Raw genomic sequence first — 72,089 nt, 5'->3', positions numbered from 1 at the left:
GATTATCTGATAATGGAAATTGGAATCACTGTTATACATACCGTTGCAAACTTTCAGTTCATCATGAGTTGAGGTCTTGTCCTCTTGTCACCCACAACAATGGAGAATCACAATCACAGAATCATAGAATGGAGAACAAAAGGAAGAATAGAGAAGATTGTTGTGTTTGTGTGTTTCCCTTTCAGACTAGATTCCAAAATAGAGATGGTAGGAGTAGAAGACAGGAGGAGAAGTCGTCGAGCCAAGAAGGAAGAAGATTAGAACTTAGAAGAACACTAGAACAAATCAATCAACAGAAGGCTGCATTTTTTCGGCGTGTTTTTGGAAATCAAATCCTTGCTTCCCTTTAGCGTGCATAACAATAGAATGGTTGAGACTATTTCTGGAGAAGAATTAATGAAGAAGATTTAGAATAGGGGGCCCTTTAGAATTAGGGGTCGTAAGCCTTTGCTTAGTTTGGTAAACACTTATGCTGACCCTGTCCAACAAGTGATGTCACCTTCCAGACAGTTGAATCTTGATGTTTGAATCAAGATGATCCCTATCGGAAATCTATTTTGATTACATTGAACAGTAACAACGATACATGAAGGATGTGATAAATCCTTTTAAAATGGAAGCAATGACAAAAGTCACATTAACTCACTAATAAACCAAACACGTCAAGTGCCTAATATAGATAAAAACATTATCAAGGCTACCATAATCCTATGATACTCCACTATTACATAATTGCTTAAATAAAACGATTAATGCATCATATAAGTCGGTTCTACAATCGGGTTTCATTTAGACGAGTTATATGTGGAACCGAATATATATATATATATATATATATATATATATATATATATATATATATAGGCTTAGGTTATTTTGTTTTTACTAAGTATTGTGTGCCAGAATGCATAAATCTGGACCAATGGATGAAATTAATCAATGGACATGATTTGAGGGTGTATGATATTACAATGGGGTAACATATAGCATATAATCACACAATTTTAAGCAAAAGGGTATTTTGGACAATTAACTACATTTATAAAAGGAAATTTTCGGATTTTTAGGGACGATTAATTCTCCTAATTTAAAAAAAAAATCTGAAATTTTTTAATTAATTCAATTTCAAATTTTTACCGATTTTATTCTGTCAGAATATTATTTGTTAGAATGATGCTCTTTCAGAATTTTATTGTAATAGAATATTATTTTGTTAGAATGATGCACTTTCAGAATTTTATTCTAATAAAATATTATTGAAGAAAAACAAAATTTTTGAATCAACTCTAATATATTCTTATACATCCAAACTTAAATACAAATTCATACATATTCTTACATTCTAATATAATTATACATATTCAAAAAGAATATCAAGGTCTTCAACGCCTTCTTCCAGCCATTTCTATCACAAATACAACAAAAACTAATACTTGTTAAAAACATGTTACTTACAATTATCTATCACTTAATATATTACATAGAATATTATATAATACATATAATACATTTTGACAGAATACATCGATTTTATTCTGATAGAATAAATTCTGATAGAATATATAGAATACATTCAAAGGTATTGTATTTACAGCTAGTAATTCTGACAGAATGCATACCACAAGGTTAAATTCTTTAAATACTCTTTCAGGCATTTCAACAAACACTTGTTAGACATTATCATCAAACAAGCCAAAAACCATATTTGATTTACTTGCAATAGTTTACATATAAACATAATTTCCAGCAACATGATTTAGAATGGATACCACAAGGTTCAAAGAGTAAATTAATTTGTGTTGATGAAAAATAAAAAGGCACAAACAACCTAGAATTATATTCCATAACCGAAAGAAAAACAAAATATATGGCAGACCCATTAAAGCATAGAAATGTGGTTTTCATATAAGATTTGAAAACATTATTTTGTAAGAAAGAAGAGCATCCACATAAAAGAAATTGAAACTCATCAACTTGAACACATGAATAAAGAATGTTACTTACATTATAAGGCCCTGATACAAGAGCTGGAACCATACGAACTAACATCTTTTTCTATGCTTCCTTCTAACTGAAAGTGACTCATTAAGCAAGAAAGAAATTTTTTTGGAATAAGTAACTGAAGTTCACTGAGACATTTTAACAAACAGTTGGTGTGCAAATCGGAATATTTTCAATTCCACCAACAGTTCACTAAGAAAGCAAGCTGGTCCTTCTTTCAGGAATTTAGTCGAGCACCTTATGTGCATAGCTCGTTCTTCTTGAACACGTTAGGTTTTCCCTTACTGAACCATCCAATTCAGCGAACAATAGAAATAGATAATTTGAATCACAAGTTAACGATCCGTAATTAATGAGAATTGAAGAGTTGTTACCAGATAAATAAGGGCATACGAAGTTTGCTCGATTTGGAAAAGCTCTAGAGAACCGATCATCGAAGGAACTGTAACAATGATGCAGAAACATACACCGGCTTCTTGTGACTCGAAAATTGCCTCAATGTTGAAGCTAGCTTCGATTGGAGATGGATCCACCGAGAATAACATCTTCTTAATCAATGGAATGGGGAAACAGATTTGCAGCAAGAGGAGGTTTGACTACCTCTTTTGATCAGACGATGTCCATTCGTCCATAACAAAATTGGAGGAGGCATATTACGTATGATATAGAAGGCTAGGGTTAAATAGTTGTCAAAAACATTTGAACCTATCTCTCTCTCTCTCTCTCTCTCTATATATATATATATATATATATATATATATATATATATATATTATAGTATTATTAATATAGCTTACAAGTGCCACATTAGTAGTTCTGAATTCAAACTACATATAAAGATCAACAATTCTTTGTGTTAATATGCAACATATCTTATCAAACTTCTTGAGTTATTTACTATAGCTGAGCACATGTGTATATATGTTCAACAACCCTCTAATGTCTTCCTTTTTTTAGTTGTCAAAAACCCCCAACATGGCAAAGCTTCTATGATAATGCTTTAGATCACTCTCACTGCTTCTTTTGATCTTTTATGTTTCAGCTCGCTTTGTTGAATGTACATCCAGTCTCATTCTTTCTCTAAAAAAGGGCATAAGAACAATTTGGAAATATTAAATATATGACAAATTGATTCATACTAATTCATCTATTTAGTATCAATAATTTACTCGTATTCTTAATTAAATTTATCATCGAGTGGTCACGCTTAAATAGTTGGACCTAACATGAATGCACAATGATTAATTTGTATAGTGAAAAACCGAGAGAAATTAACTAGCATAATATTTTCTCAAGATCTTTGGACTTCATTTTAACATGTTCGTTAAATGTATTGACATTTATTCTATGAAATGGTTATGCTAGACTGTTAAAGAGGATATAATTTCATGACCACCACTTTAGTATTTCATTCAATCATCTCCCAACTCGTAAACTTAAATCTTGATTTATCATATCATTGAAATATAAAGATGTATGAAATACATAAGAGGTAACGACAACACTTATTTAATATTTTACCATAACTCGAGCTAACCATAGAAATGTAGGGTTGAATCAAAACCCTCAAACATAACAAGGTAACTATTCCTAATGCAATCACGTTACACTTTTTACATATGTAGAATGACTAAACTCAAGAGCTAAATGTTATCTTAGCTAATATTTTAGCTAATATTAGTCTTTATTTTCATCATAATTACATTCTATTTATTGATTAAACGTTGGTCATACCGATTCACAAAAAATTTAGACCATATTATTGTCCATAATTACATTCTAGTTGTTGATTAAAAGTAATGATGGGTTATAGACAAATTATTGACCATTCAGTTCAGAAAATGACCCATATGCCCATGGTGTATGACCATCTATGATCTACCAATGTAAAAAAAATCAAAATGTCATACTTATGGAAACAAAAAAGAAAAATAAGTTTTTTTTATAGGAAGGAACATTTTTTGACAAAAACTATAAATTAAGTTGTCTTACTTGTCTTGTATGTATCTTTATGTATGCAACACATTACCATTATTCTCGAGTAAACTTGTTTCATAGATGCACTATTTGCTTCTTCTTGTTGGTAACATCAACAAAGTCATTAATCATCTGAAAAATATAATGGTGTAAGTATATTAAGAATTAAACTAGTTGTCTCATATTGCAATAATAACATTTTGACTTTAAGATCAACAACAACATTAACGGAAACCCTAATAACTCAACAAACAGAAGAGATGCATATAGATTACACAATATCCTGCTCTGATACCAATTATTAGGAATAAATCCTTAATCATCGATTAGATTCTGAACAAGTAATGTAATAACACAACAATGAGTTAAAGATTTTGAATGATTAACAGTCACGCCTCAGAAGAACTCTATGAAGAATTGCTACTGTAGAGGCATAATTAGGGTTACAAAGTAAAGATCAGAGTTAACTAAAATATGATGCACACATGCATCTTAAATACTCTAACCCTAGAATTAATAACTAGTGGACAGGCCCAACTCGATAATGCAAAAAGACTAAGTAAAAGGCCCAATGACGCAACGTCATATACCCAACAATAAGATTATTCAAACCATCCACAGTCGATCATACTTTGGAAGTAGGTAATGAGGCTAGATTGTCATGAGTTGGCTTCTAGATTGTCTAAGGGTAAGACATAGGAAAAGTTTGTTAGACCATTCGTGAGTACTCCTGAAATAAGATTTGAGTATTGAATTTGTTGGATTTGGTGTCTAAGCCCATAACTATAACTGGTATGTACTTGACCCGATAGTAGCATGGTCCTTTTGGGTTGCCTTCACCAGTGCAATTTGACAGGATGGTTTTATGAGAATAAGGTTATTTATGATTTATTAATATATTATAAGTAATATAATATATTAATATGGTTATTTAATATGTATTGTCCAAAAATTAATTTGGAATTAATTTTGTGGTCAAGAGACTAATTAAATATCGATGGATTGATTATGTAAATCAATAATACTTATAGTATGGGCTAAGTGATCCATGATTATTTAACTGGGATAAACCAATAATATAACCCGTGGATAGTCCATGGAGGTTACATCCATGGATCATAGGAATGTGGAATGTCATGGATCATTAGGGCTTACAAAGTGTAACCCTAGCACTTGCTACAACTATAAATAGCGCCCTCCATGCTCCAAAATTGGTTGCACCTTCAAAAGAGTTAAGTGACTTATTCTCTTAGAACCTCCTTTGCATATTGGTGTAGGTGAACCATTAGAGGCATCACACTTGAGGTGCTCAAGTTTCCAAAGGTCAAGAACTCTACCCTACTCAAGAGGTATGTATCATAACTATGTTTTGATTATATATAGCTTCAATTGTATGCTAGCTAGGGTGAATGCTTTGGAAAATGAAAATGCATGTATAATTAGAGAAAACATAGACCCAAAGCATTTAGGGTTGCATGTGCACTTAGGAAGTGTTATAGTGCTCAAAACCCAACAGTGGTATTAGAGCCTAAGATTGTTTTCTATTAGATTTGATGTTTTCTTGTTTTCAAAGTTGAAGAAATTGTGTTTTCTGCATTCCGACTAATGAACTCACCGGGTCCACTGGGGAACTCGACGAGTCCATGAAGAAATGAAGCTACTCGACGAGTCCAGTTCATGGACTCGCCGAGTTGGCTGATTAGAGTGCAAAAAATTCATGTTTTTAGCCCAAATTAGATATGATCATTACCCCAAACTGTTTTGAATCATAAAAATATGTTTTTTAAGATAAGATAGTGATCATACTCATCCAATAGAAAGATAATCATCAAAGATCAAAAATAGTTGTTGTTTTATATGATAAACCAAATTGTTTTAAAATTGTTGATATAAAATTGCCTTCTATATGAGTTTAGTCAGATCAAGTATTATATGATAATTTACTTGATGAAATATGATCTAATTGATATTTAGTGACCTCCATAACTTGTCCTCAAGTTATGGAAAATGAAAGGTCTCGTCATTAACTTTAAATTAAACTCATACGTTATGAATGTGAAGAGTTTTGATAAGTTTCAAAACTTGCTCTCAAGTTTTGGAATTTGTAAAGTCTCATTAAATGAAACTTTAATACCAAACCCTCGAGTTTCAAAATTTAAAATTCAACACTCATACTTTACAATATTATAAGTTTAATAATATATATATATATATATAAGACAAGTCACTCTTACCATTAGCAGGCCTCATTCCTTGACTGGTGGAGGGTCGTTAGCTGAATGGGTAGGATAGGACACTAATTCTCCCACATTAAAAGTATAATGATAAATATAGAGTAACTAAACTTTTATTTAATTCCTAATCTTAGTTACTTTAGGAAAAATGTGAAAAATGGTGCTAATCCATGAAATTACACTTTGCACCTTATTAAGTCATTAGTGGAGCGTGTGTGGTTAACCGACACACTAATATGGGATTGACAGTGTGTGGCAAAGGGTAGCTTCATATTAATCATAGATCAATGGAGCGCATATGGTTAACCGACACATTGATTAGGTGATTTGTAACATTGGGTGTACCATTTTAATTTGCATGGTTATTCACACCTTGTTTGTGATCCTCGACATCCTAGTCACAAACTTGAAGGGCACAATCGAGATTTAAACATGCCTTTGAAAAGTTCAATAAATCTCAAAGATCTACGAATTTCAAACCAATTAAAACCTAATAATCTATTTCATTTTTCAAGGTGGAAATTGGTAAATCATCGTTACTTACCTTCAAATATTTTACAATTGGATTACGACATCCCTCTTCAAAATTGTAGAATATTGTGTTGGATCCTAGCCTTAATATTTCATACTGGGTGTAATATTAAGGAGTCTCATTTAATCTAAACTTTTTTCGCTTCCTTTTCAGATGTCTACCCCAAACAATGCTTCAACACCAATTCCTTCAGGCTCTTTCTCCCTCATAAACCTATGTGGGAGGGTCATTTTTGATGCCTCGAATTTCAATGACTGGATTCGAAACATTAGAATGTTATTCGTTATGATGACAAAGAATATGTCCTTGATAAAGATCTAAAGGAGATTGATTTCACCACTGCTACTCCTGAACAAATCGCTGAACACACTACTCATGAGAGGGATGCGACAAAGGTGTCGTGTCTTATGATTACAACCATGACTGCTGAGCTGCAGAAGTCCTATGAGGACTACTATCCCTATGAAATATATCATGATTTGATGGAAATATACCATCAAAGTGTTCGACAGGAAAGGTATGAGATCATTGCCTCCATGATCACAACCAAAATGAAGGATGGTGAACCCATCACGGCCCACTTGTAGAAGATGCAGACATATGTGGACCGCTTGCTAAAATTGAATGTCAATTTTGATGTAGAGTTGGCCATAGATATAACTCTACACTCTTTACCTTCTTGTTATGATCAGTTTCGTATGACTTATCATATTAAAAATGAGGTCACTCTTAGCAAGCTTCAAGGGCTTTTTAGGAATGTAGAAAGCAACCTTAAAGGCAAGTCAGTTGTGTCTACGCCTACTACTATTTTTGCTCATGTTCTAGCAATAGGACATGGAAAGTGAAAGAAGAGGAAGGCTTCCTCCAAGAGCCGCAATGGAAAGTCTCTTGATGGTTCCTCTTCTAGTGGGACCAAAATTGGTTTCGTTAATTCCACTTGCAATTCAAAGGATGCTAATTGCTTCCATAGTCATGAAAAGGGGCACTGGAAACGAAGATGCCCCAAGTACTTGCAGGATATAAAGGATGGGAAGATCAAACCCTCCTTTGCAGGTATTTAGACTAGTCAATCTAATAACTTATCACATGCTAATTCTTGGGTCCTTGATATACGTTGTGGATTTCACATATTTTTTGATTTGCAAGGACTAAAAAGAAGTAGGGATGTAGAGCACGGGAAGATAAACTTAATCATGGGAAATAGGAAAATGTCGCTTGTGACAAAGATTGGAGTTTATTCTTTATTTCTTAGAAATTGTTTAAATTTATATTTGAATAATTGTTGTTACTCGACCGATATAGCGAGAAATATTATTTCCTTCCATAGTTTTTACAAAAAAAGTTTTACCTTTTTGTTTAATAATGAAGTTGGTGCAATTTATGCTTATTATAATGGTGTATTTTATTTTGAAGCATTACCTTGCAATGGCGTATATGAAACTGTGAATGTTGTAGATAACTTAGGAAATAATGTGTTGAATATTGATTTGTCCAATGCTTTTGACAAGGCATGATTGTGGCGTTGTCGTCTTTGACATGTCAACAAGACGCGCATAGCCCAACTCCAAGTGGATGGAGTTTTGGAGTCATTCGACTTAAATTCGGATGACACATGCGAATCTTATTTACATGGAAAGATGACCAAGTCACCCTTCATTGTACTTGTGAAAGGGGTGAAGGTTTGTTAGACCTCATACACACTGATGTGTGTCGACCATTCAGAACTGCCACAAGGGATTCTAACCTCTTGTATGTGACTTTTACTGATGATTACAGTAGGTATGGCTATATCTACTTAATCAAGCATAAGTCAGAAACTTTTGAAAGGTTCAAAGAGTTCAAACAAGAAGTGGAGAATCATTTAGGCAAGAAGATAAAGATGCTAGGATCCGATCGTGGAGGAGAGTATCTTAATAATGATTTCCTTGACTATCTTAAGCAATGTGGAATTGTTTTACAATTGATGTCACCTAGGACACCACAGCTGAATGGTGTGGCTGAGAAGCGCAATAGGACCTTGGTAGACATGGTTCATTCCATGATAAGTCGAGCATTGTTACGAATTTCATTATAGGGGTTTGCCTTAGAGACTTCCGCTCATATCGTTAATCTAGTCCCTACCAAAAAGGTTTCCAAAACACCTCACGAGAGGTGGACCGGGAAGGTTCCCACATTAGATGACATCAAAGTTTGGGGTTGCGAGGCTTTTGTGAGAAAAGAAACTCACGACAAGCTCGAACCTCGGAATGAGCGATGTATTTTCATCGGCTACCCGTACAATCCCTTTGGATATCTCTTCTAAAGGCCAAGTGACAATGTTGTCTTCGTTGAGAGGAGAAGAGTCTTTTAAGAGAGAGAACTCATATGCCAAGAGAACAGTGGGAGGCAAATTGACCTTGAAGAGCTTCAAGAGTTAAGCAATGAAGAAACCTCAAACACTAGCGATCAACCCGAGGAGAAAATAGTTGGCTCTAAAAATATGGTTTATACTTTACTTTTCTAGGCTTTAATAGTTTTTGGTCTACTACCGAAAACAACCTTAGGTTTAGGGTTCATGTGGTGTTTGCGGTTGGGTGTGTTTGCGGCTGCAAACTCATTTACGGCTATAAACGTGTTTCCATCCACTGTTGCATATATATATATATATATATATATATATATATATATATATATATATATATATATATATATATATAGTTTCTGTAGAGTCATAAGAAAAGGGGCTAAGTATGTGTAAATCGAGGTGTTCTAGAGAGAGAGAGAGAGTGAGAGAGTAGAAGTGTGTGTGTGTGTGTGTGAGAATCTCGTATGTATGGAGCATCAATCTCATTATTGAATACATCATAGATGCTTCTTCTTCTTCTTTTTCTCCTGCTTCTCCATTTGATCTTCCATCATCCACTTGATTGGGATTCCACACCATCAAGTGGCTTAGATTGATACATCAAGCAAAATATGGGACTTACAGTTGGCATCAGAGCTAATCCGGTGTCAAAGTTGTTCAAGCTATGTTTGCAGTTGATGTTTTCTATTTATTTTCATCATTTTTCAAGCTTGGTTGCTGTGTTTTTGCTATTGTTCATGATTTCCAGGCTAAATGGATTAAAGATCTGCTCGAAATCAGCTGTTTTCATCATTTTTTGGGTGTTTTTGCTATTGTTCCCCATGTATGCTAGATAGGAATATAACCTTGGAATTCAACTTTGCATGATAATTAGACAAACATAGATCCAAGGTTATTAGGGTTGCATGTACACTTAGAAAGTGTTAGAATGCTCAAAACCCACGGTATCAGAGCCTAGGTTTGTTTGTTTGTTATTTGTGCTAAATTGTTGAAAAAAGTCGATTTTGTGCAATCTGCCTGATAAACTCGCCGAGTCCATGGGGGGACTCGCAAAGTTCATGTGTATCTTCATCATACTCGCCGAGTAGGTTCGTGCACTCGGCGAGTAGGAGCCTCAGAATGCAGATTTTCGACTTTAGTTGCCGGAAATGGACTAGAAACATTACCCTAAACTATTTTGGTACTTGAAAACTTGTTTTAGATGGTGTAATGTCTTTGGTAATCCATTTACAACAACAAGTTATCAAAATTACAAAGTTTTAAGTGTGATTTTGATTCATGAAAATGTTCATGTTCATGTTCTTGATCTTATGATGCTTAGATGATCATAGGAATTGTTTGTAACCTATGTGGTAGATTAATTATTGATCAGTATGTGTTTTAATGGAGTCCACAACTTGTCCTCAAGTTATGGAAAACCAAAAGTCACTTTGCTTTAAAACCATTAAAAGAACACATGGGTTATAAAAATGAAGAGTCTTCATTTTTAATACCCTAATAAACTCATTAAGTTACAAGAAATGAAAAGTTTTGAAAGTATACAAAACATGCCCTCAAGTTTTGGAACAAGTAAAGTCATGTTAAAACTTTAGTTCCAACCCTTAGAATTTTAAAAGTTAAAATTCTACCCTTATACTTATAATATTATAAATTAATAATAATATATATATATGTATAAAATCAAAGTCGTCTTACCGCTAGTACGTCTCATTCTCGAAGCCGGTCTATAAGGTTGTTGCCTATAAAATGGCAACTTAATGGGTGTCCACTCTCACCCACCGCTTGCTTGACTGGTGGAGGGTCGTTAGCCGAACGGATAAGACAACGACTTATAAATTCTCATTAAAAGTATGATGAATATTATAATGTAACTAAATGCTTTTATTAAATTCCCAATCTTAGTTACTTTAGGAAAAATGTGAATAAGGTGCTAATCCAATAAATTACACTTTACACTTTGTTTAAGTCGTTGGTGGAGCGTGTCTTGGACTTAACAAGGTAGGTAAAGGGTGAATTAAGGTTTATCATAGTATCGGTGGAGCGTGTGTGGTTTACCGACACATCGATTGAGTGATAAACTTTAAGGGTACCAAGTGATTTGCATGGTTACTTCACACCTCGTTTTGTGATCCTTGGTATCCTAGTCACAAAACTTGGAGGGCACACTCGAGATTGAAACATGCCTTTGAAAATTTCATTGAATCTCAAAAGAATCTAGGAATTTCTCAGAACCAATCAAAAAACCTAATATTTAATATTTCGGTTTTCGTGGTCGAAATTGGTGAATCGTCATTCACCTACCTTTCAAATATGTTATAACTTGGATTATGGCATACCTCTTCTAAGTTATAATATATTGTGATTGGATCCTAGCCTTAATATCACATTTGGATGTTTTATTAAGGACTCTGTTAATATCTAAACTAATCTTGTCCTCTTCCTTCAGATGTCTTCGAACAATGTTGCTTCTGGCTCTAATCCTAATGGCTCCTTTACCCTTATGAACTTGTGTGGGAAAGTAATTTTTGATGGATCCAACTTCAATGAGTGGATCAGAAACATGAGGATGATTACCCGCTACGAGGACAAAGAATATGTCCTCGACAAGGAGCTTAAGGAGATTGATGAGACCATTGCAACTCCCCAGGAGATCGCTGATTTTCAGGCACATGAAAGGCATGCTACCAAAGTGGCATGCATCATGATGGCCACGATGACAGCGGAACTCCAAAAGTCCTATGAGGACTTCTACCCTTTTGAAATGCACCAAGATCAGATGGAAAGAAACAATCAAAGTGCACGACAAGATAGGTATGAAATCATCTACTCCATGATAACAACCATGATGAAGGATGGGGAATCCGTCACGAGCCACACACAAAAAATGCAAAGGTATGTGGATCGGTTGCTGAAGCTTAATGTGAACTTCCCTGAGGAGCTTGCAATAGATATCATTTTGCACTCCTTACCATCGTGCTATGATCAATTCCGCATGACATATCACATGAATAAGGAAGAGGTCACACTCAGCAAACTTCAGGGTCTTCTCAAGACCGCAGAAACATGTCTTAAGGGGAAGTCGATTGTTAACACTCCTACTCCAAACTCTGCTCCGGTTTTGGCAACCGGGAAAAGTCAAGGGAAGAATAGAAAGAGCTCTTCGAAGGGTACCAAGGCTAGGACCCTTGATGGCTCTTCTTCAAGTGGGACCAAGAAAGGTTTCGTCACTCCTTCTAACCCAAAAGAGGCTGAATGCTTCTATTGCCATGAAAAATCTCATTGGAAGCGAAACTGCCCAAAATACCAGCAAGATGTGAAGGATGGGAAAGTTAAACCCAACCATGCAGGTATTTACACTATCTTATCTAATAACTCACCCCATTCTAATTCTTAGGTCCTTGATACCGGTTGTGCTATTCATATATGTTCTGATTTGTAGGGACTAAGAAGAAGTGAGAATGTGGAGCAAGGAAGAATAAACTTAATCATGGGGAATAGGAAAGCTTTACCTGTCACCAAGATTGGAATTTATACTTTATCGCAAAGTAGTGGGTTTAGTTTAGATTTGAATAAGTGTTGTTATTCGCCAAAAATGGCAAGAAATATTATTTCCTTTCATGCATTGTATAAACAAGGTTTCACCTTTTCATTTGATAATGAAGTTGGTTCGATTATTGCATTCTTTAATAATGTTCTTTAATTTAAAGCATTACCTTGTGATGGCGTGTATGAAACAGTATCTGTGGTTGATAACCTAGGAAATAATGTATTGTGTATTGATTCTGCTATAATAACTTGGATAAAGCATCATTATGGCATTGTCGTCTTCGACATATAAGCAAGAAACTCATAGGCCAACTCCAAAAGGATGGAGTCTTGGAGTCATTTGACCTATTGTCAGATGATAGTTGTGAATCATGTTTACTTGGAAAAATGACAAAGTCACCCTTCACAGGTTCTTATGAGAGGGTGAAGGTTTGTTGGATATTGTACACACGGATGTATGTGGGCCCTTCAAACATGCCACAAGGGATGCTAATCGTTATTATTTGACTTTTACTGATTATTACAATAGATATGGATATGTCTACTTAATCAAGCATAAGTTAGAGACTTTCGAAAAGTTTAAGGACTTTAAATAGGAAGTCGAGAATCAATTGGGTAGGATAATTAAGATGCTTCGATCCGATCGAGTTGGTGAGTATCTTAGTTCAGAGTTCCTCGACTATCTTAGGGAATGTGGGATTGTCTCACAATTTACGCCTCCCAGGACACCGCAGTTGAATGGTGTGGCTGAGAGGCGTAATCGAACCTTGTTGGATATGGTTCGTTCCATGATGAGTCAAGCTTCGCTACCAATCTCATTTTGGGGGTATGCCTTAGAGACTGCCGCCCATATCCTTAATCTAGTCCCTAAAAAGAAAGTTGCCAAAACTCCTCATGAGATGTGGACCGGTAAAGTACCCAAACTAGACCACATCAAGATTTGGGGTTGCGAGGCTTTCATGAGACGCGAGACTCATGATAAGCTCAAACCTCGAAGGGAGAGGTGTATTTTCATCGGCTACCCATAGTAATCCTTTGGTTACCTCTTCTACAGACCTAGTGAAAATGTGGTCATTGTAGCTAGGAGGGCTTTCTTTAGAGAGAGAGAGAGAGAGAGAAAGAGAGAGAGAGAGAGAGTTCATAAGCAAGGAAACAGTCGGAGGCAAGTTGATCTTGAAGAAATTCAAGAGTCAAGCGGTGAAGGAACTTCAAACCCTAGCATTCAACTTGAGGCGGAAACTCCTGTCGAGCCAATTGACAAGTCTGTACCTATGAGGCGTTCCATAAGGGTTAGGAATGCACCTGAGCATTACTATAGATTCCATATTACTGCGGAAGGTGATACACTTATCAGTGATGAGACACTGATAGGTCTGGATGAACCTAACAGCTACGCGGAAGCCATGGCAGGCCCGGAGTCAGCCAAGTGGAAAGAGGCAATGGACAGCGAGATACACTCCATGTATGACAATAAAGTTTGGAACTTGGTTGAGAATGTACCATGTCATAAGACAGTAGGTTTAAAATGGATCTTCAAGAAGAAGACCGAAATGGATGGTAAAGTACACACTTATAAGGCACGATTGGTTGCAAAGGGTTTCTCACAAACTCCGGGAGTTTATTATGATGAGACTTTTTCTCCAGTGGCTAAGATTAAGTCTATTAGGGTTATGTTAGCCATATATGCATTTCATGACTATGAAATATGGAAAATGGATGTCAAAACTGCTTTCCTTAATGGAAAGTTGGCTGAAGATGTTTACATGAGTCAGCCAGAAGGTTTTGTCAGCAACGAGTACCCTAATAGAGAGTGTAAGCTTGAAAAATCCATTTATGGGTTAAAGCAAGCACCTCACAGATGGAATCTTTTCTTTGATGAGAAAGTCAAGGAATTTGGCTTTTCTAGGAGTGAAGATGAATCTTGTGTATATGTCAAGGCTAGTGGGAGTATAGTTATCTTTTTGGTATTGTATGTGGATGACATACTACTCATAGGAAATGACATCCCAACTCTGCAGGAAGTTAAGTCCTGGCTTGGGAAGTGTTTCTCTATGAAGGACCTAGGAGAAGCTGCCTATATTCTAGGGATAAGGATCTTGAGAGACTAGAGTAAAATACTAATTGGACTTAGTTAGAGTACCTACTTGGATAAGGTGCTGAAGAGAATTAGCATGCAGGACTCCAAGAAAGGAGAGTTACCCATCCAAAGTAACGCCAGATTGAGTAAGACACAAAGCCCTAGCACCGAGGCTGAGATAACAGAAATGAGTCGAATACCTTATGCTTCGTCTGTAGGCTCGATCATGTATGCTATGACGTGTACTCGACCTTATGTAGCCTTTGCCATGAGCATGGTTAGCAGGTTTCAGGGGAACCCTGGCAAGGCACACTGGACTGCGGTAAAAAGTATCCTAAAGTACCTACGGAGGTCCTTACCCTTGGTGGGAGTGATGACTTGAGGGTTTGAGGGTATAGTGATGCTAGCTTTCAAACTGATAGGGATAATTTCCGCTCTCAGTCAGGCTGGGTCTTTACCCTAAACAAAGGAGCAATTTCTTGGAAGAGTTCCAAGCAAGAGACAGTGGCTGATTCAACTTGTGAATTAGAGTATATTGCAGCTAGCGAGGCAGCAAAGGAGGCGATATGGCTGAAGAACTTCATTGGAGACCTTGGAGTTGTACCAACTATTAAAGAGCCAATGGAAATTTTCTGAGATAATGAAAGCGTTGTTGCCTTAGCCAAGGAACCAAGGGATCACGGGAGATCCAGACACATCGACAGGAAATACCATTTTATCAGACATCAAATAGAAGAAGGACTCCTCGTGGCAAAGAGGGTATCATAGGATGAGAATCCAGCAGATCCCCTCACGAAGGGACTGACTCAGGTTAAGCATCTCCAACCTCAACCCACGCTCACTGGAATCACTTCATGAAATTTATCTCGAGTGATCGTGAGACGGTAACATCATATAAGTCTTCAAACCTAGATATATGATTTGTTACTTACGAGTTGGTTATGCATTGATTGTACGAAAACGCATTGGTAACTCGATGTTATAAAACGTGCTTTTGTGTATAATTCAATGAGTGGTAGAACAAACAAATGAGTCGAAGTTTATCTGTTCCTTATTGGATTAGAAGCTGATATCTGGGCCCCTCGATGATTTTGTTTTGACCTAAGTACCGGGCCCGGTCAGAAATAAGTTGATGTGTTCAATTAAGTTCTTTGTCAAACAAATCGGAAATCGGGAAACAAACTGATGGACAATAAGTAAGACATTGTTCCATGTATTTGTCCCACTGATATCTAGAATAGAGGATTATATGATCAATTATCTTAAATGGCGTATCATCATCTTCTCAGTTCCGAGAGACCTTGAAAGAGCTACGATTGTCGGTCGGTTCCTGAAGTACTAGAGTTATAGTTATTAGATTTATCCAAGTGGGAGACTGTTGGATAAGGTGTCTAAGTCCATAACTATTTATGGTAAGTACTTGACCCGACCCGACATGGTCCATTTGGGTTGCAAGGCACCATGCAATTGGATAGACTAAATAAGAGAAATCACACTTGGAGATTATTAATATATTATAAGTTCTGATATATTAATAATATTATTTGATTATTTTGATCAAGAATTAATTTAGAATTAATTAAGTGATCAAAAGATCACTAATTAAATATATGGGTTGATTTTGTAAATCATCCATATCTTGCATAGTGGGCTAAGAGGCTCTATGGATTATCAAGTTGTGTTTCACCCATAGGATGCTCCATGGATGCTCCATGGGAGTTGCAAACCCATGGGTCATGGAAATGAAAAGTCATGACACATTAGGGTTTACTTGGTGTAACCGTAGATGTGTCAACACTATATAAGAGTCCCATTCTCCACCAAAATCGGCTACACATAGGAAACAAGAGGGCTAGGCCGATTTTAAGAAGTGTGTATTCTCTCAAAAGTCTTTCCAAGAGCATTTGGTGTTGTGTGAAGCATTTTAGGCATCACACTTGGGGTGCTAGGCTCACAAGGTTTCAAGGAACATAAACAACAACAACGTAAGTTATTCTATCATTCAATCAAGTTAAAAATTGTTCCCCATGTATGCTAGATAGGAATATAACCTTGGAATTCAAGTTTGCATGATAATTAGACAAACATAGATCCAAGGTTATTAGGGTTGCATGTACACTTAGGAAGTGTTAGAATGCTCAAAAACCATCAATTAAAGCCTATGATCTAGATCACAAGCAAAAAGAAATCAACCATGTGAACTCTTATTCTACTGAAAATCTTGGGATTTCATCAAACAATGCCTTTTCATCCTTTACCACTCCACAAAATCATGCTTTTGTTGTTCCACAACCATTGTCCCAAGTTGTTCCACCATCTATGTCTTATCCACATCCAACCTCTTACTCAAAAGCCCCTGTTACAACCTCTGCTCCCAAAGAAGTTCAAGAGAACATGGCCCTAGCTTTTGGCTTGGTGAATTGCTACAATGCCTTTGTGGCTGGAGAATTTCCTCCTCAAAATTCTTTTGTTGACCTTGATTAGATTCAGCCACATGATGTTGACGAAATGGACATTAGATGGCAAATCGCAATGTCGGTGTTTAGGGCCACACAATTTGCAAAGAAAATTGGAAAGAACAATTGGAGAATGAATGCAGAGAAGAAAGTTGGATTCAAAAAGGGAAAGCTGAGATGATTTAAATTTCATGAGCCTGTTCCTTTTGCTTGTGACTGTCCAAAACGTGATCAAAGAGTAAATCATGAGAGGACCACAGTACCAGTGGGAAACAACAGGGGAGCTGCTGCTAACAACGAGACTGCAAGTCTGGCGGTGGTAGCTCAGTCGTTTGATTGGGAGGATCAAATTTAGGCCCCAAATATTTCCAGACCTGAAAATGCTCATTTGGCCTAGATCAGTGACACCCCTGAGGAGAAAGTTGAAGAGAATCCTGAAGAAGAGATGATGGCATTACAGTTTGCTTTCATGGTATCCACTACCCCTGTGCCTGAGAAGAAAGAGGTCAGTCAATCTTCCTGTTCTCAAACATGCATTGATATTGTTAAATCTTTACGCGAAGAAATAGAGCTATTGCGCAGAGAAAACGAGGACCTTATAAAATATGAAGGATATACACTTAGGAAGGCCCAAAAGCCTTTAAAAATAGAATTAGAGGCCAAAACAAAGGATTTTAGGAAACTACAGGAAGAGTTTATCAACAAGTGTGAGAACTACAATTTTATCAAGAAACAACTTGCCACTGTGACTAATGAGCTTGACACATTAAGAATTTTATTTGAAAATGTTGCTTTTAACTTCAAAAAATATGATATGTCAAGTAAGAAAGTTACAACCATGATAGAGAAGCAACTAAAATGGCAAGACAAGAAACAAGTAGGTATAGGGTATGAGAGTCTCCCTCCTCCGTTTAACCACAGTTACACTGCTATCCCTATGACATAGGAAGAGATGGACAGAGAGGAATTTCTTGCGTATGGAAAACCTATTGTACCTGTGACGGAGAGTAGTGCTAGGGAAAAGGATACTAACATTTCTGATAATAACAATGTTTCTAAATCTAATGTCTATGTTTCAAACCCTGATGTTTTTGTTTCTTACTCTAAAACTAATGTTTTGGTTTGTGATGATTTTGTGTCAAATCTAATGGTTCAGTTGTTTTTGTTAAGTGTGGTGATGTATTTGATAAATCTAATGTTTCTATCACAAGCACATCCACTCCACCTACACCTGTCACACAACCTAAGTCTTGCACATGCACACGTGTGAAAAGTAAGGGAGTCAATAAGAATAATAGACCAAAAAAGAGCGGTACCAGTTTTTATGCTAAGAAACAGACATGCTTTAACTATGCAACTGATGGTCAAATTGAACACACTTGTCCAAATCGTGTATTTGTTCCTTTTAATGCACATAGAAGAGAGAATGAGTTGCGAGGAAGATCTCTCGTGAGAAAGTTCTCGAGATCTCCTTCTTGTGATGATGATTGGAATGTAAATAATGACAGAAAACGGGCAGAGCCTAAAAATAATAAACAAGTTTTTCATGAAAATACAACAGGTAATTTTACGAAACCGAATGTGGTGAAGCCAATACTAGTTAGGTCAAAGCCTTCTTGACGGTCGAATTCAAGTTCAAAATCAGGTACCGAGGCACCCATCCTCTCGAACAAGAAATGAGTTAAACCCAACTATAGATGGGTACCAAAGGTTCAATCTCCCATATCGTCTAATGATTTCTAACATTTCTTCATCTTATGTTTGTGATAAGTAGGATATGTCATGGGAGAGAGTACTTTGCAAAGATTACAAAGGTCGACCCAGTTTCAAAATGGACTAGGTTCCAAAGACCAACTGATCTCGCTCTGTGTTGGAGCAGTTATGGAGGCATATCATCAGACTTTGGTTTGTTGATAGTGGCTGTTACAAGAACATGATAAGGGACATCTCTCAACTGTACAACATTCAGAACTTTGTTTGAGAGTATGTGTCATTTTCGGGAAGGGAAGAAAGGAAAGTATCACACATAGGGTTTCTTTTTAACGATGTGAAGAATTTTCGGAGCGGTTATGAGATTGAAATATGCATGTTGTTCTTAGACCTTCTGGATGCAAATTCAATTAGTGACTTACAATTTGAGTTTTCTTCTCGATACGCGTGAGTTTTTCTTACAATGATTCGTTTTGAAGACAGTCTTTTACTTTCTTGTAGTCTTTCGTTAGTAGGTATTGTTTAGGAAGTGATATGAAGTATAGTGCTAAAGGGAAATTTATGATGCGTGTAACGCACTAAAGCCGAATTATCTAGACTCTATGTTCAATGTGCTGATAGGCACAAAGGATTCAAAAGGACTAGACTTAGATTGACAATGAAAGTACTAGACAATATGAACTTAGATAGTTTCATTTGGACTGAGCATACGACTCGCAGGTAGATTGAGTAGTGAGATAAACAGGGGAACCTGCGAGATACACCAAAAGTTAATTATCTAGAACTGTGGATCAACATTTCCATGATGTATGGACTCATGTCCTTAATTCCGGTACAGATAGGGCGACTGAGGGGTTCTGATAAACTAGGTCTGTAGGAAATTATTTTCTTGCTTTCTATCTATTAGTCATATGTTGCTTCCTTTGTGTGATTGGAACATATCTGATGTGGTATGTAACATATGCACCTCTATCTCTATGCATGTCCTTATCTATGCAATTCTTTCTATCTGTTAGTCATATGTTATTCCCTCTGCGTGATCGGAAGATCCGACCTGGGACACAGCATATGCACCTTACTATTTCTCAATCCTTATCTATGTTAGTCATATGTGATTCCCTCTACGTGATTGGAAAACATCCGACTTGGGATACAACATATGCACTTCTATATCTGACTTCTTTCTTAATGATTGAATACTCACCTAAAGTAAGGAGTTATTTGGAACTCTTGATTACCAGGGTATATTGGGAAGTGGGAAACACGTTATAGTTTATCTAAAATTGAACCATTTAATAGGTTGTCTTTAGATCTCGCTGCTTAATTTAAGTGGACAATAATATCTTTTGTCGTTCTCAGCTAAATTGTCCATTTAGGAAGAAGATCACAATGTCTTGTCACTTATAATATGTCCAATTTGTCCATATCCTTTGTGTTTAAGTGGACCATAATACCGGTGATTGACCAGATCTAGACACGCAGGTGTGTGCTGATAAACGATACTGAACTGCTTGACATCTTTGATCACAAAAGTTTTAAATTTTGTTAGAGTAAATTACCGAAATCGTCCCTCCGGTTTGGTCAAAATTGCACATTTGGTCCCTAATTTTTTTTTGCACTCACTTCGTCCCTATGGTTTGATTTTGTTGCATTTTTCGTCCCTTGCATATATAAAGTTAGGGACCAAATGTGCAATTTTGACCAAACCATAGGGACGAAAAACGCAACAAAATCAAACCATAGGGATGAGCCGAGTGCAAAAAACGGGTTAGGGACCAAACTTGCAATTTTGACCAAACTATAGGGACGATTTTAGTAATTTACTCATTTTGTTATTATTTTTGTTTTTGGTAAATTTGTTCATAGTGTTTCCTCTATGCACAATTTTAGGGGGATAATTAAAAATTTTAAAAATCAAACAAAAATCAGAAAAATAAAAAATCCAAAAATATTGTTATTTATGTTTTATTTATTTTTTAGAAAATATAAAAAATCCAAAATATTTTTTGTTTATGTTTTACTTTTTTAAGAAAATATGAAAAATGCAAAAATATTGTGTGCTAAGTTTTTTTTAGTTTTGTTTTTCTCGCAAATTTTCTTTGTCTTGAAAAGTGAATTCAGATGTAGATGAGAATCATGGAGACTGTATCAAAAATTTCCGAGCCAAAGCTTCATTCGTGATCATTGAAGAATTTTCATTTGAAGGAACAAGAAATGAAGATTATTCTTTCAACATTCAATCTTTCAAACCCAGAAGCAAGGTGAAGTTGTACTTGAAGATTATGTGACAGATTGCATTGAAGCCTGCTCAATTAATTTGTTGCTATTTGTGTAGCTGCTAAAGTGATTCATAAGATTCATTCTTTCTGATATTCTCTCTGAAGAATCTCAAGCTGAAAGCGCCATTTTTCAAGAATCTCTACAATGAAGCCTCCTCAGCCAACGTTCGTTCAAAGCCAAATTTTGAAAAAATGCCCATCCGTTTAAGATGAAGTTATTCAGCTATAAGATTTAGTTGTTCATCTTGAAGTTGTGAAGAAATAAAAGATTAAAGCTGAAGCCAAGCTTCAAATGAAGATTAACAAGAAAAGCCAACAACATTTTTAGGGGGAGTTTGTTAGGTCAAAAGAAAAGTTATAAACCAAGGGGGAGATTTTTGGGTATAATAATTTGGTTTATACTTTACTTTTCTAGTATTTAATAGTTTTTGGTCTAATATCAAAAACAACCTTGGGTTTATGGTTCATATGGTGTTTGTGGTTGGGTGTGTTTACAACTGCAAACTCGTTTACGGCTGCAAATACATTTACAACTATAAACGTGTTTGCAGCCACTGTTCCCTATATATATATATATATATATATATATATATATATATATATATATATATATATATATATAGTGTCTGTAGAGTCATAAGAAAAGGAGGCTAAGTGTATGTAAATCAAGGTGTAGAGAGAAAGTAAGAGAGAATTAGAGTGTGTGTGTGAGAATCTCATATGTATGGAACATCAATCTCATTATTGAATACATCATAGATTCATCATCTTCTTATTCTCCATTTGATCTTGCATCATCCACTTTACTGGGATTCCACACCATCAAGTGGATCGGATTGATACATCAAGCAAAATTTGGGACTTACAGAAACCCTGGTTGAACCAATTGACTAGTCCGTAGCTCCGAGGTGTTCCATTAGAGTTAGTGTTCCACCTGTGTTATATGGTTTTCATATAACAGTTGAAGGTGATACATTTATCAGTGATAGCACACTGATAAATTTGGATGAACCTAACAACTATAAGGAAGCCATGACAGGCCCCGAGTCTGCTAAGTGGAAAAAGGCTATGGACAGCAAGATTTAGTCGATGTATGACAATCATGTTTGGAACTTGGTTGATAATGTATCGGGCCATATGACACTCGGCTGCAAATGGATCTTCAAGAAGAAGACCGAAATGGATGGTAATGTACACACATATAAAGTGCGACTGTTTGCGAAGGGCTTTACTCAAACTCCGGGAGTTGAGTATGATGAGACGTTCTCATCAGTAGCGAAGATTAAATCCATAAGGGTTACGCTAGCCATAGCTGCATTTCATGACAATGAAATATGGCAAATGGATGTCAAAACCGCTTTCCTTAATAGAAAGTTGGCTGAGGATGTTTACATGAGTCAGCCAGAGGGTTTTGTCAGTACAAAGTACCCTAATAGAGTGTGTAAGCTTGAGAAATATGTATATACATTGAAACAAGCATCTCGCAAATGGAATCTTTGTTTTGATGAGAAAGTCAAAGATTTTGGATTTTCGAGAAACGAGGATGAGTCCTTTGTATATGTCAAAGCTAGTGGGAGTATAGTTAGCTTTCTGGTGTTGTATGTGGATGACCTAATACTCATAGGAACTGACATCCCAAACTTGCGGGAGGTCAAGTCCTGTCTTGGGAAGTGTTTTGCTTTGAAGGACCTCGAAGAAGCTTCCTATATCGTAGGGATAAGGATATTGAGAAACAGAAGTAAAAGACTAATAGGACTTAGTCAAAGTACCTACTTGGACAAGGTGTTGAAACGTTTCAACATGTAGAACTCCATGAAAGGAGACTTACCTATCCAAGGCAATACCAAACTGAGTAAGACTCAGAGTCCAAGTACAAAGGTTGAGATAGAAGAAATGAGTCATATACGATATGCTTCTGCAGTTGGTTCGATCATGTATGCTATGACTTGTACTCGCCCTGATGTGGCCTTTTATTTGAGCATGGTCAAAAGATATCAATGGAACCCTGGTAAAGCTTATTGGACTGCAGTTAAGAACATTCTCAAGTACCTACGTCGTACTAAGGACTGGATCCTTACCCTCGGTGGGAGCGATGTCTTGAGAATAATAGGATACAGTGATGCAAGCTTTTAGAATGACAGAGATATCTTCGGCTCTCATTCGGGCTGGGTGTTTACCCTGAATGGAGGAGCAGTGACATGGAAAAGTTCCAAGCAGGAGACTGTAGCTGATTCAACGTCTGAATCAGAGTACATATCAGCAAGCGAAGCAGCGAAGGAGGTGATATGGTTGAAAAACTTCATCGAAGATCGTGGACTTCTTCCATCCATAATGGATCCTGTGGAAAATTTTTTCGATAATGAAGGAGTGGTTTCCTTAACCAAGGAACCAAGTGATCATGGAAGATCCAGACAATTCAACAGAAAGTACAACTTCATAATACATCAAGTAGATGAAGGGCACCTTGTGGTAAATAGGATATCGTCAGAGAACAACGCAGTAGATCCCCTCACAAAGGGACTGACTAGGGTTAGGCACTTGAAGCATGCGAGGGGCATTGGGTTGAAGGAAAATATTAGTTTTTGTGATTAGTTAAACCGAAACTTGTAATAGATAAATTGTAATTGACATTTGATGATGAATAAAAGGAGTTTTATTTATATGTAATGTTATCATCTTGTGTCAATTATTTATTATTGTTTCACTTTGCATGTTTTGACTTCCAGAATAAATAAGATTAATTCAAACTATCCACAGTTGTTCATACTTTGGAAGTAGGTATGAAAGAAGACTGTCATGAGTTGGCTTGTAGGATAATCTAAGGACTTAGGCATGGCCACAGGTTTTCTATACAATTCATGAGTACTCTGAAATAAGATTTGAGTATGGGATCAACCCGTGCTCCTTTGTATCACTTCATGGAATTTATCATGAGTGATTGTGTAACGACCCAATTTTAACGTCCAAAAAATTTCATTTTTAAATCAATACTTTGGAAAACATTTATGAATAAACATCGTTTGATCCTATCATTTCATAAACATATTTCGTGTCTGAAAACCAAAACATAAAAACAACCATAATGTCAGAGTACAAAATCCCAGAATAACTCATGGTGCGGAAAACAATGTGTGTGTATGATGTGCCGCTACCGCGCCAGCTCCTTCCCCTTCGAAGAAGAGGTACCTGAAAACAAAACTATAAACTGTAAGCACGAAGCTTAGTGAGTTCCCCCATCGTACCACATACCAAACAATAGCATAACATACAAATACTATCAGGCATATCTGGGTGCCCGACCTACCCCTTTGGTCCTTTAGACCGGATACTGCCTAGCATATCTGGGTATTGGCCTCCCGTTCGGTCCTTTCGACCAGATACTGCATAGCATATCTAGGTGCTGGCCTCCCCTACGGTCCTTCCGACTGGATACTGCTTAGCATATATGGGTGCTGGCCTCCCCTTCGGTCCTTTCGACCGGATACTCCCTAGCATATCTGGGTACTGGCCTCCCCTTTGGTCCTTTCGATCGGTAACCGGGGACTATTTCACCCCTACTACTACCACATAATATCATATCACACATATCATAATCTGGCTAGCATGGATGGGTACTAAACCACCCCTTCGGTCCTATCGACCGGTAACTGGGGACTATTTCACCCCTACTACCACTATCACATAATATCATAACATACTAGCACATAAACATATCAAATAGTAGCAAACCTAGATGAATATCATAAAGACAATCATCTAACATACAACTCCTACTGGTGGGCCAGCATTGTGGTCGTAGACCCACCGCTACTGGAAGGTAACTCACCTCGAAAAGTAGCTGCTGAAAGTCTGCTTGCTAGATGTCTGACTGCTGCACCGGCAATCCTCTGGCTATAATTCCATAAACATAGATTAGTCACTCCTAAATACCCTTAGGTTAAATAACTAACCTACCCCTGGTCCAAGGTCAACTCCTTGGTCAAAGTCAACTTCCAGTTGACTGGACTCGCCGAATCATGGCGCAGACTCGCCGAGTCGCTCTCCTACTATCCCAACACTAACTCATCAAGTCCCTCTTCCCACTCACTGAGTCACCCTTAACTCACTAATCGGGACGACTAGACCGTCTCGCGATCCGACTCGCCAAGTCCGAGAACAACTCGTCGAGTCCCCCGAGCAGATCTCCTACCCGCTTCCAAATCCTCACCAGAGCATCCATCTTGAGGATTTGGGTCTATGGGACTGTTGCTACACGTTAAATTGCTTATCCAGCGTGCAGCTACGAAGGGTTGGACCTGATACTCTTAAACCCCTCTTAACTCAGTAACAGTTCATATGACTCGCCGAGTTTGAAGAATAACTTGTCGAGTTCCAGCCAATCTTAAAAGGACTCGCCGAGTCCGAGAACAACTCGCCGAGTCCCCCGAGCAGATCTCATACCTGCTTCCAAATCCTCACCAGAGCATCCATCTTGAGGATTTGGGTTCCTGGGACTATTGCTACACGTTAAATTGCAAATCCAGCGTGCAACTACGAAGGGTTGGACCTTCTACTCTTAAACCCCTCTTAACTCAGTAACAGTTCATATGAATCTCCGAGTTTGAAGAATAACTCGTCGAGTTCCAAGCAATCTTAAAAGGACTCGCCGAGTTATTCATACCACTCGTCGAGTCTAGGACCATCTTCATAGAACTCGCCGAGTCCACTTTGGAACTCGCCGAGTCCCTTCAACCCTCCTCCTATACAGACCAAATATGAGACATGCAACGGTTCCAAACCATAGATCTAAGCTCCTAGGGTATGCTTATCACGTAAAGTTGCAAACTTTACGTGCATGCATGGCCCTATTAGCTCCAAAAGGTAATTCCAAGCTCTTTATGAGGTCATACACTAAATAGGGACCTCAATCACTTCAACCACAGAGACTTTACACTTCTAAGATGTCCATAAGGTCTAGATCTGAAGTCCTTTCAGAACATAGCGCATAACGACATGAGGTTTCAGGTTTTAGGACTTGAAAACCATCAATTAGGGACAAAAGGGGATCTAATTAACTAGTGATCAAGGTAGGAACTTTTCTACCTGAATGGAAGCTTCTCACAGTGTAGATTTCGGATCTACTTCCCCTCCTTGCACTCTTCAACCTCCTCCTTCTTCTTCTAAGCTCCAAACTTCCCTCACAAAGCCAAGAATCACTCACAAGAACAATGGGGAGCTAGGGTTTCGCTCAACAGCTCTCTGGAAGTGTTAAGGACAAGGGAGGCCGGGTTAGAGTCTTTAAATAGGGTGCAATCACCTGGATTAGGGTTTTTGTCCAGACAGCGGCTACTCGCCGAGTCCGGGATCCGACTCGTCGAGTCCGCAACTTAAACTTCGCGTCTCATCCCGCTTCTTCTCGGCGAGTCAGTCCTTCGACTCACCGAGTCCAAGGCCAAAATCGCAAATAAATAAAAGAAGTAAATACAAGAATACGTATGAAGAATAAGGTGCTAAAAATCTCCCCCACTTATTTTAGACTTCGTCCGCGAAGTCTGCTGCTCGCTCCTGAAACAGCTCGGGGTAATGCTCCATCATCTCGTCCACCAGTTCCCACGTCCATTCCGACCCCTTTCGGTGCTGCCATTGTACCTTCATGAGTTCCACTTTTTTGTTCCTCAGATCCTTCGACTTCCTGTCCAGGATCGCTACAGGTCGCTCGATGTAATTCAGGCTGTCATCAACCTGAATGTCCTCCAAGCGTATCACCGGTGAGTCATCCACCAGGCACTTCTGTAGCTAGGAGACGTGGAAAGTGCTATGGATCTAACTGAGTTCGGCTGGAAGATCCAGCCGGTACGCCACCTCGCCCCAGTATATCGGGGTCCTGCACCTCCTCCCATACAACATCTCGAAGGGAGGACGGTCGATACTCACATGATAGCTATTATTATACGAGAACTCCGCCAACGGAAGGTAGATATCCCAGCTACCACTGAAGTCTAAAACATATGCCCGCAGCATGTCCTCCAGAGTCTGGATGGTCCGCTCGCTCTGGCCATCCGTCTGCGGGTGAAAGACGGTGTTGAAATGCAGACGAGTGCCCAACTCGTTGTGGAATTTCATCCAAAACCTGGATGTGAACCGCACGTCCCTATCCGAAATCACCGAAACTGGCACTCCGTGCCGCGCCACCACCTCCCTGATATAGATATCGACAAATTTTTCGGCCGAGATGCTCTCTTGAATCGGGATAAAGTGGGAACTCTTGGTCAATCGATCGATGATGACCCAGATCGAATCCACCCCCCGCACGGTGCTGGGAAGCTTAGTGATAAAATCCATCGTGATGTCTTCCTATTTCCAAAGCGGAATATCCAACGGCTGCATCTTGTCGTGCGGTCTATGATGCTCAGCCTTGACCTTCCTGCAGGTTAAGCACCGCTCCACGTACCATGCCACATCCTGCTTCATTTATGGTCACCAATAGTCCAGACGAAAATCCCTATACATCTTCGTTGCCCCGGGGTAAATGGAGAACCGGGATTTGTGCGCCTCCTCCATCAGAACCTGACGCACGCCTCCATGATAAGGGACCCACACCCTACGGTGAAGAGTCAATAACCCTCGACTATCATAGTCGAAGGAGGAAACCTGCCTTACAATCCACTCTCTCTTCCGATGTTCCTCCTTCATAGCCTCCTGCTGAGCCTCCCAAATCCGCTCCAATAGCGGAGTCACCACTGTCATCCTCAGGCAGATATCTCGGATCGGCGCTGCCTTACGGCTAATCACGTCAGCCACAACATTGGCTTTCCCCGGATGGTAAAGGATCTCACAATCATAATCCTTCACCACATCAAGCCACCGACACTGTCTCATGTTCAGATTCGGCTGATCCATAAGGTACCTCAAGCTCCTGTGGTCCGTGTAAATCGTACAGCGAACCCCATAGAGGTACCTCAAGCTCCTGTGGTCCGTGTAAATCATACAGCGAACCACATCCCCCAGCTCTAAATCATGCGTCGGGTAATTCGCCTCGTGAGGCTTCAGCTGCCTCGACGCGTAAGCAATAACGTGCCCTCTCTGCATCAACACTGCGTCCAAACCCGAGATGGACGCATCGCAGTACACAAAAAAATCCTCTATGCACTTTGGCAGGGCTAAGATTGGCACCTCGAACAATCTCTGTATCAACGTCTCGAACGCGGCCTGCTGCTCGGGCCCCCAATGAAAAACCACGACTTTCCTCATTAGCCTGGTCAGGGGTACGACTATCTTGGAGAAATCCTGAATGAATATCCGATAATAGCCCGCTAATCCCAGGAAACTCGAAATCTCAGATGGAGACTTCGGAACCTCCGATCTTATCTTGGCCTCCACCTTGGCCGGGTGTACCGAAATCTCGTTCTGGTTGACAAGGTTCCTAAGAAACTACACCTCGCGCAACTAAAACTCACATTTGGAGAACTTGGCATACAAGCTCTCCCTCCTCAAGGTCTCCAGCACCTCCCACAGGTGCTCCTCGTGCTCCTACTGCGTCTTGGAATAAACCAAGATATCATCGATAAACACTATCACAGACCGGTCTTACATCGGGCTACACACGCGGTTCATGAGGTGCATGAACGCGGCAGGAGCATTGGTGAGCCCGAAGGGATCACCACAACTCTTAGTGGCCATAGTGCATCCAAAACGTTGTCTTCTGCACATCCTCATCTCTGACCCTCATCTGATGATATCCTGAACGCAGATCAATCTTGGAGAACCAAGATGCTCCCTGTAGTTGGTCAAAGAGGTCATCAATCCTTGGGAGTGGGTAATCGTTCTTCACCGTTACCTTGTTCAGCTCCCGGTAATCTATACACATTCGGTGCGATCCATCCTTCTTTTTCACAAACAGAATCGGGGCTCCCTAAGGAGAACTACTTGGTCTAATGAATCCCTTGGCTAACAACACCTGCAGCTATCGGAGCCGCATCGGGGACTAGGTCGATCCTGAACTCCACCTGCCTCTCCGGAGGTATCCCTGGCAACTCCTTGGGGAACATATCCGTAAAATCTCGCACCACGGGCACATCTCCCACTGTCGCCTTTCCCGCCTCCCGGGTATCCATAACATAAGCGACATATCTTGCGCAACCGTGCTGAAGGTAACGCCTAGCTCTCGTTGTTGAACGTAAGGTTGGTCCCCGTTGTGGCCTCTCGCCCTGAATCATCAGCTCTCCCCTACTTTGGGTCCTGATCCACACCAACTGCTACGCGTAGTCGATCACTGCTCCATTGGGGTTTAACCAATCATACCGATAATAACCTTGTTCCCCCGCAAAGGTATGGGAACCAGATCCACCAGGTAGTGCTCCTCGAATAGTCTCAGCACACAAATTCGAAATACCATCGATGCTCGCACCGAACAGTCATCTATAATCTCTACGTCTAAAAGGTAATCCAACTTGCCTAAAGACTCGAAAATTCTCTTGCTGAGCACAAGAGAAACAAACGATCGGGTAGAACCCGAATCAAACAATACCTGAACTGGGATACCGTTCACATGAAACGATCCTAAACAGAGCACATATATATAACATATCAAAATTACAGCAGCATAACATAAAAGAATAAATAAGAAATCATACCCGTCACCACATCGGGTGTGGCGCGTTTCTCATCTGTAGTCAGCTGAAAGGCCTGACTCCTCACCACTGGAGCCTTCGACTTGCCCTGCTGGCATCTGTGATCCGCAGGGTCGCTATAGCTGGCGCCTTCACTGGGGCTGATGCTGCTATGAACTGGGGGCAATTACCCTTCTTGTGGCCCCTCTGGTTGTAGTGGAAACACAACAACTTAGACGTCGAAAAGACAGGTGCAGGGGCGGTACAATCCCTGCTAAAATGCCTCGTCTTGCCACACTTATAGCACCCTAACGATCCCAACTTACACGCTCCCTCGTGCATCTTGCCGCATTTCCTGCAGCGGCCTCGCCCCTGTTGGCCTTTCGGCCCAACATCTGATCCCTTGGGCTTCTTCCCCAAAGCCCCTGAAACTTGTCCCTCCTCAGCCTTCCTCTTCCAGATATTCTCCAGATCAATTTCCCTCTCCCTAACCCTGGCAATCATGGAATCCATGGTAGGGCAAGCTGAAAAACTAACATGCTCCCGGATGTCAGCTCATACCATGTCATGATAGCGGGACCTCCTCATATCCTCATCTCCCACATACTGGGGCACCAGCAATGCCCTCTCCCGGAACTTGGCGGTGATCTCCGCCACAGTCTCCGTAGTATGTCTCATGTCCAAAAACTCTCTGGCCAGCTGCTGAAGCTCTACCACTGGCGCAAACACTTCTCGGAACTGGGTCACAAAATCCGACCATGTCATAGCCTCAACAGCCGAGGCTCCCAATGAGTCACCAACAGACTCCCACCAGTCTCTAGCTCTTTCTCTCAAACACCCTATTGCATATCTCACCTTCGACCCCTCGGGGTAGAAGCTGGTCAGCTGTGCGGACTCAATGTCCGCAATCCATCGTTTGGCAGCAATGGGGTCCTTCGCCCCATGGAAATCCGGTGCACCACTGCCCCCGAGGTCCTTAAAGGACAGTGTGCGAGATCCTGACTGGCCAGATGCCATGTCACTCCTGAACGCCCTGAGGCGGTCCTCCATCAGCTCAACTATCCCTTCCTTGATCGACCCGAAGATGATAAGGGTCGACTCAAGGACGCCTCTAGTGATCTATGACGAGATGAACACGCGTAGCCCCTCGTCTACTAGCTCGAAACCTGATCCCGAACCCATCCCTCTCCTGAACTGCCAACTGCTGGCCTCGGATGTAGTACCACCTTTCTGCAATACATAATACAAACTGTTAGTGATACTGATACCTCTTGAGGGATCACATCTACTACAAGGTCCCTGGTCTTGTCTCAACCTTCCTCAGTTCAGGTACGGATCCTCTGCTTTTTGTAGTACGGGCCCATACTACCTTCTACATCTATCCGTACCTTCTTCAAGAACTGCCCTGACTCCACTAGATCCCATTATACCACTGCTGATCACTACTATCCTCATCCTAGGCTTACCCTAGGGAAAATCTCTGGCCCTACCCAAACTGGTCATCATCTGCTAAAGTCCTCCTTGTAATGCCAATTAGCCATCAACTGAATACCATCACATGTGATGAGGCTCAGATAATCCTTCGAGTAACAGACTCGTCCCTACAACGGTTAGACTCAGACAAGAGATGCACAATAGGGCCAAATCCAACACTCTGAGATTATTCAACCCCGACCACATGTGACGTGACGTATTCACCTAATGGCTAAGTCCCATCACTCAGAGTCCCACAAAGCACAAAGCAAGAAGCATTCGGACGCATGAAAACTACTCAAGCCAATATGTCCTCAAAATGAGAAGTTGAACTAGCATATAATGCTAAGCTCATACTACCAGGCATAACCTAAATAGGCTATCCTACTACTCTCTACTCAATACTAGCATGCAATTCTCATAAGCTGAAGCTCATAAAGCAGGCACATAAGGCATCATTCCTAGATCCTTAGTCCTATTCTAGCATGTTGTTCTTCTGAATCTGATAAACATAACATAATATTGTATGGGTACTTTGGGGAATACTTACATGATATCATATCACACATATCATAATCTGGCTAGCATGGCTGGGTACTAAACTACCCCTTCGGTCCTATCGACCGGTAATCGGGGACTATTTCACCCCTACTACCACTATCACATAACATCATAACATACTAGCACATAAACATATCAAGTAGTAGCAAACCTAGATGAATATCACAAAGACAATCATCTAACATACAACTCCTACTAGTGGGCCGGCATTGTGGCCGTAGACCCACCGCTACTAGAAGGTAACTCACCTCGAAAATTAGCTGTTGAAAGTCTGCTTGCTAGACGATTGACTGCTGCACTGAAAATCCTCCGGCTATAAATCCATAAACATAGATTAGTCACTCCTAAATACCCTTAGGTCAAATCACCGACCAACCCCTGGTCCAAGGTCAACTCCTTGGTCAAAGTCAACTTCCAGTTGACTAGACTCGCCGAATCATGGCGCAGACTCGCCGAGTCCCTCTCCTACTATCCTAGCACTAACTCATCAAGTCCCTCTTCCCAATCACTGTGTCAACCTTAACTCACTACTTAAAATGACTAGACCGACTCGCGATCCGACTCACCAAGTCTAAGAACAACTCGCCGTGTCCCCCGAGCAGATCTCCTACTCGCTTCCAAATCCTCACCAGAGCATCCATCTTGAGGATTTGTGTTTCTGGGACTATTGCTACACGTTAAATTGCGAATCCAGCGTGCAGCTACGAAGGGTTGGACCTTCTTCACTTAAACCCCTCTTAACTCAGTAACAGTTCATATGACTCTTTGAGTTTGAAGAACAACTCGTCGAGTTCCAGGCAATCTTCAATGGACTCGCCGAGTTGTTCATCCCACTCGTCGAGTCTAGGACCATCATCATAGAACTCGCCGAGTCCACTTTGGAACTCGCCGAGTCCCTTCAACCCTCCTCCCATACAGACCAATTCTGAGACATGCAACGGTTCCAAACCATAGATCTAAGCTCCTAGGGTATGCTTATCACGTAAAGTTGCAAACTTTATGTGCATGCATGGACCTATGAGCCCCAAAAGGCAATTCCAAGCTGTTTATGAGGTTATACACTCAATAGAGACCTCAATCACTTCAACCACAGAGACTTTACACTTCTAATATATCCATAAGGTCCAGATCTAAAGTCCTTTCAGAACATAGAGCATAACCACATGGAGTTGGAGGTTTTTGGGCTTGAAAACCATCAATTAGGGACAAAAGGGGATCTACTTAACTAGTGATCAAGGTAGGAACTTTTCTACCTGAATGGAAGCTTCTCACAATGTAGTTTTGGGATCTACATCCCCTCCTTGCATTCTTCAACCTCCTCCTTATTCTTCTAAGCTCCAAACTTCCCTCACAAAGCTAAGAATCACTCATAAGAACAATGGGGGGCTAGGGTTTCGCTTAACAGCTCTCTAGAAAGTGTTAAGGATAAGGGAGCCCGAGTTAGAGTGTTTAAATAGGATGCTATCACATGGATTAGGGTTTTTGTCCAGACAGCGGCTACTCGCCGAGTCCCAAACCCGACTCGTCGAGGCCGCAACTTAAACTTTGCGTCTCATCCCGCTTCTACTCGGCGAGTCAGTCCTTCGACTCACCGAGTCCAAGGCCAAAATTGCAAATCAATAAAAGGATTAAATACAAGAATATGTACCAAGAATCAGGTGCTACAGATTGTGAGATGATAATATCATGTATATGTCTTCAAAACTTGATATAGGAGTTGTTGACTATGAGTTAGTCATACATTGATGATACGAAAACTCATCAGTAACTTGATGTTATAAAACGTGTCATTGTGCATGATTTAATGAGTAGTTAGTACAAGCATACAAGGTCGAAGTTTATATGTTCCTTTTATCCTAAGAGGACTAAAAGCAATATCTTGGGCCCTCGATGATTCTGTTTTGACTTATGTGCCAGGGTTGGTCAGAACTAAATTGATATGTTCAGTTATGTTCTATGTCAGACTAATCAGAAATCGGGAAACAAACTGCTGGACAATAAATATGAGATTGTTCCAAGTATTTGACCAGCTAATATCTTGAGAACAAAGGAGTATATGATCCCTTATCTAAAGGATACGTCCCTGACTGGGTCAGAGTTGATAGCGGCATATTGAAGCTTATGATTGCTAAGTCGGATCCTAAAGTCACTTAGGCAGCTATAGTTATTAGACTTATCCAAGTGGGAGACTGTTCGATTTAGTGTCTAAGCCGATAACTATAACTGGTATGTACTTGACCCAATAGTAGCATGGTCCTTTGGGGTTGCCTTCACCTATGCAATTTGATAGGATGGTTTTATGAGAATAAGTTATTTACGATTTATTAATATATTATAAGTATAATATATTAATATGTTTATTTAATTAGTACTGTCCAAGAATTAATTTGGAAATAATTTTGTGGTCAAAAGAGACTAATTAAATATGTAGGGATTGATTGTATAAATCAATGATACTTATGGGCTAAGTGATCCATGATTATGTAAGTTGGCTAAACAAATAATATAACCCATGGATAGTCCATGGAGGTTAAACCCATGGGTCATAGGAATGTTGAAAGTCATGGATCATTAGGGTTTACAAAGTGTTACCCTAGCACTTGCTACAACTATAAATAGCCCCCTTCATGCTCTAAAATCAGTTGCATCTTCAAAAGAGTTAAGTGACTTATTCTCTTAGAGCCTCCATTGCATATTGGTGTTTGTGAAACATTAGAGGCATCACACTTGAGGTGCTCAAGTTTCCAAAGGTGGAGAACTCTACCCTACGCTAAAGGTATGTATCCTAACTATGTTTTGATTATATATTGCTTTAATTGTACGCTAGCTAGGGTGATTGCTTTGGACAATGAAAATGTATGTACAATTAGAGAAAACATAGATCCAAAGCATTTAGGGTGGCATGCGCACTTGGGAAGTGTTATAGTGCTCAAAACCCAACAAGATTAACCCACGCTCACCTGAATCACTTCGTGGAATTTATCACGACTGATTGTGAGATGATAATATAATATAAACTTCAAACTAGGATATATGAGTTGTTGACTACGAGTTGGTTGTGCATTGATGATACAAAAACAAAACAGTAACTTGATGTTATAAAACATATCATTGTGCATGAATTAACGAGTAGTTAGTACAAACATATAATGTCGAAGTTTATCTATTCCTTTTATCCTAAGAGGATTGAAAACGATATCTTGGGCCCCTCGGTGATTCTGTTTTGACTATGTGTTGGGCCCGACGAATCAGAAATCAAGAAACAAATTGCAGGACAATAAGTATGACTATGTTCCATGTATTTGTCCGCATATAGATCTTGAGTACAGAGGAATATATCATCCCTTATATAAAGGATGAGTCACTAACTGGGTAAGAGTTCGATAGTGGCTTTTGAAAGCTTATGATATCTAATTGGATCCTGAAGTTGCATTGGCAGTTAAAGTTATTAGACCTATCCAAGTGGGAGACTGTTGGATTTGGTGTCTAAGCCCATAACAATAATTGGGATGTACTTGATCCAATTGTAGCATGGTCCTTTTGGGTTGCCTTCAGCGGTGCAATTTGATAGGATGGACTTTTGAGAATAAGGTTATTCATGATTTATTAATATAATACAAGTATAATATATTAATATGAAATAATATTATTTAATTAGTATTGATCAATAATTAATATGGAATTAATTTTGTGATCAAAAGAGACTAATTAAATATATGTGGGATTGATTATGTAAGTCAACGATTCTTATAATGTGGGCTAATGATCTATGGTTATTTAGGATGGGATAAACCAACTAGATAGTCCATGGAGTATTAAACCATGGAGCCTAAGTAATATGAAAGGTTATCAGGGTTTACAAGGTGTAACCCTAACATTTGCTACACTATAAAAGCACACCCTCATGACCAAAATCGGTTACACACATGTACACCATCATTCTAAGAAGTTGGATATTGTTTTTGTGCTAAGTAACTTATTCTCTCAAGCCTCCTCTTGCATATTGGTGTTTGTGAACCATTAAAGGAATCACACTTGAGGTGCTCAAGCTTTCAAAGGTCAATAACTACAAGTCCTTCTAAGAGGTAAATCATCTAACTAGTTGTATTGCTCAAATGTCAATTTCTATGCTAGTTAGGATGTATGCTTTGGAAAATTGAAAACATGCATGTATAATTAGAAAAAAAAATTAGATCCAAAGCATCTAGGGTTTCATGTGCACCATTGGAGTGTTATAGTGTTTAGAACCCAACAATATCTTTATCTTTTGCAATGAAACCTTTATTGCTGTCATATCTTCTGTTTCCGCTTTAGCGGGGAGTGACAGAAATGGTATTAGAGCTAAAGTTATAGAGAACATTAGTTTTCGTTTAAGAAAACCCAACCTATAACCAAAGCCTTTAAATTTTCTTGTTACATCGAATATAGTACTAACATAACTGGGTCGAGAGTTGTATTATTGGACCTTGATTAAACATAGCCTAATCACCTATGATTAATTAAGGAAAGATTTTACAAGACTTGAGCTAATTTTAATGGGAATACGTTCAACCAAATTTTCATGAAAACTTTATTTCAAAAATTAAAAGGTGAAATTCTGGTGTGTGTAAGCATGGTATATTATACGCATTCATTGTTATTTATTTCATGACTCATTGAAACTATGTCTCAGTCTAGTATGTCGACATCATCACCCTATCATGCTACGTGATCCCTCCGCTTATGTGGAAGACGTGATCTCCCCGCTTATGTGGAATACGACCCCTCGGAAGACACGGAAGACACGAGAGAATGAATGGAGATTAGCAGCGACAACGCCCTGAGTCAACAACATGAGGCATCCCCTATATCGGTGTTGCCATAGCTGCCACCCTCCTGCCTCGTATCCGACACACTGCAAGGAAGAACGTCTGTAGGACCGTGGGGATATCATTCGATGGAGCAGGACCCAGTAGGGTAGGACCCAACGTGGAAGGACCGAGAGCACCCCCACCACATCGAGTGATTGGGATACATATCAGGCCTGCAAGTATGACCCACGAGGAGTCTCAGAGAATGTAGTGGATGGCAGTGGACCTACGTCAAAATCTTGTAGTGATAGCTTAGCATCAGGAGGTTTTGGATGAAGTGACAATAGGAATGGGTGTCCTGTTTCAACGTGTAATGGAGGCTACGGATATTACTAGAGCTTCTAGGTGAGCGGCGGGTCGTGTAGTGACCACATTTTATGTGTTCGGAGTGCTACTACTGATTATGGTGTGGATATTTCTTGTTGGGATAGCGATTCATATTTGGTTCTGATTTTAGTAACTTATTTTATCATGTATTGCAAACCCATGTGGGATGTCTTTTAGGACAAACATTAAAACTTTATTTTGGGATTGATGTATTGTTTTGGTATTAAAATTATTTCAAATGGTCATGAAAAATATTATTTCTATATTTGGAAACTTTTACTATGAGATCAAACCCTAGATTTTATTTAGTCCATGGTTGAATCAAAAGATTTTTCTTTTTCTTTCTTTTCTCAAATCTATATGAATCGTAATGTAAACCATTAATTTGACAACACTTATGATTTAAAAAAAATGGTAGTGAACCAAATATTATAAATTATTTTATATACTTATATGTATTTCTTCTCTTGTGTTTAGAACCATATCAGGAAGGCCTACTCGCGGGCGCCCACAGAACGAAACACCTGATGTTGTTTAATTGGTAGCACAACAACTCATGGCAGCAATCCCAAACATTGTTACTCAAGTAACTTTGGGTTTTAATGCTAACAAAGGAACTAGAGGAGGAAACCAGGGAAACAGTGAAAGAGAATGCAGCTACAAGTCCTTTATGGCCTGTAAACCTAAGGAATTCCATAGAAAAGAAGGTGCGGTCAGGTTACTGAAATGGATTGACAGCATGGAGTCGGTCCTTCACATTAGCAAATGTAATATTCGATGCGGGAGCAGATACGAGTTTTGTTTCATTAGCATTTAGACTATTAACTGACTTGAAACCGAGAAAGATGAGGAATTCTTATGCTATTGAACTTGTTGATGGGTATGAAATTACGTCTAATGAAATAATTCCAAGAATAGGGCGGACATCGGTTCTTATGAGAAATTCATTAGAATACCTCTCCCCAATGATGAAACCCTTATCATACACGGTGAGAAGCCGGGAAGATGTTTAAACATTGTGTCAAGCATGAATTGTAGTCCCAAATTTGCTTGATGTATCAATCAGATCTGTTGGCGCATGAAAATGCTCTACAAATAATAAGTGGTAGTTAGGTTGTGTTTTTCCCTTTATTGTATTGTTGGTGTATTTTACTCTTCCTCATATATAAAGGGAGAGGTGGTCATTTCTTAGAAATACACTCTTAGTCTCAATGTAATTCTAGAGAGAGAATTGGTAGGTTCTCCCCACCTAGACATAGTTTCTCTCTCCCACCAATGTTCTTCATGAATTATATTTTATATCTCTTTCTTTCTCATCTTTCCAAGAATTCTCATCATGCTCTTCATATATTTATATTTTGATACACAATAAATCTCGAGATATTTTTCTTTCGTATCCAGCGTTCGTATAAAAATGTGTCTCTACAACTGGTATCAGAGCCGTACCTTGAAGGTTTAATCGACTAGTTCAAGGGAATGACTCCCGTTCGGTGATTATCTTGAAGATTTTTCGTGTTTTTGCAAGAATTTTCGGTTCCAAACCGGAAATTTATGATGAGTTTTCTATTTTTTTCTGGGGTGATTTTTGCTTAGAAGAATAATGGTGTTGTTGCTCATACAAATTCTCTGCTGGAAATTTATGTTCTTGAAGTTCTTAGTTTTTTTTTCTGTTGAAGAAATGAATAAAAATGGGAGAAGAATTTATTTTTGTGGTCTCCAAAATGTTGAAGAAATTGTTCCAGCGGTTATTTTGTTCCTGGAAATGAGAAGACACAAATTAATGAGCTTATTTTTCTTGAGGTGGTGTACCTTTGTTTTTACCCATAAACTCTTCTTCACAGAGGTATGAAGTTTTTATTCTTCACACTTTTATTGCTGTGAATCTTTCATTTGAAGAGTTTCGACATATTTAAGTGTTTGCATAAAGCACTTTGTCCATTTTGCTCTTTTGAGTAAAGTGTATTCCACATATATTTTCCTTCCCAAGTAAAAACCATGTGACTATGACAAATCCCATCACCTTTTGTCCCTTAAAACCCACTTGCACACTCCTTTTCCTTTGACCAAAGCCCATTTTCCCTTATTTTATATTATTTAAAACAAAATAAAAACTCGAGGTCTGCAGTGAATCTAAAGCTTTTGATGCTAAGCTGCCCATCCGCACCTTCTTTCTTGCCTTCGAACCGAGGTCCGGACTACATATCTCCGTATTTTCTATAGCGCCTCGGATCTTGCTGATGGACCACAACCCTCTTGTTGAGCGTACTACAGCCAAGCCGCAACTCTCTTGACTGAAGTCTTGAACCGCATAAAACTCTATTGGTCCCTTTTGCCCTCGGTTAGGACTGCACCTTCCAATGTCCATCTACAACCCGCCTATACAGCCATCTTCGATATTCCTTCTTATCGACCACAACCACACCTCCGCCCTCTCCACTCCCAACCTCCCCCCTTCAGATCTTCCCTCATTCCCTCCTCCTTTCAACCTTTGTTCTTCCTCCTCCTCCCCCCTCCTTTGCTTCTTCTTTTTTTGCACCCCTCTCATACGCCCCCCTCCCCCTTTTTTTTAAGCCATCTTATTATTTTGAACTTCATTTTTTTCTTTTTAACCATTTTTTATTGTTTAATTTTTAAATTTTTTTAACAACATTTATTTTTATTTAGCCAATTATTTTTTTAAACACCGATTTTTTTAGTAAAAACAATTTTTTTACACCAATTTATTTTAATACCAATTTTTGCCACAAACCACCCATGGATAGTCACATTGGTTCATTTCATGCAGATTATTTTTGAAGATTACTCCATAACGCAGTCGGACTTCATATTATTCTTTGTGATGCTTGCACCACAACGATGATTGATCAACAAAGTTGTTTCACATTCTTCACTTTATGGGATATTATGACTTGGGGATCTTGATCTTCGGTTGACGAATCATGTATATTAAGCATGTGAACTTTATTTTCTATTGATGACCACTTCGAGGGTTCCGACACCACAGTTTGGATATTTTGGTGTATTTTTGGCACAACAAAGATTATTTTCATGTAGTGATTCTTCGTTCTATGGTATTTGTTCATGCAACTTCAGCAACTATATCACCCACCTTCTCATGACCGAAGAGTATCTCTTTGACTCTAATTCTCGTGCATTTTCAACACCATTCATACATCTAAGGAGAGCTCTCTTAGCTCTTGGTATCTGACTCTCTCCATCCGATAATTTGTTGATTTTTGATATCCGGTCATTGGTTATCAAAAATAGGGAGAGAATATCATCCGAATTTGGTTCTTATGATTGTTTGAGTTTGGATTTTGGAAGACTTCTGAAGACAATTATTTATTCAGTGATGCGATGTGGCACTTATTTTTGGTATTTACGGATCAAATTTTTGGCATTACTCCACGTTTTCCAAATCAGATTATTTAGTATTCAGACTCTACCACAAGATGATTTTGTGTTAGCATCCGGTTCAGATCTTATGATTTCTCGAGTTTGGATTTGTGATATTTTGAAGAAGAATATTATGTTGGCGATGTGACAAGGCACTTATTTTTTATCATTGGATCAAATTTTTGGCATTGCTAGACCATGTCTTTGGACTCACAGTATTTTTTATCCGGACTTCATTTTATGGATGCTTCACATTTTTAGCAGGTTATTCTTTGAAGAGTTTTAGTGTATAATGATTCGAGAACTCGATATATTTTTCAGACTTTTGAAGCCGAAGTGTTTCTTTTATTAGATATTCTACTTGCTCATAGTGATCTTCTTCTTCTCATGTGATTATGACTAGTTTGAAGAATTGGATATTACTTTTCTACTTCATTGGTGGTGCTTTGAAGCCGAAGACCTTCACAGACACTTCAGAGTTTCAGAGACATTTCAGCCATTGGTTCTCACTATGTTTCATTTTATTACCACACTTGCTAGTCGGATTACTGTATTATAGCCTTGTATTAGTCATTGTATCTCTCATCATTTCTAAGCATTTAGGGAGAGAATGTTGTAGCATGGAAATGCTCTACAAATAATGAGTGGTAGTTAGGTTGTATTTTTACCTTTATTGTATTGTTGGTGTATTTTACTCTCCCTCATATATAAAGGGAGAGGTGGACATTTCTTAGAAATACACTCTTAGTCTCAACGTAATTCTATAGAGAGAATTTGTTGGTTCTCCCCACCTAGGGAGAGTTTCTCTCTCCCACCAATGTTCTTCATGAATTATATTTTATATCTCTTTCTTTCACATCTTTCCAAGAATTCTCATCTGAGGTGACCGCAATCAAACAAGAACTTCAAACAGCCATTACAGACCAAGCTTCTCTTTCTCAAAAAGTGATAGATGAGACTCATACTGCCTATGAGTCCACTATCTCTGTTCTTCATGCCACGATCAACAGAATGCAGAAATCCTTATCTTCTAACTTCCATGGCCCTGAGATCCTTCAACTTACCAAGGATATACACAAGCTACTCTTCAACTCCTCCACCCCAAACAACTCACAGCTGGCCGAGACAATGAATGCTCACTTTGCAGAAGTCTGTGCCAAAGTGGATGGCCTTAAACAATGGCTTGAGGAAGCACCTCTGTTGCATCCCTCAAGAGGGGGAAGTGATGAAGAAGTCCACCGCTCAGATACCTCCATCCATCAGAGTTCTCCCATCACCACAAAGAAAATTCCCACACCGCAGCCCTCACCTCCACCATCCCACAATATTCCATCTCCTCACTCTTCACCTAAAAACAACGTCCTCAATAGGCCTGAGACTCCTCCTCACCTCAAAAATCTTGAGGAAAATATGTCATCAGCAAGTTCCACAGACTCTCCTGCCACAGCCCAAAGGAAAAACGATTGGAAAGCGGTCAAGCTTGCTGAACTTATATGGAGAGAATGCGGATTTGATATAATGATTGATGAGTCACTGATTAACTCATGGGTCAATCCGCTCTACAGGCTGCTAGATGAAGACTACACTCCACATCTCACGTATGCTGAACCTCCCTCCGATGGTTATTGGGATATCCCAATTTCTCCCAATGCCAAGTATTTTGCAGTTTTTGAGTCCTTTGACTGCAGTCTCCCTGATCATAAACGACTGCCTATGGAATTTGAAAGACTCAATTGCTTTTATGCGAAGCATGGCTCCTCTATGGAAAACATATGGTCTAACAATAGACCATCCGCAGTTAAAAATTACAAGATGCGGAAATTCATGAAGGCTCACTTTGTTCAGTACACTCTTACCAGAAGAGAGCATGACTACATACGAACTCAGGCAGATTTTCCAAGCATGAATCTGGAAGAAATATTCCTCATTGCCAGAGTATTCTAAAACAAGGCAGAGAAGCATCCGAAGATGCGAATGCCGCTCGACAAAGCCAAATCCTTTCTAAGGGACACAGTTGGTGACTTTGCCAAGATCGATGCGGATATCCACCCCACCATCATCAGGAAGTTTGATCTCCCCCCACTTGAACCTGTGCCAATGCCCACCGAAGGCTTTGAAGAAAGATCATTAGGTGCAACAAACTTTCCTGAACTTGGAATCATTTTCAAACGGAAGGCGGACAACGTCAAATACTTCATTCCAATGAATGCTATGCACTGCCTGCCCAAGAAAGAACTTGACATCTGCAAGACCGCAGAAGAAAGATCAAAGCACACTACTGCTGAATTGAAGTTTGAAATTTCTAGAAGAATCACTTGGCTAGAAAATGTCAGAAAATTCTGGTGGATTTTGATCAAGTTCCTCAAACTTGACACCAGAACAGAAGTTAAAGAGGTAACTTAGGGGAAATTGTTGAAACATAAAATTGACCCTCTTGAACTAAGGTACCGCAATCATCTATCAACTGCAACTGTTCACCATCAGCAATCATCTCAGCATCCGGAGTCAACACGTCTTCAGCATCCATAATCTTTGTTATTTCCTTTACTTATCTTTATGTAATGTACTCTATTATCCAGCATGCCTTGCACGACTGCTTATAGAGTAGTTTATTTCGAGACTCTATAAATAGTGACTCTTTCTAATGTATTCAATACAACTCTTAACTTCTTAATATACAAGATTTCTTCTTCAACCATCTCTCTTATCTCTCGATGACTTGTCAATTATTCTGAATATATTTCTCCAAGTTATCTTCTTCACTTCTCTATCTTACTACTCCTCACACTCTAAACTGCTATTCAAACATAACCTCTCTTCGGAGCAAGTCTTCTAGACTTAATCACTAAACTTGATCTTCCTTACTAACTCGGAGTCAATGCATTCCTTGTTATGAATCAGTTTAAGTGTATTCTTGATATAACAATTGTTGTCATTTATATTTCTTTACTTTCTACAACTAACAATCTAACTATCTAACTATATTATTGTTGAGCTTTTAGATCCTTTGAGATTAACTATTTTGCAATATAATTGTTCTAACGTTTGTTCAAGTGTGTCTCCAAGTTTTTCTCTCAACATCATGATCACACGACAACTACACATGGGGTGAGGGTCGTTTTTTCGTTGTGAAAAATGGGGAAGTGGAAACAGATTAGACATCCAACGGTTGTGTGACAAGACTGGTTAAGGAAAAAGATTTCTTAAAATATTGTGTTTATGGAAAAACGATTCATTTGTTTATTATCCAAAAAAAGAACCTGATTGAGGAAAGTTATTTGAAAAAGAATGAAATATCATGTGCGACAAAATGAATGTTTTGAGGAATGTATTTATAAAAGTCCATTAAATAGCATTCAACGTTATTTAAGAAGTTTGTGAAGTTATGACTACAGTTTCATGCAACTGTTAGAAATAAAAGAAATAAAAACCCGAAAAATAGATTGACCATATATGATTTCGGTATACAAAGTATACTAAGAAAAATATGAATAATATATTATTTGATCGAGAAGAATGGTAGTAAAGGAAGTGCTTCAAGAGTTTTATTTTAAAAGAAAAGAAGTAGTTCAATCACCACTGGAGACCAGATACGATCTGCGGTACTTATCATTTCAAAAAGAACTGCGGGTATGGGTTCATCATTCCTAGCATTTCCAAAAATCCATTTAATTTTGTAGCATTAAGTGCCTTAGTAAAAACATTAGCCATTTCTTTTTGAGTGGGCACAAAAATGAGTTCGATGTTACCTTTGAGAATGTTGTCTTTGATGAAGTGGTTGTTGGATTAGATGTCTAAGCCCATAACTATTATTGGTATGTAATTGACCCGAGAGTAGCACCGTCCATTTGGGTTGCATATCATCAACACAATTTGTTGGGATGGACTCTTGAGAGAAGGTTATATATGATTTATAAATATATTATAAGTACTAATATATTAATATGAAATCATATGGTTTTAATTAGTATTGATGAAGAATTAATTTAGAATTGATTTAGTGATCAAAAAGAGACTAATTAAATCTATGGGGACTAATTATGTTAATTAGCTATATGTATGTGTGTTGGCTTATGAGCCATGTTGGACGAAGTTTATGTATGGATAGGAATTGTGTATACTTGGAGTTCATGGTAGTTTTGGGTGCATAGGTATTCTCTCTTAAGTTCCTCCTTTGTCCATGATGTTTTGTGATTCCACTTGAGGCTTCGACACTATTGGCGCTAAGCTCTTAAGGCTAGATACATGACGACTTCAATCTCCACCATAAGGTATGTTATCCTAACTAGATTCTTGTGTGGTATATGAAAATTCTATGCTAGTTATAGGTTTAATACCTTGAAAGCACCATTGCATGTATAATTAGTGAAAACATAGATCCAAGGTAATTAGGGTTGCATGAACACCTTAGGAGTGTTAAAATGCTCAAAACCCAACAGTGGTATCAGAGCCTAGGCTTGTTTTCATTTATACTTGATGCAAATTGCTGAAAAATGCTGAAAAAATCAATTTTCTGTTGGTCTAGGCAGTGGACTCGCTGAGTGCACTGATGGACTCGCCGATTTCATGCACAAATTCATCCAACTCGTTGATTTGGTTCATGCACTCGACGAGTTGGCCCCCAGACAACATATCATCGAGTTTTAAGGCTGGAATTAGTCTAGAATCATTATCTTAAACTGTTTTTGACTTATAAAACTTGTTTTTGATGAGGTAATGATTATGGTGAACCAATTTCAAAGTTATTATCAAAGTTTCAAGTTTTATATATGTTTATATGATTCTTGAAATTTTTTGATATGGATTGTTCATGCTTATGAGTTTTAATAGATCATAGGAATTGTGTGCAAATTGTTTTTTAGTGTAATTTATGATCTCAATGACATTGGATGCACTCCATAAGTTGTCCTCAAGTTATGGAACATCAAAAGTTTTCACGTTACCATGTTTTATGAGTTAATTTAGATTAATGAAAAAAAATTATGTGTTAGTTGTTTTCAATCTAAATTGATCTGTATGTAGTTCATAAAATGTGTTTTTATAACTTGTCCTTAAGATTATATGAAAAGTCACATTTATGACTCTTAAAAATTATAAAATTGCCATAGGTTACAAAACGAAGAATCTTTTTATCATAAATAGTTTTATGAACTCCATAACTTGTCCTCAAGTTATGGATGTTCAAGAGTCTCTTCATTAAAGATTTTTAAAACCTTAATTAAACTCATAAGTTCTCAAAATCTAAGACTTTTGAAAAGTTTCAAAACTTTCCCTCAAGTTTTGGAATTTGAAAAGTTACCTCCCCATGTATACTTTAATTCCAAATTACACCATAGAATTTTAAAATATTAAAATTCAACCTTATACTATTATAATATTAAAAATTAATGGCTATATATATATATATATATGTATAATATAAAGTCAATCTTATAGTTAGTAGGCCTCATTCACGAAGCCAGTCTCTAAAGGGGGGTATAAGGTTACTGCCTATAAAATGACAGTTTATTGGGTGTCCATTCTCACCCACCGCTTCCTTGACTGGTGGAGGGTTGTTAGCGGAATGGGTAGGATATCACTCTAATTCTCCTTTCATTAAAAGTATAATGATAAACCCTAAGTAATTAAACACTTATTAGTTCCCAATATTAGTTACTTAGCAGAGCATGTGTGGTTAACCAGCACACTAACATGGGACTGACAATGTGTGGCAAAGAGTGACTTTTATCATAGATCGGTGGAGCGTATGTGGTTAACCGACACATCGATTGGGTGATAAAAGTAAGGGTACCAGGTCAATTTACATGGTAATTCACACATTGTTTGTGATCCTCGGCATCCCAGTCACAAAGTTGAGAGGGCACGATCGAGATTTAAACATGCCATTGAAAGTTCAATGAATCTCAAAAGATCTAGGAGTTTGAATCCAATTAAAACTTAATAATTTATTTTGTTTTTCATGGTGGAAATTGGTAAATCATCATTTAACTACCTTCAAATATTTTGTAGCTTGGATTACGACATCCCTCTTCTAAGTTATAAAGTAGTTTGTTGGGTCCTAGCCTTAATATTTCATATTTAGTGTTATGTTAAGGACTTAAATCTACTAAAACTTGAATTTCTCCATCATAGATGTCTAAGTTCAAACAACTATGGTCTTCCTCATCCTTTTGGATAGAGCTTCACTTCCTCCAATAATTCTCCCTGACCCACATGTTCCAGGTCACTCAATCCCTATTTGGCAAGCAAAGGCTATATGGGCTTACATCTTGGAGATTAAGTCACATATTGGCAATCCAGAAGAGTTGGGTGTCAAAGTCTTTAGGAAGTTGACTGTTGATTGTGTTCTTTAATTACTTCCTAAGTCATATAGTGAGTTCTGTAAGGACTGCTATGTGACAGACCATGAGATGACCCTTAATAATCTTACATATTTTCTTGTCGCTGCTCAAATTAGCAATGATTTGGAGCACTGGTAAAGCAAATTTGATTGAAAGAACTACTTCCTAAACCTATTTGGACAATAACAATGGTGACATTGGAAGTCTAGAAAAACGTTATCTTCCTAATTGAAAGTGATCGGCCATGGTCAATTCGTTTGACTCAATTGTAAAGAGAACGGCTAAGTCTGGAAAATCAAGTGTACCATTTCCAAAGAGTCCATATGTTTGTGCTGCCAAAAGAAAGGGCTTTGGTAGGAAGCTGCCAAATACCTGAAAGTTCATAAGGATGGTAAAGGTCAAAAAGTTTGACTTTGCTTCAGGTAAAGTCCATTATCTACCTCTGTTAAGTTCCCATTTGGATATTCCTTATACATGACTTAATGTAATTGCATTTTGATGTTTTGGAGAATGAAAGGAAGCTTAAAAGAAGAGTATGTTGATTCTGATCACGAAGAGATTGATTTCAATCGCATGGTTCGGTGATCCGAATTTTCAGTTGTTGCTTAAAGAGTTATGATTAATTGCTTACGAATAGATAACAACATGTTTTTTATATGTATTTGCATTGTAAGGATAAGTTTTTCCCAAAAGTTTTAATATTAAACAAAAATTTTGATTTTATTTATTTTAAGTATCCTTACAATGGCATTTTTGAAAAATGTCGTTTATATGATTTTATTGATAGCAATATTAGAAAATGGATTTGATTCTTTCATTTGTGACAGTGTCATAATTTACCAAATAAGGAATGATTCTCATCACCTAAGTTTCAATTGGACAAAAACTTGGAATCGTGCAACTTGTATTGTATGATGAGTGAGAATTTTCATCTTTTGTAAATTAAGACTAATTCCTTATTCATATGTACATGTGAGTCAAATGAAGGACTAAACGATCGGGTACGTTAGGTTATGCGCTGGTCGGGTCCACCACAAAGGCTGATAAGGTTATTCATTCTGATTTACAAAATTTTAGTAAACATGGTAATGATTACAAGTTTGAGTGTAATTCTGAAACATTGGAAAGGTTTTAATGATTAACAGAATGAATAAGAAGAATCAAATTAGGCAGAAAGATAAAAGTTTCTCCAATTTGAAGAGATGGGAGAGTGCTTGAGTATCTTGTTTTATGATTATCTTAGTTACTATAAAATTGTATCAAAATTGATCCTCTAAAGACACCTTGGTGCATTTGTTTGGGTAATGAGAGGAATCATAAATTCTTGAAATGGTTAAATCAAATGATAAATCATTCTTCATTCCAAAATCAAGTCTAAGAATCATAATCTAAATTGTAACTTGAGTGACATAATTTAAAAAAAAAAAAGTTTATAAAACTTATAAAATGTAGAGTAACATGTTTCTAATGGATTAGTGTCTAAGTCCATAACTATAATTGGTATGACTTGACCCGACCCGGCATGGTCCATTTGGCTTGCACTTCACCGGAACAAGTTGTATGGATAGACTTATGAGAAAAAGGATATTTATGATTTATTAATACATTATAAGTTATAATATATTAATATGAAACCGTATTATTTAATTAGTATTGATCAAGAATTAATTTAGTGATTAAAAGAATGTAAATAAATATGGACTCTTGTGTGTGTGTATATATATATATATATATATATATATATATATATATATATATATATATATATATGGAATGGGCCATGGTTTATTTAGGATGGCTAAGAGTGTATGGAAGTGCATGGATAGTACATGGAGATTTTAACCCATGGATCCTATGTAAATGAAAGGTCATGGGTATTAGGGTTTACATGGATGTAACCCTAATTGTCCATAATATATAAAGGGGACCTTGGCTCACAAAATTTGCACTCGTGTGTGTAAAACAAAAGGTGGCCGATTTTAGTGAGCTCCATATTCTCTCAAAGTTCTTCCAAGTTGTTTTGGTGATTTGTGATTCCACTTGAGGCATTGAAATTATTGGTGCTAGGCTCTTAAAGTTCCAAGGAATCAACCACAAGAAAAAAGGTATGTAATTCTATCTAGTTTTAATATGCAAGTAACATATGATTACATGCTAGTTAGGGTAATACCTTGGAATATTCGAGTTTGCATGTATAATAGAGAAACCATAGATCCAAGGTATTTAGAGTTGCATGTTCACCTTAGGAGTGTTAGAATGCTCAAAACCCAATAGTGGTATCAGAGCCTAGGGATGTTTTCAATTATACTTGATGCTACTTGTGGTTTAAAGTTTAAAAAATCGAGTTTTTTGCGTTCTGGGTGATGAAATCGTCGAGTCCACTGATTGACTCGACGAGTCCATGTACAAAATGTGCTACTCGACGAGTCATGTTCATGGACTCGCCGAGTTGGCTGGGCAGAGTGCAGAAAAATGTTTTTTGGCCCCCAAATGGATATGATAATTATTCTAAACTGTTTTCAATCATATTTTCTTTATGATATGATAATGATCATGCTAATCAAATTCAATGTGACAATAGTGCCAACCCTTAATACTCAGAAAATCTACTTCTCGGACACCAAGAGAACGATCCCTAGCATGCCATTTGAAATCCTTGCCAGGATAGGTCTGGTAACCTATGGCCTTTGGTTACCATAAGAACTCAATTTCGTACTTTTCACATTCCACGTATTTAACACTCATAAGTGTCTGACCACCGAATCTCTAGAAATCCCCATCGGCAAGATCAAGGTAAGCAAGAACCCACACCCCCAAGAGGAGCATGTGTAATAGACATTGGCAAAGCTTGGGATACCCACGTGGCTCTAATCAAGTACTCATATAACAAAAACTACCACTCGAGCATATGAGTTACACCCTTTGAGGCCCTGTGAGGCCGGAGGTGCAGATCATCCTCTATTAGGCTGAGGTGGGAGACACCCAACTAGCAAAAGGACAAACGTCCAATAGCACACTTACTGGACCCAAGATTATTCAAGAAACAACGGAAAAAATAGTCGAAAATCAGAGCATGACTCCAAGCATTGCGAGACCGAAAAAAGAGTGATGTAGATAGCAGGCTAAAGCCTTTGGAGTTCCAAGTAGGAAATAAGGGTAGTATTAAAAGTTTCCCCTTCGAAATGGATGATACGATTCGGAAATAGAGGTAAAATAAATCCCCGATACATTGGACCATTCGAGATCCTTTCCCGAATCGGTCTGGTAGCCTACAAACTCCAACTACCCTCAGAACTTAGCAACGTACACCCTGTTTTCAATGTGTCAAACCTGCAAAAGTGCTTATCAGATGAAGCCCTCATTGTTCCACTTGATGGGATCAAGATAAACAAGAAACTCATGTTTGTCGAAGAACTGGTCGAGATAATCGACAGAGAAGTGAAGCACACGAAACAGAGTCGCATTCCGCTTGTGAAGGTTTGATGGAACGCTAAGCGTAGACCATGAATACAAATGGGAACGTGGGGATCAAATGATGCAAAAGTACCCTCACTTATTCTCTCGTTTGTGATCCTACCTTTCAAAAGAATTTCGGAACGAAATTCCTTCTAACGTGGGGATGATGTGACAACCGGCAAGACTAGGTCAAACAAAGTCAACCCAGTCAACTCGAATTGTACTAATACATTAAGGTTTAAGACTATGTTTCCTGATGTATGTTTTACGATTATAATACGAAGTATATATAACTCTCTCTCCCAAATCTCTCTATGCATCTCAAATCTCTCCCAAATCTGTCTTTGTGTCTCAAATATCTCCCAAATCTCTTTATGTATCTTAAATCACTCTTAGATCTCTCTATGTAGTTTCCTTAGTTGAAAAAAAATAAAACAAATGGAGAAAACATGAAAGAGAAGCTCAGTTTGGAACCCCTTAAGTGACTTCAGACCCTCCCACCGGACATTCTCGCTCCAGACATCTGCTGATCCGGAACTGCCACTTTGAAAAGCTACGCACCACTCCGTAAGATCTCGCACCTTGTAAGGAATTGACTCCAGAAATCTTCACTGCCTCGAAACCCTCGCAACCTCGGAAGGAAATGGCTCCGGATAGGAGTTGACGCCGGAACTCTTGACTTCGGAATGGCTGTGCGACTTCTATATATATATATATATATATATATATATATATATATATATATATATATATATATATATATATATATATATTAGTGTACGTTTAAAGTCCTTAAAGAGTTGTAACTAGAGTGTCCTGGAGGGAGAGCGGGAATTTGTGTATAGATCTATACGGGGTTGACACCCCGCACCTTCGTTCTTTGGTACAACTAGACCGATCAGTCTAGGGTGACAAATGTATTTAAACGATCCAGGCCCCTGAGAAATGCCAAGACAGGCCTTTGTCATATTAGTATAGTTATAACAGCTCACTAGAATATAACATAGTTATTTAGAAATTTATGTGGTGAAAACCTTACAAATAAATTTACACATTGTGTTGACTGCCCCTATGCATGGTAGTGATTGTCCACATTCGTTGTGTTGATTGTCCACTTGCATTGTGCAGATTGTCCATAATCGCCTGTTGATTTGTCACACCTCTCCAGTCTTAAGACCACAAACGATTACACATACGCACACAGAAAATATATGATTTTTTGGGGAAAACGATTTCACACAATTCCGAAATATGATAAACTAAAACACACACACATGCAACTATAATCGATTCGAAATAGAACTTACAACTATTTTATACAAAAAAATATATGATTTTTTGGAAAAAATGATTTTATACAATTCCAAAAGATGATAAACTAAAACACGCATGCATGCAACTATCCTCAATCGGAAAGAAAACTTACGCCTATTTCATACAAGAAAATATAGGATTTTTGGAGAAAACGATTTTATACAATTTCAAAAGATGAAAAACTAAACACGCACATGCAGCTATACTAGATTTGAAACAAGAATTACAACTGTTTTGACAAGAAAACACTGGAATTTTCTGGTTTTCTAAACCATCACAAATTTTTTTATCAAAATGCGTATGAACTCACCAACATATTTTATGTTGACGTTTTTCAAACGACTTGTATTCTCAGGAAATCAGTAAGCAAGTTAATGGGACACGGATTCTGAATTATTTTGCTGTAGTTTGGAATTTATTTACTTATGTCTCTTTTGTTTAATTTGAGAACAAATATCTAATGTAAAACAATATAAGATTGTTATCGTAATGTATGATTTGTGGATTTGCTATGTTTCATTTATATTCAATTTTTATGATACTGCACAATGAAGTCAGCTGCCTCCGGACATTTCCGTCGTCTGGTCCGAGGGTGTGACACTGATTGCGAAGAAATGGATTTCGATCACATGGTTCGATGATCAGATTCTTGACCTGCTGCTTAAGAGTTATGATAGATTGCTTAGAAATATTTAGAAACATAGTTTTCATATGTAATTGCATTGTAAGGAAAAGTTTTCCGTTTTTTATAAATAAATAAAATTTTGATTTTGTTTTATTTTATGTCTCCTTACAATGGTTTAGTGAAAATTAATGTTTATGTATATTCTAGAAATTTTCAATATGGATTTGATTCTTTTGTTTGTGGTAGTGTAATAATTTACCAGATAAGGAAAGATTCTCACCACCCAAGTTTCAGTTGGATAGAAACTTGGAATCATGCCACTTGTAGTGTCTGATAAATGAGAACATTCATCTTTTGTAAATTAAGACTAATTCCTTGTTCACATTTATATGTGAGTCAAATCGGGTACACTAGGTGTGCGCTAGTCAGGTCCACCTCAAAGAACGATGTAACGGCCGTAGATCCGGGCTACTCAATTTAGAGGCAATAGGGGTCGAAAACGAATTTTCGACAAAAGGTTATTTAGAATAAATAATTTGAACCAAGTTGTAGTATATGTCACAAGGTTTTCGTACATACAAAGAACGCCGAAATCCGTGTTATAACGAAGAAGTTATGACCCTCGAAGTTTCGCGACGGAAACGGCACGACACCGGGAAGTGTAAATAGTGAATTTACGATAGAGCGTGTTTTAGCCTTGGCGATATAAAAGAAGATCATAGAATATGTTAAACTAAGAACATCGATAAAAAGAATGCCCAAATCTGACTTCGTATGAAGAAGTTACGATTTTTCGAAGTTTCGGATTAGCGGTGTACAACCCAAAATTCGAATATTAGATCGAGTGATTTTTAGCCGACACGACCTAAATGAGAATTGAAGATCTCGATAAGAGTAGAGTAACGAGAAAAATATGGGCGAAAACGGACATTGGATGAAGAAGTTATGAGAATTTAACGGACCAATCCTGTCCTGGCCTGTTAATAATATAAAATTTAAAATCAATTCAAAATTAGCTGATGGAGCTCGTACGCGAAAGTTACGAATTTTTATAGTTGACGCATGAAATTGCGAGACTTGATGAAGGATCGATGACGTGGCGCGTTCTGAACCGTCCATCGCTGAAGAAAGCCTCGCTTCGGATCTTGACACGTCGCCCTTCGCTTTACGCCCCGCGTCCGAGTTCAGTACGTCGAGCGTACCTCGGTTCTTATCCATCCGAGTCCGAAGTGCGAGCCAGCTGGTGCGAGCTGCCAACCCTATCCGAACTACATTTTCTTTCTCTCAGTAGATTTCTTTCTCTCTCTAGCCTATTTTGAGCCCCCAAAACCCTAGATAAAATCCCTAGCTCCCGAGGGAAGCCCCGAGGCTCCCGGAGTCCCGAGAAAAAGAGTCTTTCGGTTTCGAAACGCTGCTCCAACTAAAGTTCAGGTTTTCGATAAAATTCATTGTAAGTGGGCTACGCTTACGCAATTTTTAATATAGCTTCCAAATAATTATAGTAATGTTATTAGGTCCTTAAAATAATTATTTGGGCTATTATTATGAGTTATATTGAGTGTTATTTAATGCTTATATAATAATAATAGTAAGACTATTAATTTGTCGCGGTTATCGTTAGACTAAACCCTAGTGGTGTTGATACTAGGTTTTATCGAAGGAAAATTGTTTTGAGAGTATCGAAGCGCTGTTCCAGTACTAAGTCACCACATTTCAGGTGTGTGCATGGTCCCCTTCAACTTACACATAGATATGAAGTACTTACTACGTGCTATGTGTGCGTATTGTCTGTTTACTTGTTGTCTATGCTCGGTGAAAGATTTTATACATGTTTTAAATGATTTAAACTATATATGTATTTTATATCTACGAAAATGTTGGGGTAAAACATGGGTAGATATAATAGATGAAATATGAGTTGGACGATTAGTTGAGAGGTGATATAGACTATGAGGTATGGGAACGATGTGTTCACTCGGTGTACTCTAAACCTTGGTGATCATGCAGACTTGATGCCTAGACCCTGGTGATCATGCAGACTTGGTGCCAAAACTCTGGCGACTATGCAGACTTAGTGCCTAAACCCTGGTGACGATGGACTTCGTGTCGATTCCTTAGGATGATCCTTAGGAATGTATAAACGTGGAACGGTTGATTCTTAGGGTAGATCCTTAAGAGTAAAGAAGATAATGGGGATGGGTAATTGGGTTGATTGTTTGATTGTTTGAACATAATAATTATATTATTGTTGACTGAAAACCCTATGTACTCACCAGGTTTCCCAACCTGACCCACTCAGTTTATTTATATCACAGGTGTTGATATGAAGTCACATTATACTGAGAGATTTAAAGAGATGTAGATCACTAGTGTAAATTAATGTAAGTTCTGTTTATGCCTGTGTTTCTGTATTAACGATGACATCCCAAACGTTTTAAAATGAATAAAATACGTTTCTTCGAAAATGTTTTAATAACGTATTTATCGTGTTTTTCTGGGAACAAATTCCACAACATTTTTACTCTGATTTTTATAAAGCATAAACAAAATCGGTATTTTCTGGCCGTGAAAAATGGGGATGTCACAAATGATTAGACTATTCGTCATGATTTATTAAGTTTGGTAAATATGGTTATGCTTATAAGTTTAAGTAGCATTCTAAATATTGGAAAAGTTTCAATGTATGGTAGAACGAATAAGTAGAATCAAATTAGGCAAAAAGATAAAAGTTTCTCTAATATGAAATGATGGGAGAGTACTTTAGTATCGTGTTTTTATGATCATATTAATGATTATGAAAAACCATATCACAATTGATCCTCTAAGGACACCTTAGTGCACTTGTATGTCTAAGAAGAGGAATTGTGAATTGTTGAAATGGTTAAATCAAATGGTTAGTGCACTCGTATGGCTAAGAAGGTTCATAACACTCATCAAATGTAGAATAGAATGTGTCTTACTCTTGTACATTAGAAATTGGTAAGTTGTGATGTGGAAAAAAAAACACAAAGACCAACTAAGACCAATTGTGTGAAGTGTTTGTCTTGAAAAGAATCTGCACTAACTCTTGAATATTTGTTTGTCAAGTGATGTCTCTTGACAAATTGAATCTGATATGTCAAGAGGTTAGTGGTAGTCTTGAAGATCTTGAAAGTTTCAAGAACTAATCAAGAGTAAACCTATTGTTAATCACTAGCACACGACTTAAGGTCTATAACCTATCGTGTTGACATATTCTTGTTTTTGTGTCATTCTAGTTGGTTGACTATGTATGTGAGTTCTATGAGTACTCAATTGTTTGCATGACAACCTGGAAGCAATGGTAGGCCCTTGTACTGCCAGCTGGCAACAATTAAGACTGAACAAGTTTAATCCATATGGTTTGGATGTGTTACTAACCTTGTCTTATGATTATGGTTATAACAAATTCACATGGATAGGAACACATATAGCATAAAATCAAAGTGTCATAAGCTTTCTCTCCAATTCATAAAAATGATTGTGAGGAAACGCTTTCACAAAGTAGATTTTAAGAAGATAGCAATTGTGATATTTGCATTCTCAAATTCGATTATGATTACGACATCCCTCTTCATAGTTTGAATTGCAAGAAATAACAAAGGACTAAACTTTTGAGACTTATTGTTGTAAGTTCTAAAATTTTTAAGACACACATGGAAGCTATCTAACAAAAGGTGCATGATTTTCAGAAGCCTAGATAAGGTCTTATCGAAGCATCTCGTATCAGAAATCTGAACTTTGAAATGAAAGTAAATAAGTATTGATTTCTAGAAGTCCAGCTGATTTCTAGGTACATGTCAAAGCTAGTGGGAGCATAAGTATTGTGCTAGTAAGATAATAATTATTATGTTAGTGGGAACATAATTATTATGGAAACTGTTGCAAGTTAGCAATGTTAATTATAGAAAACAAAAGTTTCAATTTGCAAAGATGTAGGGTTTGAAAAGCTGTTTTGTTGTAATTAAGGGAGAGGAATTCATACTTCATTTTAAAATCTAAAAGATTAGATTGAGTTTTTAATCAAATTTAGTTAAATATATATGAATGTTATGTTGGAATGGTTCAACATACGGAAATTATGTCTATGTTGCGTTCTTAAAATTTGATTATGATTACGACATCCCTCGTAATAATTTGAATTATGATAACATGGCAAATAGAAATATTGTAGCAAAAGATTGATCAACTATCGTGTCTTTATGTTAGACATTATGAATCACATCCCATATGTTTCGAGTATAGGATTGATTGCATATGGTATAATAATCTCGTGTTCTAATTTTCCAAATGCCTAGGGCATTAAGAGGGAAAAAGGAATAGAATCAGGTATGACTAAATTGGTTAAACAACTGTTAAGGACAATTTAAGGTTCGCCAAGGACTGGTTCCTTAACGACAGTGGGAAGTATAGTAATGGATGGACCATATGGACATTATTATGAATAGACACAAGTCTATTAATAATGTGTTGTCGAATGGTAAATATGGAATGTTTCCATATTGGGGGTTGAAGAATAGATGAAAAAGTTAGAAACTTTTATGCAAGAAGGATGTTCAAAGGAATGTACTTTGAATTTGAGACTTCATTTCCATGGAATTGTCTTGTAACAATCTCCAAAGGAACATTTTGTAATATCGTTGGTCAAGTCTCTCTGACTTTTGGTACCTAAACATTACAAAAAAATCATTGCATGGGAGTTTAGAATCTAAAACTTTCTAGCAGTGAAAAGAATTTGGAATTCTTACACTTGCAATAAAGATTTGGAATTGTGAAATGAGCAACATTGAAATGTTTTTTTCCAATTGGCCTATTTCACAAAGCCAGCACCATAGACAAACATAGTGTACATGCTTGGAGCATGGCATGGCTATTGTTTTAATTGAAGTATTAAGTTGATAAATCGAAACATTATACAATAAATAATGAGCAGTCAATATGGTATTCAAAAGTTTTGGGTCCATATAGGATTACTATTATTCTTGTGTTTCACTTTGCATGTTTTGATTTCCCGAATAACTGGGTTATTCAAACCATCTACAGTCGATCATACTTTGGATGTAGGTATTGAGGCAAGACTGTCATGAATGGGTATGTAGAGGTGTTTTATATTGGATAAGGTGTCTAAGTCCATAACTATATTTGGTATCTACTTGACCCGATTTGACATGGTCTATTTGGGTTGCATGGCATCGGAACACTTGGATAGACTTTTATGAGAAGAAGATATTTATGCTTCCTTAATATATTATAAGTTCTAATATATTAATATAAAATATTTAATTAGTATTGATCATGAATTAGTTTGGAATTAATTTTGTGATCAATAGAGACTAATTAAATAAATGGGGATTGATTGGGTAAATCATTCATTCTTATGTAGTGGGCTTTTAATCCATAGTTCTTCATGATGGGCTAAACCCATGTGGTTACCCATGGATACTCCGTGGAGGTTAAAACCCATGGATCATGAAGAATAAGGAAAGGAATGAATTACATGGGGTAACCCTAATATGCACACTATAAAAAGAAGCCTCATCCTTCTAAAATCAACACTTAAGTGCTTCTAATGAGGGCTAGCCGATTTTGGTGCATATCAATCTTCTCTTCAGTTATTCCATGTTTTGGTGGTGTTGTGTGAAGAATTTGAGGCATCACATTTGGGGTGCTGGGCTCACACGGTGTTAAGGAATCCAAGCTACAAGAAAGGTATGTCATTCTACTAGTTTTTATATTCATATCCCCTAATCATATGCTAGTTAGGATGAATCCTTGGAAAAATGAAAATTTGCATGTATAATAGAGAAAACGTAGATCCAAGGTTTCTAGGGTTGTGTGTACACCATAGGAGTGTTAGAATGATCAAACCTCATCAGTGGTATCAGAGCCTAGGCTTGTTTTCATTATAGTTTATGTAAATTGCTTAAAAAATCTATTTTTTCTCCTCACTATTTAGTGAACTCTCCGAGTCCATGGGGGGACTCGACGAGTGCATGTGAAAATTCATCCTACTCGATGGTTTGGTTCTAGCACTCGACGAATAGGAGGCCCTGTGTGTAGAATTTCGAGTTTTATTGTTGGAATTGGAATAGGATCATTAACCTAGATTATTTTTAGATTGTTAAACATGTTTTTGATGTGGTAATGATTGTGCTAATCCAATTTCAAAAATAATTGTCAAAGTATCAAGTTTTATATTAAGTTCATATCATTCTTGAAAATTGTTGAAATGAATTATGAATGGTTATGAGTGATATATCATAGAAATTATTTGACATGCTTGATAGTTTAATTGTTAATCTAAATGCTTTTTAATGGACTCCATAACTTGTCCTCTAGTTATAAAATTCCAACAGTTTTTCCATTAAAATCATTAAAACTCATAAGTTATAGAAATGAAAGGTTTTGAATAGTTTCAATACTTGCAGTCAAGTTTTTGAATTTGTAAAGTCACTTTTGAAAACTTTAATTCCAAACCCTAGAGTTTTAAAAGTTTAAAATTATATCCTTTTACTATTATATTTTTAAAAGTCTAATAATTATATATATGTATAAGATCAAGTCAGTCTTACTGTTAGTAGGCCTCATTCACGAAGTCGGTCTATAAAGGGGGTATAAGGTTGTTGCCTATAAAATAGCAGCTTAATGGGTGTCCACTCTCACCCACCGCTTTCTTGACTTGTGGAGGGTCGTTAGCCGAACGGTTAGGACAAAGACTATAAGTCTTATTAAAAGTATAATGATAAATATAAAGTAACTAAACCTTTTATAAATTCCCAAGTTTAGTTACTTTAGGAAAATGTGAAATTGATGCTATGCCATGAGATTACACTTTACACCTTGCTAAAGTCGTTCGTGGAGCGTGTGTGGTTAACCGGCACACTAACTTGGACTTAACAAGGGTGGCTTAATGTTTATCATAGATCGGTGGAGCATGTGTGGTTAACCGGAACATCGATTAGGTGATAAGATTAAGAGTACCAAGTTAATTAGCATGGTTATTCACACCTTGTTTGTGATCATCGGTATCCCAGTCACAAACTTGAAGGGCATAATCGAGATTTAAACATACCATTAAATTTTTCAATGAATCTAAAAAAGATCTAGAGTTTCAATCCAATTAAAACCTAATAATCTATTTCGTTTTTCATGGTGGAAATTGGTAAATCGTCATTTACCTACCTTTAAATATTTTTTAGCTTGGATTACGGCATCCCTCTTCCAAGTTATAAAATATTGTGTTGGGTCCTAGCCTTGATATTTCATTTGGGTGTCTTATTAAGAACTCTTTATCTAATCTAAACTTCTCTTTCTTTTTTTTTCAGATGTCTTCCAACAATGTTGCTCCTGTCTCAAACCCTACCGACTCCTTCTCTCTCATGAACCTTTGTGGAAGAGTCATCTTTAATGGGACTAATTTCAATGATTGGATTAGGAACATAAGGATTGTCACTCATTATGAGGACAAGGAATATGTCCTCGACAAGTAGCTTAAGGTTATCGATGAGTCTTCTGCTACTCCCGAGGAGATTGCTGAGTACACTAGCCATGAGAAGGATGCCAGTAAGGTATCTTGTATGATGTTGGCTACCATGATAGCAGAACTCTAGAAATCCTATCAATATTTCTACCCTTATGAGATGCACCAGGACCTGATGGAAAGATACCATCACAATGCTCGTCAGGAAAGGTATGAAATCATCACCTCCATGATAACAACAAAAATGAAGGATAGAGAGTCTATCACGGGCCACTTGCAGAAATCGCAAAGATTCGTGGACCGTTTGCTAGTGTTAAATGTGAACGTTGATGAGGACTTATCAATAAATATTCTTCTACACTCCTTACCCTCTTGTTATGATCAGTTCTTCATGACTTATCATATGAACAAGGAGGAAGTCACACTTACAAAACTTCAAGGACTTTTGAGAACTGCTGAAAGTAGTCTCAAAGGTAAGAATGTTGTTACCACTCCTACTGTCACCCCTGTTCTGGAAATAGAGCAAGGGAAAGGGAAAAAGAGGAAGTCCCCTTCGAAGGGTACCAAAGCAAAGTCTCTTGATGACTCCTCTTCAACTGGAACCAAAGGTGGTTCTGCCACTCCCTCTTCCAACCCGAAGGATGTACAATGCTTCTACTGTTAGGAAAAAGGGAACTAGAAGTGAAGCTACCCCAAGTACTTGCAGGATGTTAAGGATGGGAAAGTAAAACCCACTCATGTAGGTATTTACACTATATAGTCTAATAACTCACCACATACTAATTCTTGGGTCCTTGATATAGGGTATGGAATTCACATTTGTTCTGATTTGCAGGGCCTAAAAATAAGTGAGGATGTGGAGCACATGAAGATAAACTTGCTCATGGGGAATAGGAAAGTTTCATCTGTCACCAAGATTGGAATTTATTCTTTATTGCTTAGTAGTGGGTTAATATTAGATTTGAATAAATCTTGTTACTCGTCTGAAATGGCGAGAAATATTATTTCTTTTCATGGTTTTGTACAAACAAGGATTTAATTTTTCATTTGATAATGAATGTGATGGTATTAATGCTTTTTATCATGGTGTTTTTTATTTTAAATCATTACCTTGTGATTGTGTATATGAAACTGTGTCGGTTGTAGAAAACTTAGGAAATAATGTATTGCATATTGATTATTCCACTAGTTTGGATAAGTCATCCTTGTGGCATTGTCGTCTTGGACATGCCAACAAGAAGCATATAGGCCAACTCCAAAAGGCTGGACTCTTGGAGTCATTTCACTTAAAGTCAAATGATAGTTGTGAATCTTGTTTACTTGGAAAAATGACTAAGTCACCTTTCACTGGTACTTATGCTAGGGGTGCGGGTTTGTTGGATTTCATACACACTGATTTATGTGGGCCCTTCAGAACCTCCACAAGGGATGCTAATCACTTCTATGTGACTTTCACTGATGATTAAAATAGATATGGTTATGTCTACTTAATCAAGCATAAGTCAGAAACCTTAGAGAAATTCAACGAGTTTAAACAAGAAGTGGAGAATCAATTGGGCATGACTATAAAGATGCTCCGATCCGATCTGGGTGGTGAGTATCTTAGTATCGAGTTCCTTGACTATCTTAAGGAATGTAGAAATGTTTCACTATTGACAACTCCTAGGACACCATAGCTGAATGGTGTGGCTGAGAGGCGCAATCAAACCTCGTTGGATATGGTTCGTTGCATGATGAGTCGAGCTTCATTACCAATCTCATTATAGGGGTATGCCTTAGAGACTAACACTTATATCCTTAATCTAGTCCCTACCAAAAACGTTGCTAAAACACCTCACGAGACGTGGACTGGGAAAGTTCCCACTTTAGACCACCTCAAGATTTGTGGTTGTGAGGCTTTCGTGAGGCGTGAGACCCACGAGAAGCTCGAACCTCGAAGTGAGTCATGTATTTTCATCGGCTACCCACAAAATTCCTTTGGTTATCTCTTCTACAGACCGAGGGACGATGTTGTCTTCATGGCGAGGATAGGAGTCCTTCGTGAGAGACAATTCATAAGCCAAGGAAACAGTGGGAGGCAAATTGACCTTGAAGAACTTCAAGAGTCAAGTGGTGAAGGAACCTCAAACACTAGCAATCAACCTGAGGAGGAAACTCATGTTGAGCTGATGGATGAGACGTCTGTACCTCTAAGGCATTCCACAAGAGTTAGGAGCACACCAGATTTTTATTATGGTTTCCATATTAATACAGAAGGTGATGCATTTATCAGTGATAGTACACAGATAAATTTGGATGAACCTAACAACTTTAAGGAAGCCATGGCAGACCCTGAGTCTACCAAATGGAAAGAGGCTATGGACAGCAAGATTCAGTCCATGTATGACAATCAAGTTTGGAACTTGGTTGACAATGTACCGGGTCATTAGACAGTCGGATGCAAATGGATCTTCAAGAAGAAGACCGACATGGATGGTAATGTACACACTTATAAGGCGCAACTGGTTGCGAAGGGCTTTAATCAAACTTCTGGAGTTGATTATGATGAAACCTTCTCACCAGTAGCGAAGATTAAGTCTATTAGGGTTATGCTAGGCACATCTGCATTTCATGATTATGAAGTATGGCAAATGGATGTCAGATCTGCTTCCCTTAATGGAAAGTTGGCTGAGGATGTTTACATGAGTTAGCTAGAGGGTTTTGTTGATGCAAAGTACCCTAATAGAGTGTGTAAGCTTGAGAAATCCATATATGGATTGAAACAAGCATCTCGCTGATGGAAACTTTGTTCCAATGAGAAAGTCAAAGAGTTTGGATTTTCGAGGAGCGAGGATGAGTCTTGTATATGTGATAATGCTAATGGGAGTACACTTAGCTTTTTGGTATTGTATGTGGATGACATACTACTCATAGGAAATGACATCCCAACCTTGCAAGAGCTTAAGTCCTGGCTTGGGAAGTGTTTCGCTATGAAGGACCTTGGAGAAGCTGCCTATTTCCTAGGGATAAGGATATTGAGAGACAGGAGTAAGAAACTAGGTGACTTAGTCAAAGTACCTACTTGGATAAGGTGTTGAAAAGTTTCATCATGCAGGATTCCAAGAAAGGTGACTTACCGATCTAGAGTAATGCCAAACTGAGTAAGACTCAGACCCCGAGTATAGAGGTTGATATAGCTTACATGAGTCGAGTACCATATGCTTCAGCTGTAGGATCGATCATGTATGCTATGACTTCTACTCGCGGTGATGTGGCCTTTTCTTTGAGCATGGTCAGAAGATATCAAGGGAATCCGATCAAAGCTCACTGGACTGCGGAGAAGAATATTTTCAAGTACCTAAGGAGGACTAGGTACTGGGTCCTTACCCTTGGTGGGAGTAATGACTGGAGAGTAGTAAGGTATAGTGATGCCATCTTTTAGACTGACAGGGATAATTTCCGCTCTTAGTTGCGCAGGATCTTTACCCTAAATGGAGTACCAATTGCTTGGAAAAGTTCGAAGCAGGAGACAGTAGCTGATTCAACTTGCGAATCAAAGTATATAGCAGCCAGCGAGGCGGTAAAGGAGGAAATATGGCTGAAGAACTTCATCGGAGACCTTGGAGTTGGACCAGCTATAAACGACCCTATGGAGATTTTCTGTGATAACGAGAGTGCAGATTCCTTAGCCAAGGAATCAAGGGATCATGGCACATCTAGGCATATCGACAGAAAATACCACATCATTAGACATCAAATATAAGAAGGAATCGTCGTGGAAGAGAGGGTATCATCGGATGAGAACCCAATAGATCCCCTCACGAAGGGACTGTGTAGGGTTAAGCATTTACAGCATGCGAGGCGCATTGGGCTAAAGGATGATGTTACTTTTAGTAATTAGATAGTTTTTCGACACTTGTAATAGTTGAAATGTAATTGACATTTAATGTTTAAATAAAAGGTGTTTTTATTTGCTAGTATGGTACTGTCTTGTGTCAATCATGTATATCATATTATTCAAACTATCCACAGTCAATCATACTTTGGAAGTAGGTATTGAAATAAGATTGTCATGAATTGGGTTTGTAGATTTGTCTGAATTGTATTAGACATAGCAATTGATCCTGAAACATTCATGAGTGCACATATGTTATGAGTATTGGATTCAACCCACGCTTACTTGTATCACTTCATGGGATTTATCTCGAGTGATCATGAGACAGTAATATCATATAAGTCTTTAAACCAAGAGATATGAGCTTTTGACTATGAGTTGCTTTTACATTGATAGTATAAAAACGCATCAGTAACTTGATGTTATAAAACGTGTTATTCTGTACAATTTGATGATTAGTTAGTACGAGCATATGAGTCGAAGTTTATCTATTCCTTTTATTCCTTGGAGGATTAAAAGTGATATCTCGGGCCCCTCGATGATTTTGTTTTGACTCATGTGACGGGCCCGGTCAGAACTAAATTGATGTTTTCGATTAAGTTCTATGTCAAACAAATCAGAAATCAAGAAACAAATTGCTGGACAATAAGTACGACGTTGTTCCATGTATTTTTTCCGACTAATATCTAGAACAAAGGAGTATATGATCACTTATCTAAAATGGCACAACTTAGTTTCGCGAGACCTTGAAGGAGCTATGATTGCTAGTTGCATCCTGAAGTCGTACTTACAGCTATATTTATTAGACTTATCCAAGTGGGAGACTGTTGGATAAGGTGTCTAAGTCCATAACTATATTTGGTATGTACTTGACCCACTTTGGCATGGTCCATTTGTGTTGCATGGCATCAGAACATTTGGATAGATTTTTGTGAGAAGAAGATATTTATGGTTTATTAATATATTATAAGTTCTAGTATATTAATATCAATTATCTAATTAGTATTGATCAAGAATTAGTTTGGAATTAATTCCGTCATTAAAAGAGACTAATTAAATAAATGGGGATTGATTTGGTAAATCATTCATTCTTATGTGGTGGGCTTATGGTCCATAGTTCTTCATGATGGGCTAAACCCATGTGGTTACGCATGGATACTCCAAGGAGGTTAAAACCCATGGATCATGAAGAATATGAAAAGGCATGAGTTACATGGTGTAACCCTAATATGCATACTATATAAAGAAGCCTCATCCTTGTAAAATCGGCACTTAAATGATTCTATTCAGCGCTAGCCGATTTTGGTGCACATTCATCTTCTCTCAAGTTATTCCATGTGTTGGTGGTGTTGTGTGAAGCATTTGAGGCATCACATTTGGAGTGTTAGGCTCACAATGTCTTAAGGAATCCAAGATACAAGAAAGATATATCATTCTACTAGTTTTTATATTCATATCCCCCAATCATATGCTAGTTAGGATGAATCCTTGGAAACATGAAATTTTGCATGTATAATAGAGAAAACATAGATCCAAGGTTTCTAGGGTTGCATGTATACCATAAGAGTATTTGAATGCTGAAAACCCATCATTTTAGTCATAGCACAGGTTTGCTACGGTGTTCATGAGTACTCCTAGAATAAGAATCGAGTATAGGATTCAACCTACGCTCATTTGAATCACTTCATGGATTTTATCACGAGTTATCATGAGAAGATTGTTGGATTAGGTGTCTAAGTTCATAACTATTTCTAGAATGTACTTGACCCGATAAGCACGGTCCATTTGGGTTACATGGCATTGCAACACTTGGATAGACTCAATGAGAGAAATGACACTTAAGATTTATTAATATATTATAAGTTCTAATATATTAATAATATTATTCAATTAGTATTGATCAAGAATTGATTTAGAATTAATTTGGTGATCAAAAGGAGGCTAATTAAATATACGGGGTTGATTGTGTAAATCATCCATTCTTTTATAGTGGGCTAATGATCCATGGTTTCTTGAATTGGGCTAAAACCCATAAGGTGTTCCATGGATAGTCCATGGAGGTTATAAACCCATGGATCATGGAATATGAAAATCCATGTCAATTAGGGTTTACATGATGTAACCCTAGTTGTGACACAACTACAAAAGGACCCCATGGGCTACCAAAATCGGCACTATGTGTAGAACAGGAGGTCTAGCCGATTTTGAGTGATAGTGTACTTCTCTCAAAGTTATTCCAAGAGTTGTGGTGTTGTGTGAAACATTTGAGGCATCACAATTGAGGTGCTAGGCTCACAAGGCTCTCAAGGAATCCAAGCAACAAGAAAGGTATGTTCTCCTACTAGCTTTTATGTTTCAAAGTTCCCTATGCCATGATAGTTAGGTTAAGAATGTTGGAAAATCAAATTTGAATGTATCTTAGTAAAACATAGACCCAAGATTTCTAAGGTTGCATGTACACCTTAGGAGTGTTAGAATGCTAAAAACCCTTCAGTGGTATCAGAGCCTACACTTGTTTTCTTGATACTTGATGCAAATTGTTGAAAAAACTCAAGATTTCTGCATTCTGCTGAGTGAGCTCGGTTAGGGTGCGAAGTCACGCGTGAATGAGGCTTTACCCACTTGTATGTGTAATTAGTTGCCTTTTTCTATAAGGAAGTGAGTGGCACTCATTATATGTATGGAACCACTTTGGAGTGTTAGACTAGAGAGAGAAACTTTGTACAAACCCATTTGTATGTTCTTTCTAAATCTAATATGATCTTACACAGATTTGTTTAGTCCTTGTGTTCTTGAGTTTACATGATGATTCAGTAGATCTTTTCTTATTCTGCACATGTCATCATAATCAATACCACTACAATTGGTAACATAGCGGGTGTTCTTGATTGTATCAAGAATTGATCCTTGATGGATATCTTGATTTGGTGATTCTTCATGTTCTTATTGATCTTCGTGTTTTGAGAGTGTTTGTGTTCTAGAAATCAAATTTTTTCTTGATTTGATCCATAATTTGATTTTCTCTCTCTAGAATACTTGTTTGTTTCACTTTCTCTTTCTAGAGATCTTCTTTATTTTCACTTTCTCTCTCTAGAAAACCCAAGTTCTTATCGTCTGATTTAAAAGAAAAGAAGCAATTATGGAGAAATGGATGAGACATAGTAAAGATGTTCAAGGTGAATGCTCTTTTGAATATCTTCTTTATAGCTTGACTGTTGGATTGAAAATTGAAAGTGATATTGTTGTAAATGGAGAAAAGAATGAAGTTGGAGAATTAATTAGTTGTCTAATTTTTCAAACCAAAGATTTGTTTGATCGTTTTCTTACAACATATCAAAAAAGACGAAGAAATAGAAGAGATGGAGAAGTCATAAAAGGAATTTCGCATGCTGAATGCAAATATGGAACCAGTAAACTTGAATATTATGCAGATTGTCGTGAAGCTCGATAAGGTATTCTTGATGATGATCTTGATGTTCATGAAAAAGTAGTTCGAGTTGATTTTCATGATGAAAAAGTTTTTTGCTCGATTGGAGTTCAAACCGTTGATATTTTGTGCTCTTATGATTTGTTTGAAGGAATGATTCCTTATCAGAAGTCGGTGATACAAGAAATTCACAAGTATGAAACTCCAAAAGATTTGATTAAAATTCACAAAGTTGATGTTGTGGACAGTGGGTTTGTTCATGAAGGCAAGTCTTCAAGATGCAAAAAGATGAGAAAGAAAAAGAAGAAGAAGATTAATCGCAAAAACAAGCGGGTTTACTCACAAAAATCGTCAAATGCTGTGAAGTTGAAATCCGTGAAGCAAATTTGGGTTCCAAAGCAACAATCTCCAAATGTTGCATTCAATTTGAATTCAAACCCAAAAGTGTTGGTGGTTCTTTTGAAGATGTTCTAAAATCGTTGAAGCATACGAAGAACACGAAGAACGAGCTGTACATCTCGCATAGCGGGTGGTATAATGTTCAAATTGGAGATTTTCTCATTCCAACAAGAGAATCAATATCTTCTAAATTTGATTCGTTCGTTGAAAACAGAACTCGATTCGTCAAAAAGGTATCTCAAATTCTCAAATGGATTCGAAAACGTCCATGATTTTATTTCATATTTTGCATTTTTCATTTTTGATCGATTTATCTCATTGGATCAAATCCGTTTCAACACCATTGGGTGATCCAATATTTTTTTTAAAGATCAAGCTCAAAACAAACATTTAATTTTGTTTTGATTAATTCATAAGCCCAAAGTCGAATTATACTGTTCATATAACCCAATTGTGTTAAAAAATTGATCGTTCATAATCCACATTTCGTAGCACATCCCAAACTGTTTTGTTACTATTCCTGGATCCAGTTGCTATTTATTCACATCAATTATCGTGTATCATATTCTCTCTCTGTGAATCGAATATATGAATTTGTTCAAAAGGTCAATTATTGAATGATGTTTGATGTCGATTGGTGATTTCACTCTCCGATTTTAGTCTTTCGCTGATTTTGATTTTAACATATCTTGGAGTCGATGTTCGATCATGTTACTAGTTGTTGGGGTCAACTTCATTTGACATCAGGTCGAATCAAAATGGTTATTGAATAGAGATTGACAAGTAGTTGAACTGGAATCGAACGACTTCGATGTGTGTATCAGTTCATTTGATGTCCTGAGGATGATTGTGAATGAAAGCTGAAGGTTAATTTTGGAATCGAAGTGTAAAAGACAAACACAGAAAGTCAAAATTGATGATATTGAAAATCTTTGAGAATCGATGGTTGAAAGTGAACAGGGAATATATATTTGGAGTTGGAATCGACTTCGAATGTTGATATGCTGATGGCAATTTGATTTTGGAGCCGATTTTGTTTTTAATTTCATGAATGGACAGCGAACAGCGATTGTTTTGATTTCGAAGACTGGTTGGTTTGAAATCAGTATTGGAATAGAATGTTTTGAAATCGAAAGAAGGAAATTGAAGGTTTAGGGAATCAAATCGATGGTTTCAAAAGAAAGGATTTCGATTGGTGTTCATCAATAACTGTTTATAGGGGTCAAACAAAGAAAAGTCAAAATCGATTCCTTGGTTTTTCATTCAGTGAATTTTGTTTTGATTTTTGAGATTAAAGGATCGATGTTAGATGTTGGACGAAGCATTAAGTATCATAGTCGTTAATTTTTGATTTGGAATTCACAATCGATGTTCGAAAGAGATGGCTTGGGAACGAACTGAGACTCACGAACTCAGATGTTCATTCTTTGGATTTTGAAGATTTTGGAATCGATGGCCTTTATTAATGAAATTGTTTATTATGTTATTAATATCGATGCTTGGAGAATCGAAAGTTTGATAATTGAAAGTGAAGGATTAAACGAATAAATCAATCAAGGAAGGAAAACTTGGATTCGTTTGTTGGTTTGATGTTTCGCTGGGAATAAAAATGGTTCAGTGTAGATTGGATGAAAGTAACGAAATTAAGGAAGAAAATTTTTTGTTGCTGATTAATGAAAATGGGAAGATGATTTCGTACGAAGGGATGAAGTTTCGTACGTTGCCTGTGAGTTGTTCTCGTTAAAATGAGTTGGGGAAGAAGAAAGCTTAAAAGTTTCGTACATGACCCTTAATGTTTGGAACAATTTGACTCATTTTAAAACTTTGGTAGGATTGGATAATTTTTCGTTAGTTTTGAAGAAAGGAGGAATAGTTTCAAAAGTAGTCCCTATAATTTCTACCCATTTTGAGAAATTTTGTCAAACCAGGTTCGTGAATGAAGCTAAAAATTGATGATTTTTTGGATTTTTCAGATTGAAGCACAAAGTTTATGCCACATGTTAAGGGAGTTTTGACACGAAAAATTCCGAATAGAGCATGTAGGGATGAGCAACGGGCCAAACCCGGACCAGACCGGCCCGAAGACCGAAAACCTGAAGACCGAAAATCGTGAATTTTCTTACCCGAAAACCGGAACGTTTTTGGATGTATCGGGTTCGGGTTCGGTCCGGTCCGGTCTCGGGTACTAAACCGGGTTTTGGGTTTTGGACCGAACTAAGCTTTGAAATTGGTACAATGCGGGACTTTATTTAGATCACGTGCAAATGAGGTGTCTACAAAAAAAATACAAACCGTATTAACATTTGGAACAAATAAAATTACACTATTCAGCATAAAAACTACACTTTTTATAAAAAAAATGCATGTTTTAACAAAAAAGAAACAACATTGTTAATAAAAAACTGCATTTTAACAGCTTTTTGTGTAAAAAACAACAAAAAAAGCATTATTTATAAAAAACTGCATGTTTTTATAAAAAAATTTGCATGTTTGAACAAAAAATAGCATGCTAAATACTCTCTTTCTTGTAAAGTGATAGGAACAAACAGTGATCAAGATTTATAAATAATATTACAATAAAAACATCAAGTTTTATACATAATGTTATATATAATATTAACTAATAATTCAATATCCTTATCTATATATTTTAAGAAGAAAAAAATATCGGGTCCTGTCCGGGTTAAATCCTGTATTCCGGGTACGGTCCGGTTCAAACCCGAAACCCGATTAGTGGTAAAAACAAAACACCGAAACCGGCCCATTAAAATATATATCTTGTCCGGTCCGGGTCCGGTCCCAGTTTTTTTCCGGTCCGGTCCGGTCCAACGGGTCATATGCTCATCCCTAAGAGCATGTTCTCTTTCTTTGAAGGTTTTATAATCAAATTTCGATTATAAAAGAGGGGGAGAAATTTATATGGAAATTCAAACTTGAATTTTTCATATTACGGGGATTTGAAGACCGAAGCGACCTTGAATTTTTGAAGTACACGAAATGATGCAATTGGAAGTTTGGAAGTGATTTCGTTTCGAAATGAGTTTGGTTTTATTAAAGATTTTTGGGGTGTGTTTTTATGCTCAACTTTTGGGTGATTAATTTGGAGTTTGAGAAGCTCGTGATCATTCGTTGATGCTCGGTTTCTATGGTCTCACATCCTAGAGCCAAAATTGAAGAATCATGGAAGAATTGATGATTTGAAGTTCATTTCGACATGTGACACCCTTGAGGCTCGGATCACATAGTTTCTCGATTTTGGAATATTTGAAGTGGGTTATCCATTCCTAACTTTGAGGGAGAGAATGTTGGGGTACAAAGTTATCCATTTATGACTTTGTAATATGTTGAATTTTGTAAGACCCACTTGCATTTGATGCATTGGCCTTTTGACCCATGAGTTAGAGAGAGTGAGAGAGAGACATGTAAACACCTCTATATAATGTGGGTTTAGTCCACTTGTAGAGGTGTGCTTGAGAGGTGTAAAAGTTGAGTGTGTTATTTATATAGATGTAGATCTATGTCCATTTTTGTAACACCATATAGATTCAATACATCTCTTAAACACCGAAATCACCATGTTCATTGTGTAATCTTTAATTTCGCATGTCAAACCATGTTTTATAATCACTACAAGCTCGTCGGGTCCATGGGGGGACTCGACGAGTCCATGTGTTATTTCATCCTACTCATCGAGTAGGTTCTTGCACTCGATGAGTAGGACGCCCTGAATGTAGATTTTCGAGTTTTGCTGCTGGAAATGGACTAGCAACATTACCCTAAACAGTTTTGGTCTTATCAAACTTGTTTTAGTTGGTGTAATGGTTAAGCTAATCCATTTACAATGGCTATTATCAAAATTTCAAGTTTTATATGTGCTTTTATGATTCTTGAAATTGTTGATATGAATGTTCATGAATTTATGAGTTTAATAGATCATAGGAATTATTTTGATAGGTTAATTCTTGTGTAACGCTCTAAAAATTTCAACCAATTTAAAGTTTTCAACAACAACTCAGGTTCATAAAGTTATTACAAAAAAAGGTTTTCAATACAATCATTATCAGAGTCTTCCCAGAACCACAACATAAAATATAATCATGAGGAGCGATACGATCTCGCCTTTGCCTTGCAACGGTCTCCTGAAGAACCTGAAAAACATTAAACCACAACTGTAAGCCCGGAAGCATAGTGAGATACCTCAAAATACCAACCACATATATCATACACGCACATCATGCCATATCATAACAGAACACAGAACAACCATGCACTTCGGGTCTACTGTGTGACTGGTCCACCGCACCGGCCTTCAGTCCACCTGGTCCACCCTATGAGTCTAACCATACACATCGACTCTACAGTGTGATTGGTCTGCCCGCACCGGGCCTTCAATCCACCTAGTCCACTCTCTGAGTCTACAGTATGAATTGTCCGCCCACACTAGGCCTTCATTCGGCCTGGTCCACTCTCCGAGCCTCGGCACGTCTGGTCTGCCATCTTGGGGCCTACAGCCTATCCGGACCGCTTGTTGGGCCTTCGGGACAACCGGTCCACCCTGGGTATGTTGGCCTACAACACAAAGCAGGAGCCGCCTCAACCTAACCCCAGTCTAACAACCATGTGCACATAAACATTCAATCATATAACAATTCACATTCAATCAAGCCGATCTAGCAGATCACATAACATAACATCATCTAATCAGGATACCGACCTAAACGGTCACTAGCATAGCATCATCCTATATACCAGGACACCGACCTTAACTAGGTCTCTAACATAGCATCATCCTGTATACTAGGAC

This window comes from Lactuca serriola, chromosome 8 (assembly GCF_051521515.1).
Source record: "Lactuca serriola cultivar US96UC23 chromosome 8, Lser_US96UC23_V15, whole genome shotgun sequence".
Lineage (NCBI taxonomy): Eukaryota > Viridiplantae > Streptophyta > Magnoliopsida > Asterales > Asteraceae > Lactuca > Lactuca serriola.
The sequence above is the reverse complement of the archived record's forward strand: the minus strand, read 5'-3'. Positions refer to the sequence as shown.